This window comes from Hemibagrus wyckioides, linkage group LG07 (assembly GCF_019097595.1).
Source record: "Hemibagrus wyckioides isolate EC202008001 linkage group LG07, SWU_Hwy_1.0, whole genome shotgun sequence".
Classification (NCBI taxonomy): domain Eukaryota; kingdom Metazoa; phylum Chordata; class Actinopteri; order Siluriformes; family Bagridae; genus Hemibagrus; species Hemibagrus wyckioides.
The window spans coordinates 1,579,458-1,651,017 of record NC_080716.1 but is presented as its reverse complement, the minus strand read 5'-3'; the positions used below and the strand labels follow the sequence as shown (position 1 = coordinate 1,651,017).

The 71,560-nt window shown below is 39.6% G+C and overlaps 4 protein-coding genes across 8 annotated transcripts in view; 3 read left to right on the top strand and 1 right to left on the bottom strand.

Annotated features, from left to right (window-relative positions):
• pcolce2a (procollagen C-endopeptidase enhancer 2a) overlaps positions 1 to 7,617 on the top strand; it is a 9,652-nt gene extending 2,035 nt beyond the window's left edge. The window contains exons 4-9 of one of the 2 annotated variants that reach the window (XM_058395673.1): positions 685 to 809; positions 1,602 to 1,738; positions 1,996 to 2,162; positions 3,393 to 3,476; positions 3,753 to 3,920; positions 5,076 to 7,617. In XM_058395673.1, coding sequence (XP_058251656.1) covers positions 685 to 809; positions 1,602 to 1,738; positions 1,996 to 2,162; positions 3,393 to 3,476; positions 3,753 to 3,920; positions 5,076 to 5,206 — 812 coding nt within the window. In that variant the 3' untranslated portion in view covers positions 5,207 to 7,617. Of the gene's footprint in view, positions 1 to 684; positions 810 to 1,601; positions 1,739 to 1,995; positions 2,163 to 3,392; positions 3,477 to 3,752; positions 5,042 to 5,075 lie in introns of those variants that run through there. The other variant, XM_058395671.1, reaches the window with a different exon arrangement.
• A 2,782-nt stretch (positions 7,618 to 10,399) lies between these two features.
• Positions 10,400 to 19,066, bottom strand: pls1 (plastin 1 (I isoform)). 2 transcript variants are annotated; one of them, XM_058395254.1, is made up of 16 exons: positions 18,918 to 19,066; positions 18,599 to 18,706; positions 18,140 to 18,300; positions 17,811 to 17,940; positions 16,937 to 17,069; positions 16,664 to 16,745; positions 15,105 to 15,270; positions 14,821 to 14,963; positions 14,639 to 14,731; positions 13,908 to 14,103; positions 12,718 to 12,796; positions 12,519 to 12,633; positions 12,036 to 12,169; positions 11,585 to 11,708; positions 11,016 to 11,140; positions 10,400 to 10,945 (listed from the first exon to the last, which is right to left on the bottom strand). In XM_058395254.1, the coding sequence occupies exons 2-16, from the start codon at positions 18,666 to 18,668 to the stop codon at positions 10,816 to 10,818; spliced, it is 1,881 nt and encodes a 626-aa protein (XP_058251237.1). In that variant the 5' UTR covers positions 18,669 to 18,706; positions 18,918 to 19,066; the 3' UTR covers positions 10,400 to 10,815. The 2 variants fall into 2 exon arrangements, with proteins under 2 accessions (XP_058251237.1, XP_058251236.1); XM_058395253.1 differs by having other exon boundaries at positions 18,853 to 18,929.
• Positions 19,067 to 25,081: 6,015 nt separating this feature from the next.
• chst2a (carbohydrate (N-acetylglucosamine-6-O) sulfotransferase 2a) lies at positions 25,082 to 27,851 on the top strand. Of its 2 annotated transcripts, none has more exons than XM_058395256.1 (2): positions 25,082 to 25,328; positions 25,439 to 27,851. In XM_058395256.1, exon 2 carries the CDS (start codon positions 25,574 to 25,576, stop codon positions 26,957 to 26,959), a length of 1,386 nt encoding a protein of 461 aa, XP_058251239.1. In that variant the 5' UTR covers positions 25,082 to 25,328; positions 25,439 to 25,573; the 3' UTR covers positions 26,960 to 27,851. The 2 variants fall into 2 exon arrangements, with proteins under 2 accessions (XP_058251239.1, XP_058251238.1); XM_058395255.1 differs by having other exon boundaries at positions 25,430 to 27,851.
• Positions 27,852 to 35,399: 7,548 nt separating this feature from the next.
• dipk2aa (divergent protein kinase domain 2Aa) lies at positions 35,400 to 53,072 on the top strand. 2 transcript variants are annotated; one of them, XM_058394990.1, is made up of 4 exons: positions 35,400 to 35,692; positions 42,171 to 43,052; positions 47,887 to 48,190; positions 51,418 to 53,072. In XM_058394990.1, the coding sequence occupies exons 2-4, from the start codon at positions 42,399 to 42,401 to the stop codon at positions 51,756 to 51,758; spliced, it is 1,299 nt and encodes a 432-aa protein (XP_058250973.1). In that variant the 5' UTR covers positions 35,400 to 35,692; positions 42,171 to 42,398; the 3' UTR covers positions 51,759 to 53,072. The 2 variants fall into 2 exon arrangements, with proteins under 2 accessions (XP_058250973.1, XP_058250974.1); XM_058394991.1 differs by lacking the exon at positions 42,171 to 43,052 and having other exon boundaries at positions 35,401 to 35,692.
• The last annotated feature ends 18,488 nt before the right edge of the window (positions 53,073 to 71,560 follow it).

Sequence of the window (71,560 nt, the reverse complement as noted above, 5' to 3'; positions counted from 1 at the left end):
CATTAGGGCTGAGCTGCACACGGTATACTTTTTATCCGTTTATAGATACATTTCAAGGAGTTATCATTTATCGTTTTTATATAAACTTTTTTTTGTCATTCTTTTTTTTAAGCATAAACTTAACACGCTTTCAAGCATAAAGCGAGCCTCCTTCCGTAAATATCAATAATTCTTTGTTTAAGAAACATTTGTAATCCGCACAGCGTCCACCATGAAGTCCACTCATTAATTAATGGAAAAATGAATCAGCATTTTCCGACCAATCAGATCGGAGAATTCGACAGCACTGTTATTTATATAGCACATGTCAGAATTCAAAGTAGTGTGTTCCTTTTATTATACTCTTCTAAAGACAATTATAAATAAATAAATAAATAAATCCTTATAATATTAGTTCATCTTTGTCTCTCTGTCTCTCTCTCTGCTGCAGTGTGGACACTACTTGTGTAATGTGCAGAAAATTGTACGTGCGGCGTATTTTTATATTACACTCCGTCCCTACCAGCAACTCATTCCAGGTTAAATATAGAAAGAGGCTCGGCAGCGCAGTGAAATCTTGTTGAATCTTGTTGACGAGACGTACATGTTCCAGAGCCTCACAGTTCAGTCTGGGTCGATGTTAAACAGCAGTGAAAAGGTTGAGAGTGAAAATAGTGCTTTTTGTGTCACTGTTGTCTGTGTCAGGGGAGAGGTACTGCGGCGGACTCCTGGACAAACCCTCAGGAACATTCATGACCCCTAACTGGCCCGACAGAGACTATCCTCCAGGGGTCACCTGCTCGTGGCATATCGTAGCACCTGAGCACCAGGTGAGAGGAGTATTTAGATTCAGCAGCATACCCAAGAGAAACTTAGGTGTGGATCATATCCCAAAAATATCATATAATGAGATTGTTTCCACTGTTATTGCACAAACCACAGTGCTGTGCTAAAATGGCTTTAAATAATAACATTTTTGTTTATTATTTGTATTATTAGTAGTAGCAGTATTAACAGCAATATATTGAGAATGGTAAGGCGATTATTTTTTGTCATATCACCTGTTTTAGAGAAGCTAAATTTTTTTGTAATTAATCGTTACAATTAAAAAGAATTTTTGTAATTAAAAAATAAATCAAATAATATATAAATTTAATTTTTTAATTGTCAAAAAAAAACAAACATTTATGTTTAATGCTAAAATAAGTTTTACATAATTAATTTCAAATTGTATTGAATCCTAAAAAATATTTAATACTAAAAAGAGAAGCTAAATCTGAAAAGATTTCAACATTTGTTATTAATTAAAACGACGTCACCATATCCATGACATCTCTAGAAAGCATGCCATTATTTATTACAGTATCGCGGTTATATTATGACGTCTTCCGTTAATAATAATAACTAAAAGAATAAATGCTGCTTGTTATGGATGGAACAAAACACGTGGGAACATGCTGTTGATGGAAAAAGAATATTTTTACGTGTTTTATTCCTTTTATACTAAAGCAGTTTTCAAACGCTACACAAATCAAGCGGCTTTCGAGCACAACGTTAATACGTGTTGAAATAGTTTCATTATTAGTGCACACTGTTGCTCCTGCTCTTGTTGTCACTGTCAGGTAATAGAGCTGATGTTTGAGAAGTTCGATGTGGAGAGGGATAACTACTGCCGCTACGATCACATGGCGGTTTACAACGGTGCGGATCCGAGCGACGCCAGTAGGATCGGGAAGTTCTGCGGCGACAGCCCTCCTGTGTAAGAGCCTCATCTCTGCTGTTCTGGTGCCGTGGTCAGTTTCCCAGACTCACAGCGCAATCGTCTGCTTTCATTCACAAGAATGTTCCTGTAGCATTAAACTCTCCTTTAGCCCAAATTCTGATTGGTCAGCAGTCGTTTCTATAGTAACAGCTCAGCTAGAGAGAGGAACTGCTGCTGTAGTGTTAATGAGACCTTACAGAGTGGTCATGATCTCTATCTGCTGTGTTTTTTGTTTTTTGTTTTTTTTGGTTCAGGCCGATCTTCTCCGAGGGCAGCCACCTTTTCATCCAGTTCGTCTCTGATCTCAGCCTCACCGCAGATGGCTTCATCTGTCATTACACGTTCAAGTCGAAGAACTCCACCATCGCAGGTTCCCCGGTTCCCGTTACCGCACCCGCTCCCACCTCAGCGCACCCCGTCGGTCTGTCCAGTTCTCCTCTTCTTCTAACTGTACTACAACAGTCAGTTGGAAATATTAACAGAAATTTATTTGGAATGCCCATTGGTCAGAAGTTGGTGATTAATGTTTAATAGATTCATAGCAGCTTTGCATGAACCAGATTTCCAAATATCTGGAGCACTGGGCACCGTTTAAGATACTGTGCCATGGTGCAATTTAATGAATTTTGGTCATAATAAGGCAAAGGAAATGTGATCCCAAACACTCAGGGGTGTGCAGTTATAGGAAAATGATCAACCACTGGGTGGTGCTGTGAAGCAGAGTCATCGTTACCCCCAGTACATCCCACAGCACCGCAACAGTTTTCTAATAATTGCAATTTTTTTTATTTATTTAAAAATGACATTTTTATCCATTTATAGTCGCTTATAGTCTTTTTTATGTAACCCGGAGTTATTTGACTGTTACAAAGCACTGACACTGGGGACTCCTTCCATAAATTGTATATACACTGATCAGGCATAACATTATGACCACCTGCCTAATATTGTGTTGGTGCTGCCAATACAGCCCTGACCCGTCCTGCACTGTGTATTCTGACCCCTTTCTATCAGAACCAGCATTAACTGCTTCAGCATTTTGAGCAACAGTAGCTCTTCTGTTGGATCGGATCACACGGGCCAGCCTTCTCTGCCCACATGCAATAAGCCTTGGCCGCCCATGACCCTGTCACCGGTTCACCACTGTTACTTCCTTGGACCACTTTTGCAAGAGCTCCAAAAGTCCAAGAGTTTTGGAGATGCTCTGATCCAGTGGTCTAGCCATCACAATTTGGCCCTTTTGGTCAAACTCGCTCTAATCCTTACGCTTGTCCATTTTTCCTGCTTCTAACACCAACTTTGAGGACAAAATGTTGACTTGCTGCCTAATATGTCCCTCCCACTAACAGGTGCCATGAGGAGATCATCAGTCTTATTCACTTCACCTCTCACTGCTCATAATGTTATGCCTGATTGGTGTATATATTATATATATATATATATATATGTATATATATATAATATATATATATATATATATATATATATATATATATATATATGCACCTTCTGACCAATCACAATTGAGAATTTGATATTGGTTATAATCCCAGTGGTGTGTTAATTTATGCTTATGGAACCCGGCTGTTTTCTTCAGCATGGTGATGTTTTCTTCTTCTTCTTCTTCTTCTTCTTCTTCTTCTCCACACAGCACTGACGTATTCCGAATCTCTCTGCAAGCAGAAGTGCAAGAGGAGCGGAACAATCGAAAGTCATTACTGCTTAAGCAACTTCGGTAAAAAACAAACCGCCAAAAAAATACCCACACGTCTAAATCGTGGCTAAGCATCTTGTTAACTTATTTGGAATTGTTTTTGTATTTTGCTAACTATCTTGCTCGCCCATGTAAAAAAAAAAAAAAAACCACAACAGGCCTCTAAAACCAAAGAGGATCTTCACCGACTTCCTTGTCATTCTCACAGTGCACGTTTTATTACATAACCCCACATGCACACGGTACAACACAATGCTGTGGAGGATGAGTTGATATTCCGGTGTCGTCTCGTCACAGTGCTGACGGGAACGCTCGTCTCGGCTGCCATGAGGGAACACAGCGTGCTCGCCACCTTCTCCATCGCCAACCTGTACAAGGAAGGAAACCTGTCCATCCAGCAGGCTGGAAAGAGCATGAGCACTAAAGTCGTTATCCTGTGTAAGAAATGCCCTTTAGTCAGGAGAGGTGAGTGGATCCGTACGGACGCGGCTAATTTCACCGGCAGTTCTGATTTCTCAACCTCGTGTTGCCTGAGATTACAACAAACTTTCTTTATTTACAGTGTAGCAGAGCCGGGAAAACAACAGAGCTTCCCGAATGCCAAGTTCCCTCATTATCCCCCAAAAACTCATAAATACTCACACGAGAACTTTCAGTTTCTGTTCCCGTAAAGAAAACCTGGCAGCTCGTCACTCAACCAAATTGCTTAAATTATAGAGGAGAGGGAAAAAAAACCCAGGCAGGAAAGATCGTCTGTTTACACGAGGCACAAATGATGCAATGACGTGCAAGGAGCGCACAGCTAGCCTGAGTGGGATTCTAATGCGTGGTGTTTTAGCGGCAGTTTCCTAGCAACCACTCGGATACGACATGCAAATGAAATGTATTCCGGCGCTCCGTCGGACATATTTCCTGCCTACAACTTTAAACGTCCCTGAACAAGTCCTAAAAGTTCCCTAACACACCAGGTTAACGATGACACTTCGGAATTCTTCCCATTTACGGAAATTGTTTCATGCATTTTTTGCATTTACATCCCTAAAGATGCTCCATGATAATTTAACTGAGTTAACTATCTATATTTAGCTATACCCTATTGCAGACTGGCTCTTTTAGAACGATACATTTCTACTGGGAGGTTTCCTGTCTTTTTTTTTTTTTTACTCCTGGAATATTTTAACATCTCGTCTCGCATTTTTTAGCGTCAGTGACGTGTAACCTAAAGCCCGGGCCTTTGTCCCGAGCCAGCGGTAATAACGCTGCACTGAAATGCCTTCACCTCTATTTATTTAGCTTAGCAAATGCGGTGAATGGGAAAAAAAAAATCAAGTCAAGCAGAATTGTTTTGCTTGGAGAGGAGAAAAAAACAAAAACAAGAAGAATAAAAAAAAAAAAGCTCTAAGGCTGCCAAGGTGGAATTTGCTCTGAGAGGAACTGAAAACAGCAGCAGGACATTTTGCCAGATGTTTGTAGTTTTGAATAAATGTAAAAAAAAAATCTCATGATTTTTTTCTTAAGTTCTGTAGTTTCTCTTGCTCTCAAAGCTTAATATTATTAGCTTCATAATAATGTATTACTGTATGCCTTTTAAGGCTGATCTGCTCATGCTTCTGTCCCAAGGTCTGAACTACATCGTCATGGGTCACGTCGACGAGCAGGGATATGGCGTAGTTTCGCCACACAGTTTTGTGATTGCCTTCAAGACTAAGAAGCAGAGAGACCTGGCTGTCTTGAGTAATGTCCGTTGCTGACGGTCATGCGGCGGCCATGTTGGATTTGCAGTCTCATCAGATCACACCACATTTACACACCACAGTGGAATAACATATTCTTCAGGCCATACACCGATCAGGCATAACATTATGACCACTGACAGGTGAATTGAATACGACTGAGTATCTCCTCATCATGGCACCTGTTAGTGGGTGGGATATATTAGGCAGCAAGTGAACATTTTGTGTGGACAATGGACAAGGATTAGAGCGAGTTTGACAAGGACCAAACTGTGATGGCTAGACCACTGGATCAGAGCATCTCCAAAACTGCAGCTCTTGTGGGGTGTTCCTGGTCTGTAGTGGTCAGTCTCTATCAAAAGTGGTCCAAGGCACACAGGGAGTGAAGGCTGGTCCATGTGATCAGATCCAACAGACGAGCTACTGTTGCTCAGATTGATGAAGTAGTTAATGCTGGTTCTGAAAGAAAGGTGTCAGAATACACAGAGCATGGCTGTTTTGGCAGCACCAACACAATATTAGGCATGTGGTCATAATGTTATGCCTGATCGGTGTAAGTCTTCTTCGAGAGGTGATCAGTATGTTGATTTGTTATATATGTGACTATCCACTTTATTCGGAATACATTCGTGCAGTTATCTAATCAGCCAATCATATAACGGCAGTGCACTACAGCATATAAAATCATACGGATACATGTTAATATTCACATTAAACATCAGAATGGTGGCTGGTGCCAGATGGACTGGTTTGAGTATTTTCATAAAGTTGATCGTCTGAGATTTTCACACACAATAAAGTCTAGAGTTTAGACAGAATGGTGTGGAAAAGCAGGGAATATCTGCATCCTCACTGATCAAAGAGATCAGAGGAGAATGACCAGACTGCCTGAGCTGACAGGAAGGATATACACTATTTTGCCAAATGTTTTGGGACACCCCTCCAAATCATTGAATTCAGGTGGTGTTGTTCAGGGGATGGTCTCGGCCCCTTAGTTCCAGTGAAAGAAACTCTTAATGCTTCAGCTTCATACGGAGACATTTTGGACAATTTCATGCTTTGTGGGAACAGTTTGGGGATGACCCCTTCCTGTTCCAACATGACTGCACACCAGTGACCAAAGCAAGGTCCATAAAGACATGGATGAGTGAGTTTGGTGTGGAGGAACGTCACAGAGTCCTGACCTCAACCCCATAGAACACCTTTGGGATGAATTAGAGCGGAGACTGAGAGCCAGACCTTCTCGTCCAACATCAGTGTCTGACCTCACAAATGTGCTTCTAGAGGAATGGTCAGAAATTCCCATAAACACACTCCTAAACCTTGTGGAAAGCCTTCCCAGAAGAGTTGAAGCTGTTAGAGCTGCAAAGGGCGGGGTTACAACTCCATATTACATTCATGTACATGTAAAGGCCGATGTCCCAAAACTTTTGGAAATGTAGTGTAGTAACTTGGATAATCACTCTACAACCATGGTGAGCAGAAAAGCTCAAAAACCACATCATCAATGTTCCTAATAAAGTGGATGGTATGTATGATCAGGTAAATTAATTTCAAAAGGGTTCACCTATCAATTAGCATTCATTTATGTCTATATTTTATTTATACATGCTGTACATCTCTACTGTCATTTGTCTATGAACATAAAAATAACATTGAAACTGTATATTTAGGTGTTTTTTTTTAATCATTAGTATGTATGTTTTGTGAATCCAGAACATAATAGAAATATTTTTGTGAATTTTGTACAAGCTTTGCAGGATCTGAGGATCTCAAAAGTCACCAGAAATGAAGTGCTAAATGCTGAAATTGTATCCTGGCCAGCCCTTTTGGATAAAAGGATAAAAGCATCTGACTAAAAATAAATAAATATGAATGCAGTGGACTAAACCCAATAGTGAAGAACTGCCTCTTGTGGCAAAGAACAATATTTACATGAACGATTGCTTTTTTTTTTTCTTTTTTTTTTTTTAGCCAAAGAATGAACAGAGCTGGAGCGAGAAATCAAAAAAAGGGGTCGAAGAAGCTTTCAGAATAATTACACTGTGTTGTATTTAGTTGACTCGGGCGTGTAAGTGGGTGCGCTTATCTTGGTTCCAATGATATTGAATTTTGGAAACAATGTGTGCAGTCCATTTCTCAAAGGATTTCCAAAAGCTTCCAAGTACACAGAAGAGCAGCATGTGGCATCTTTCCATCCTCTGAATGTCTAGACATTTGCTGTTTTGCAAAAAAAATGTTTTTGTATTAAGTCCTCCACTCTGAGGTATCTGGGCCAAATTAGTAATTATAATAGTAACTATCATTATCTCACATTTTTATGAAGTTGTTTAATTATTACAAAAATTAGACCTCTGTTAAAAAAGTATAGTGTGTGTGATAGCTTAATAAAGAACTGGATGTGGTACATACACTATTGTCAAAAGTTTTGGGACACTCCTCCAAATCGTTGAATTCAGGGGTTGGGCTCGGCCCTTTAGTTTCAGTGAACAGAACTCTTAATGCTTCAACTTCATACCAAGACATTTTGGACAATTTCATGCTCTTTGTGCGAACAGTTTTGGGATGACCCCATGACTGCACACCAGTGTACAAAGCCAGGTCCATAAAGACATGGATGAGTGAGTTTGGTGTGGAGGAACTTCACAGAGTCCTGACCTCAACCTGATAGAACCCCTTTGGGATGAATTAGAGCGGAGACTGTGAGCCAGGTCAAAACTGGGACGTCTGCCTTTACATGTGCATGGATGGAATATGAAGTTGTCCTGCCCTTTGCAGCTATAACAGCTTCAACTCTTCTGGGAAGGCTTTCCACAAGGTTTAGGAGTGTGTTTATGGGAATTTTTAACCATTCCTCTAGAAGCGCATTTGTGAGGTCAGACATTGGTGTTGGACGAGAAGTTCTGGCTCACAGTCTCCACTCTAATTCATCCCAAAGGTGTTCTATCAGGTTGAGGCAGTTCCACCACACCAAACTCACTCATCCATGTCTTTATGGAGCTTGCTTTGTGTACTGGTGTGCAGTCATGCTGGAACAGGAAGGGGTCATCCCCAGACTGTTCCCACAAAGCATGAAATTGTCCAGAATGTCTTGGTATGAAGCTGAAGCATTAAGAGTTCTTTTCACTGGAACTAAGGTCCGAGCCCAACCCCTGAAAAACAACACTTGAATTCAATGATTTGGATGGGTGTGCCAAAACTTTTGACAATATAGTGTCTTTACAGTAAAAAAACATTTGGATGTTGAACAAAAAAAATGTCTTAAATATATTTTGGGTAAAAGGATTTTTTTTTAATTAATATAATTAAAAAAAATTTTTTTTTGCTTTATATGATCTCAACCATCATCATTCAGTGGCTGCACGAATCATGCCTTTCTCAGTAGTCTAAACCTCTGTATTAGATTAAGGATGAACAGTGCACTGGTGATGATCCTCCCCTCTCTCTCACATACACACTGTTTCACTGCTGAACTGGATATCCTAATGACTTCCAGACTTCCAGCCGGTCCCTCTGGACTTCCACAAGCTCACGTGTCATCGAGATGTCGGAATGGCAATGTGTTTTTTATTGTCCGATTCTAAACACCGGAAAACGATCTCGATTAAGATAATATCGTAATCTACATTCCGTAGTCTCTCTGCAACCGACTTGTACTGCATTCTTTCAAAATTCAACAAAAACATACCTTTTCTATTTGCACTTTTACCTCTCAAAGTCTCGCCGGACTTGGGAAGTCTCATGTAACATTAGCATGTTGGAATGTTTTTTACTAAATGACCGATTTCCCAAAGCTTGGAAGTGATCAAGATGGACACCTACAGGGAATGTACTTGTGCTTTTTTAGTTTTGTAATTATGATAGCTACGAGCAATTTTCCAGGATTTTCTGGCCATGCTTCCATTTTAATCCCTTTCAGCTTTTATCAAAATGATGCACTCATGCTTGAGCAGTAGTGTAGCCATGACTTAATCCCATGCAGTGGATGTCTGGCAGTTCATTCATCTGTTCAGTTTCCTTCCACTTTTCCTAGTGGGGGTCACAGTGGCAACAGGCTGAAGGTCAGCCCAGACTTCTCTTTGCTCTGCCACAGATTTCAGTGAAATACAGTCTCTCCACTGGGCCCAGGTCTCTGTCTGGTGGGACGAATCTTATACAGCACTTTGGTAGTAGACCATGGGGTATCCTTATAAGGAACCCAGACCCCCTCAACCAGCTTTTTAAAAGCCTCTAATCCTGCTAGGTTGTCAAGCTCTTAGCTCAGCAACCCTGCAGAGAAACTTCATTTCTGTTGACTTTTCACTTCTAAACCTATAGTGACTAATGACAGTCTCAGACCTTGTAGTCATAATAAAACAACTACTAATAAGAATTTGGATCATCAGTTGTTTTAGTTCAAATCCAAAGCCCCGTCCTACAAAACCCCTTAAGCGACCTTTGCATGAGTAGAAGTATGCCTTACTTTTCATCACAGCTTAAGAAGTTGGGGTCAGAGCACAACCCTGGAGCAGAAAGGGTTAAGGACTTGCTCAAGGGCCCAACTTTGGTGCTGGAGCTTGAACACTCAACCTTTCAATCAACAACCCAGAGCCTCAAGTGTGTGAAACACCACTACCACTACCCGCTACAGATTTGTGAACCTGATAAGTAAACCTATAGGTGGTTCTTCTATAATGTCTGCATGCTGTAGCATTTTTAATTTCTCCTCCCTGGAATTAAGAGGCCCAATCCTGTTCCAGCATAACAATACCTCTCCATCGAGACATGGCTTGCCAGGTTTGAATGCAAATTTGAGTGTAATGAACATATTAAGGTATACATATAGCAGTGGTTGTAGCTCAAGTGGTTAAGGCTCTGGGTTGTTACTTGAAAGATCGGCATTCAAGCCCCAGCACTGTCAAGCTGACACCACTGGGCACTTGAGCAAGGTCCTTAACCCCCCCTTGCTCCAGGGGTGATGCATCATGGCTGACTCTGTGCTTTGACCCCAACCCTCTATGGATGGGATATATGAAGAAAGAATTTCACTCTGCAGTAATGTATGTAATGTGACAAATAAAGGCTGCTCAACATCTTGGCTAAAATTCCATCCTGAAATAAAAAACTAGCCACATCTGAACTTTTTTTTTTATACATTTAATATGTAGTCAGAAGCAAACAACATTTTTTTTTTCAACATTATGCAAATATCAAGACAACAGTTTTGATAAAATAAAGCATAATACCTTGCTATCAAAGTAAACTGAATCATCAGCATCTCCTTGTTCTAGAAATCGACTTACAAATGAGGCTAGAAAATGGAGATCATATTAAATGTTAAATGATCACAATTGAAATGACAACCTGTTCAACTATTTTTTTTTGTTGGTGGTGGTGGTGAGGTTGCAGGAAGCAACAGAAAGACAAGAAGTGACGTAAGGTATGAAAAATCGTCTGTATAATTCATAGCTGCAAAGCTCTCAACTCTGCCTGTTTAAATAAAATCTCAAATCTTCCTACTCACGCTCTTTACCTGAAAATACGTCTTTATGTTATACATTACGTTTTTATCGACACACGCATACAGTTAAACAGATATCCCGTCCCATCCCCAGGATAATAAATTAGAATCAGGACCAAACAGGATTTCACTTTTTCAGACTTTTCCCCATCAAACAGGCAAACACAGTCATCACCATCTTGGGGTTGACCTCCACCAGGTCCTCAGGCAGGGCGTATACCTTGGCGCCGATCTTCCTCGCCATTGAGATGGCGTACCTGAGAACAAAAGAGAGACGTTTTGTGTTGTGGATTAAGAAACAACGCGACACTTTGAAGCTGTTCTTACTTTGCGTTATTGATCATGTCCTCAGGACTCAGGTCTTCCCTCTTCACCATGTCTTCTCTGATGGCTCCGGGTGTGATGGTATCAATCAGATCAATCACCGGGAGGCTGGTGCTGATCGATTTGTCCTGAAAATATGTCATGTACATGTGTGACAAAATGGTCAAGACACTTTCATCATTAGTTAATTCGCAGACTTGCCCCATATGAGGCAGTGTTAGGTCTGAAGGTTGCAGCCCAGTCATTTGCATTCGACTGGTGGAAAAACCTTAACCCTCAACCCTTTATGATTGGCCTCTGAATCATCCACCAAATTAATCAATCCAAATATGCTCTGAATCATCCACCAAATTAATCAATCCAAATATGCTCTGAATCATCCACCAAATTAATCAATCCAAATATGCATTTCTACTTTGCCAGATTCCATCCACCTCCTTAAAGGGTTCTTTGGTTTGTTCATCAGGAAAAACCTTAATATCCTAAAATCTAACAGGAGAACAGACTGGTGGAACAAATGACATCCAGACCTTTGAAAAGTAGATGTGTTGAATAGTTATATAACCTCTTACTTTAAAGTTGCTGATAGTCGATTGCTTTTGTCCATTTTGCAGCGAGGTATTCACCCAGTCGACTATGACTTGGTCGTTGATTTTTTCCCCATCACCGATGTCAGATAGGACTTTCAGGGTGTACCTGCATGTAGCACAAGTGAGATATGGAATACAATTATTTCTCTGTCCAAATTAATCACCTCCACATGCAGCCATATCACATATATCATTAGATTAGCAACCTTGGCAGCTCACAACACTAGCGAATACAGGATTCTAAAAGCAGGAATTGAATAAGGAAAGAATTGTGTATGTTGTACATGCTGCCACTGTTGCTAATTTTTTGAGAACGTAAACAACACAAGTGAGTGTTACATTTCTAAAAAAAAACCAAGAATATAAAATCAGCTCAAAGTTCTATATCTGTTTATACTTCTCTCATTTAACAGTTCCAGTATGAGTGATGTACCTTCTCATTAGTTGCCAAACCAGTGACAGCATGTGCTTGGGGCTGCCCTCATTGATGTTGTCACCTCCAATGCCCACCAGTGAGAACTGTGCCTCCTTTTTGCCCAACTCCACGGCGTAGTTACAGTTCTCCAGCTGGAAATTTGCACAGATTTACTTTATTAGAACGACATCAATAATGCAGCACTTCATACATAAATCACAATGAATACAAATGACGTTTGGAATTTTTTAACAGGTCTGTCATGCTCTTGGGAAACAACGTATACATAAATGAATACATTGGCATGTGATTGTGTGATATACTATACTGGGCAGAAACTAATAGAACAGCTTTTTTTTTAGCTTATAGCTTGTTAGGAAGTAAGAAAGAGGTCAGAGTGCTGGGTCAGCCATGATACAGCATCCCTGGAGCAGATTTATGACTACGGTTAGACTACAATTTTAAAGCAAAAACCTTTCATGCTGTATAACTCCTACTAACTTTTTTCATTTTGCCAGCAAAGGCAGGATACGGAGGACGGTTCACTTTCTTCCAGTCCACGGGGACCTGGATTTTCTCGTACAGCTGGAGAATAACCATGCCATCCGTCAGGTCACTGGAAAATAAACACAAAGGTGGTAAAGAAATGCTAAAGTGCTGACTAATTATCCTGGAGGAATTGCCATAAACATTGCCTTACCTGTATAAGTGATTGACTCTTGGACTTATCCCCAGGGAGTTCATCCAATTTCTGAAGGTTTTGTCCTCTCTGGATTCTCCTGTAGAAGTTATTCAGACAGTGTTTTACAGTTTATGCAGTGCAAGATCTCAGGTTCAGGGAATCACTGTTTTTAACACCGATAATTAAAATACTTCATTTAAACTTTTATACACTGGGCCTTTATTCCCTGCTGAGAACATGAATCCTTTTCACATTCATTGGTTTTGCTTACTGACTGAATCTCCTGTGTTGAAACGTGCTGAAAGAGTTTCCTGGCACATCCTATGCTTAGCTTAAACATAGACCAGCAATCCACCAATAAACTGAGTCACAAAGAAGTATCATATTGTCTTTTCCCTGTCTGCATCTAGATAGAAATACATAATGATGTTATATTCAACCCATTTAAAGAAGCACAAATTATAGAGTGGACCTTTGGCCTGTCGTAAAACTAATATAGACAGTCTGTGTCAGGGGATACCAAGTAATATCAAGGCATCTTGATATAGATTAACAATAAAATTCAGCTCATTGCTACAGGAAAGGTGGCATAGCTTATATAGCTGTCAGTATCAGTGAAGGAAGTGCGGCCTCGGTGACTGTCAGACGCAATGAAGGAGGCGTGGCCTATGTGATTGTCAGTCTCATTGAAGTAGGGCTGGCCTATATAATTGTCACTTTCAGTAAAGGAGGCATGGCCTATATGACTGTCATTTGCAATGAAGGAGGCGTGGCCTATGTGATTGTCAGTCTCATGGAAGTAGGGCTGGCCTATATAACTGTCACTTTCAGTAAAGGAGGCATGGCCTATATGACTGTCATTTGCAATGAAGGAGGCGTGGCCTATATAACTGTCAGTCTCAATGAAGGGGGTGTGGCCTAAGTAACTGTTAAGACAATTGAAAGAATGAAGGCATGGCCTCTTGTACAAATGTGTTATTTTCAAGGAAAAACTGCCAAGATACCACTTCCTATTAACCAAAAACTGTGCCTCAGGAGTTACTCTGTCTGTCTCATCAACCAATAACCAAACTATTCAGTAAGATAAAAAACAATATGAACATTTTATTCACTTTTGGTTGGTGTTAATAATCAAGAGTAAAAAAGGTCAGTCTGGCCAGCCATTGTTAACCATGTGTAGTGATTAGCTTCAGCATACTGCGACTCACCCTCGATCGTGGTGAGGTCAATGGTGTTGTCGGCAGGCTTTTTCAGGGCCGGGTACATGTTGAACAAGTTGGCCACGAAAGCTAAGTTGAGCTTTTGATTCCCCGCCACCACGTCTTGAGGTGAGACAAACTGCCGGCAGTCGATTCGAGCCGCCTGCTTCAGCATAAGCTCTGCTCTCTTCAGATCATCGGGTTCCTGCAACCATAAATACAGTCCTATACCAGTTCATCCCTTCCTCTTACGCTTTCTCTGAAGTTTTTCCCTCACCACTGGCTTGTTCATTAGGGATCTAAATCTACATCTGAATTTTGCAAAGCCGCTTTGTGAGACTCATTTATCAAGCTAAATACAAATAGGTTTATTCAGTAAAGGCCCACAGTCTATTGTTGGTAGAGGAGGGCAGCTAGCTCAGTGAGCCATTCTGTTTGGATACATTTTCTCATTTCTCATTGCTTTGGTTCATGAGTTGGGGGGAAAAAAGCATCTTAAACTTTGGAGAAAACTTGCACATAGTTTATGCACTTGACCCGAGTGTGAATAACGTAAGGGGAAGTAGTGCGTCTTCATTACTTGGCTGCCAAGTTTTATGGATCTCTTGTTAACTGTGCTTAACTTTGAACCTTTTTATAGTTTAAATACTGTAGTTTGTCCTTGCATGATCCTTCTCTCTCCCTCTCCTCCTTTCATGCAGCCCTGAAACTCATTCAGATTCAGGAAAGACTACGCTCACATTTAAGCCAGACATGTCGATGATGACCGGTATCTGGTCGTCATCTCCACTAGGAGCGATCTCGTTCAGCAAGTGAAAGTAGGCCTTGGAGTCCTGCAAAAGAAATGAGTTTCAGAGTGCTGATCATGTACCTGGATATTAAAGCTGGGATTAATGCATTGCTATTATTGCTTCCATGCTACCTTGATGTCGTCGCTGAAGTTTTTGATTGGATTCAATTCAGCAGCTTTGAGGTGATAGTTCACCCAGCGTAGCAACAGCTCCTCAGGGGACAGGGACATCAGCTGGTCCAAGTCCTCACCCTCGCCGAGCAGAGCAATCAGAGCTGCACAGTCAAGACAAACGCACAGTCAGTTACTAGCACTGAGACCAATGAAATAAAAATTTCCCCTATAAAGCGTAGTCAGTTTCAAACTAGATGAATGTCACCGTAACCACGGTAACTGCACACAGCTGTGCGTCTGACCGTCATTGCTCGAGATCTCGATGTTGGCGAACAGGCCGATCTTAATGATCTGCCACAGGAGCCCAAGCACCAGGTGAGGAGTTCCAGCGATCATGTCCTGAGCATCAATGTTGACCACCATGCAGCCGATGGCCGAGGCGGAGTTCAGGGCAAGTATCAGATTCTCCTAGAAGACAAGAAAGACAGATGGGTTTGTCTTTCTGTGGATAAAAAAAAATGCATTGATTATTGTAAGCCTTGTATGAGAAATGGTGTAATAAGGAATGGTAAATCCAAAAGATGTCTTTTTATTACATCACAAACCACTTGCAGATTAAGAAATGAAGCCAGACACACACGTAACTTGCACTTAAAGCACTTTGTCCAGTCCATTTCCATATGGAAATCACTTGTCCTGAGAAGGAGTCACGTGTCCGTAAAGCAGCAGGCTCCAGTGAACAAAAGGTGTGAAAGATGCCATGTGGAGCTTCGTGTGCAAGTACAGATTTTGTGTTTGACCTACTTCTTCTGTAACGCCCCAAAACCTTGGGACGTTTTCATCACACAACCATCTAATGCATAGCTCCTCTCTTGGCATACGTCATTTTATATTTGTAAAGCGAAATCTGACAAAGCAGGACATTTTTGATCTAAACATGGCATCTTTGCTGATTCTGATCAAATCAGAGGCTTCAGAGCCGCCCTGAGGTCAGCCTGACCATGCCCCCTTCACCTAGCCACTTTAATACAGCAAAAATCAAAAGCTCATAAAATAAGGAAGTGTTGACTGGCCTTTAGCACATAAAGCTGGATTTGATAGCAGCAATATGGCTGTGTCTTATTTTGACCCAGCCAAGCACAGAGAGACCATTTTGGACGCGAGCCCAGTATGCCTTGCTGCTCGCTGCTGTACTGGCACAAAGTGACTCAGATGGAAAGCTGGATGCACTTGCGTATGTCAGCACGACTCTGTCACCTGTTGAACAGCAATATTTGCAGACCCGAAAGGCTCTGGCAGGGATTTGGGGACATCTTCATTTTCCGGGTAAATTTGCTTGCTGGCACATTTACACTGAGCGCTGACTACAAATACCTCGGATTGGAATTCAACAATCCGTCATCCTGTCCTCCTTCATAACTCAAAAGCTTTACAGTAAAACTGCAATATTACAACTCTGCAGGTCCTGGGAAGCAGGCCAAATACATCTCTAGGCACAGAAACAGCGATATTCATGCCTGCTGAACAGGCTGTAGATCATGTATGGTTTAGACGCAACAACAACAAGGCACCAGGCGCTATTGCAGGGGTATTTTATAAAGATTTATGAAGGTCCATCGACATAAAATTAGTTGCTTACAAAGATCTGAGTAAGCAGTTAAAATGATCAAATGGTGACAACGATTATTTGTAGTGGTTATGTTTCGTTTTTGTACTGGTGTTTCATGCTAACACTATTGATGAGGCCAGAAAGGGTAAAGTTTGGGTAGTTAGGGGTCATAAAACTATGCACATCGATGTACATTATTCAGCTTTTTTTGTTCCCAATAATCTTTTTTACATAAGGAGAGTAAGTGCTTACAGTCATGTTAAACATCGAGCGTTTTTTCGTGTTGATGACCCTTTCATCGATCGTTTCCTTTTGAGAGTGGTTGACCATTTTGCTGCAAATGAATCAATAAACAATACAAAGTATTAGGATAAATAGCAATCAAGCTACAATTTACAGTTTTTATCAACTCAGATAAATTTTGTGGTTTGGCCCACTAGATAAGGTATTATGTGCCCTGTCATCTTAAACGAGTTTAACACATTGGTATGAAGAATTAACGAAAGAACTGTGGTATTATTTTACCAGAGGAGTATTCCATCCTTCACTGATGTGAACAGACTGTCGGTGTTCGGGTCCATGGGGATGATATGTTGGCAGTCCGGGTCGTTTGCCAAGGCCTTATTGATCCAGTTCACAAAAGCCACTTTCTCTTCATCTAGTGGCAAATTTTACAGATAAGGCATAAGCAATAGAAGCTGCAGACTAAGATTACCAGTGGGAATTGTGCACAGCCAAGGGCCATAAAATGACATCATTCATGAACTAATCTCTCTTAACGAGATGGCGCTCTCGCTCAGGTTTCAGCAGGAGCTACAGAACAACTCAAGTGCACTACACATCCAATTGCATCAATAGTAATCAAATTCAGTGTGCCAAAGAACAAAGGGTCATATTAAAATCCAGTGTCTTAAGTTCAAAAGTTAGGTAAATGTTTATGCTGGCAACGTTCTGCTTATTTAGGGTTGCTTAAGATGCCCTTCTGGGCTTTGTGTTCAGATTATCAGAACATCTGGGTGAAGGTCAGGGTTTTTTGAGTAGAACCTTTTCAGTAGTATCTAAACCACCATCTTAAGCCTCTCCATCCCCCAAAAGAATACAGGGCTAGAAAATAAGGACCATTTATTCTTTAGCTGTCAAAGGGGATGTAGTAGCTTAGTGGTTAACTGACTCCTGATTAGAAGGTTATGAGTTTAAATCCCAGGACAGTCAAGCTGCCACTGCTGGGCTCCTGAGCAAGGCCCTTAACCCTGAATTCACTCTGGATAATGCATAACTACAAATTCAATGGCTTCCACCCTCATTATTGAGCAGATTATTAAAATAGCACTTGATCCACCATTTTACCTGTTTATACTGAGGTTATTCTGTGCATGCTTTTTGTCCGATTTCAACTTACCAGAATACGAGTGCTGAGTTCCGTCAGTGGAGCTTCCAGATGTTCCTCCAAATGAGCAGATCCCATCTTTCTTGGAAATGGTCTTGCGAAAGGTTTCTCTGATCTCTTTACTTTTTAAATCTTGGTATATCTGTAGAATCAAATAGGAAATGATGTGATCACACACTAGGGTAAAGTACTAGGTCGTGTTAAGATCCATCAGGGAAGGATGGTTATGTCTTGAGACTAATATTGACCCCATTTCTCCAGAACTGGAGGCATCTAAACATTTGAGTGTATAGCAGCTAATTTTGTAAATGGATGACGATAGATAGATAGATTATTCGTACCACAACAAACTCTTCAAAGCTTATCTTCTCATCTTTGTTGGTGTCACCTGCGATGAACCTCTCAGCAATCTCTCGCACCTTGTACCCTGGAATGTAGAGACTGGCCTCCCGAAAAAGCTCCTGCAGCTCGAAATCGTTGACATAGCCGCTGTTGTCAATGTCTGTGGAGAGGGAGTGAGGGAAGCAAATCAGTCTTGACAGAGGTTTTGTTTTCATTTGCCAATTTGTTACACAAATGCTGTTCTCCGTAGGAAAGGTCTGCTTGGGCTTGAATACTAAGGCATTTCTACATAATATTTGTTGTTAAGAACATTTTTCTCTACTTAATATTAAACAGTAAATATGACCCAGTCATGTATAGACAGTACATCTAATCATCTTCATCATGTCATGCATCAAAGTCTAAAACACACAATATAGGTGATAGCAAAATTCTATTTGGAAGCTTAATTTACTGACCAATTTTGTTGAAGGCCACCCTGAGGTCCTCCAGGTCTTCTCGAGAGATCTGTGTCATGTTGTCCTCCATGCTGCCAGCTCCACAGCCTCTCTCAACGTACAAGTGTCCTGGAGAAAAGAACACAAGCGTGACTGAGACTTATTCCTGAAACTGAAACTTGATCTCAGAGCCAAAGCAGAATAGGTTTAAAGAACCCAAAGAGAAGGAATTAGATTGTCCAATCATGAAACCAAAACTCTGAACACAAATGTACCTCTGGCTTAGGTTCGACTGCTGCTCTAGAGCCAGGCTACTGTGAGAAAATAGATGAGTGCCTACCTTACAGTGGATGCGACAGTAGTAGGAAAGGGGTGGAGACCTTCGGCCTTAATGAACTGTGTTTGGGGTGAGGCGTCTCTCACCGTGTCTGCTTCAAAGTTAACTTTTAAACGCACTGATGAGTCAGCAAGAGCTTTTAAATCTGAATAAATAGCTGAGGGTGTAAAAATATCAGGACCCGTTCATTTTGCCTTTCATATATCACTGAGGCATCCTTAATCCCTATATTGTTCTCTTGTGATGCCTGGATATCCCACTCTGCAACAGCAATATTTAATAGTTATTGTGCATATAAAGAAACACACAAAAGCCTATGTGTGTTTGGCAATAGTCCAGCTGGCAGGTGTGTGCATAAGTAGTGTTGTTTTAAACAAGGCAGTGACGCAGAGACACTCCAGACCAACCAGTGTCCCCAGTGTAGTAGTCGAACGGAAAAAGGACGCTTCCACACTGCTGAATATTCAGAAATACGAGTCTCTGGTTATTAGTTTTGTTGCCTTTACCAATTGTACAGACACAAGGATGTGTTTTTCTGGACACAGACTTCAAAGCATAAGCAGCTACCAAATGCTGTGAATGTAAATCAATGAAATGTAAATGATTTCCAAAATGACAAACGCTACATTTGAGTATGCAATGGGATTAACTGCGAATGGAGGCAGTGGTCATATTTGTGCTGTGATGAGGTCATGACATATCTTTTACATTGAGGATGTTCTGATAGATCATGGTGGCCCAATACATTACATTTATGTTGGGTTCCTGTACATAGAGTTAGTTGAAGGTAGGTATTGTGTACAGGAAGGACATGTATGCTGCAAGTTAGACCAACTTTACAGATCTGACACCAAATCAAATTGAATTGAATTTCATTCATCTTTCGACAATGGTGGTGTTTTTTTCTTTTTTCTTTTAAGTGGCCTCTTCCATGTGCATTTGACATGTAAAACATGTGCTCACATTCAAAACATGTACTTGAGGGAAAAAAAATTCATATGCAGTCCAGTGCACTGAGAGACATAGAACACTTTCAACACTGGTGGGACAAAAGAGACACTTTATGTTAAGTGTGTGTCTTGATGCATAATGTTACTTGCTGCCACGTAACCAATATCTGTAGGAGACACAGAAGACTTCTGAATGGACATGTGTTCGGAAGAGTAGAACAACATGTGAGTTCCATATGTCGATGCCTGTAACAGTTTTGCAGTTGCTAGAACATGTTATGTTAAATATATCCAGTCTAATCATGTATCACAATTATCACAATGCTGTCTTAAAAGGCAGGCTAATTCCAACCCGTTAGAGTTTCAGGGATCAGGGTAGAAAATAAAAAGGCAACTGAACTGAACGGCTAGTACAGTGATGTAATGCTTACCAAACCAGCTGAGGCATCAGACTTTAGGAAGTCAACCCACTTCCTGTTTGGTTATCTTGAGAATTCCATGATAGACTTCTCTACACGAGCAAAGTTGATGTTCCTCCTAAACGTGCCGCAAAGGAAAGAAATTGGAACCGAGATGCAGGGACACCAGACACCAGGCCATGTTGACTTCTTTAAGAGGCCGTCACGGGGGCTTCGCATTTCCACCACCTGCATTATTGATCGTTCTGAATGTAGTATCAATTACCAAGCAGAGGCAGGACCTTCTTGCTGGTGAGGCATGGCCTCCCTCGATTTATCCATTACTTTCCGATTAATCACTTTTGATCGATAGCTTCCACAAGAAGACTCGAAACACTATATTTGTATACACGATCCTGATTGGCCAGAATGTTTGGATTTCTTTTCTATAAGAGCAGCTTTGACAGTATTTCCAGCTTCAGGGTGTCACTTCAGGGTCTTTATAATAGCTTTGCATCGCACCACCCTGTTTATCATTATTTTCCTTGAACAGCTTACTTAAGCGGTTGGCAACTCTAGGCAATTACTGACAGACTTTTTAAACTTTGCCAGGCATAAAAGAGCAAAATGGTGCACTTCAGCTGCTTTTGAATGCAACCTTTCCTCACAAGTGATGGGAAAAACAAACAAAAAAACAGTGAACTTCTTTGGAACATTCCACCCTAGACGGCCACCTATCCAAAATGGGGCAACATTAGACTCGTAACTTGTTGAAAGTTTTCAAAGCTCCTAGCTGCTGTCAAGATGGGACACATTTGAATTGAAAATAATGACTTTGTTTACCAACTCCACATAGCAAAGGCAAAGCCCATCTGTTGCCTTTTAGGGAAAAGCAGTAGGTCTGAGCAGCGCTGCTTTGAATGGGAGCTGAACTCATTTCCACAATAGGAAATGCAAATGAAGGAGAACTACCTGAACTCACTACACAACAATATTAACTACATTACAAGACTACAAAACTTTGGAACGTGTCTTTAAAATCATTTGATATTTATAGGTCTAGAAACACCTTTTAAAACAAAATCCCCCTCACACTTATGAGAGTAACCGACTAGCTTGTGCATGTAATGCTAGCATTGCATATAGATGTGCACAAAACATACAGATGCTGATTGACCACAGGGCAAAGCAACAGTCTAGCAAACAACATTTGAACTGAGATTTTATTAATTGTATGCAAATTGGAAATTAGGTAATGTAAAATGACAAAATGAAACAACTCAAATCTAAACAGTGTCATGTTATTTCCTGTTGGAAGTAGCCTACTTCGTTAACACAGCTAGTACAAAGCTAAGATCTGGTTTTAGCTAGCTAGCTTTAGAAGCTGTATATGTGCCCCCAAAACAGTGGTGATGCATCGAGGCATGGACTCCAGAAATCCTCTGAAGGTGTGCTGGGGGATCTGGCACCAAAACGTTTCCAAGTTGTGAGGTGGAGACTCCATGGATCAGACTTGTTTGTTCAGGACATCCCACAGGTCTACATGATCCATGAACACAACTCAGTTGTGCTTTCTACGTCTAGAGTCAGGGTTATTGTTCAGTGTGAAGGACTATATTTTATTGTGTTCCTGTTGCTGATGTTCAATACCACTCAGCCTTTAGAAGAAGAAGCCTTTATATACATAGACATACATTACAGCACAGTGAATTTCCTTTCTTTGCATATTTCTTTGCATTTCCAGTTTGTTAGGTCATAGTGTAGAGTCAGCCATGATACATGAGAAGGTTGAGAGCTTTGCTCAAGGGCCCAACAGTGGTGCCTTGGCAAATGAAAGTCCTTAACTGAATGCTTATTATACCAGGTACTTAACAGACCCCCTTGGAGGAGAAAAGTTTGTTTTGTCTTTAATGGAACTCCCAATTTGTGGCAACTAACATGGGTGATGCAGACCAGTAAGCATGACCCAGCCTACATCAAATTCAAGTCAAATTCATGCAAAACCTTGCAACAGACATGAGGTATAAGCAGGCAAGAAAAGGATTGCCACAGAACATCAACCTATGTTTAAGGACCTGAGGTGTGGGGTTCTATCAGGGCCTTGCTCAGGGAAGGGAAGCCTGTACAACCAGAGCAACCACCAAAGTCTGAACCACTGAAGAACAAAGCAGATCTCATGGTTGCAAGGTTACAAAGGAGAGGCTGCTGTCAGCATAGAGAACTATCCCCATCAGCAGTGGTCCAAACATGAAGGGGCACAAAGCTGCCTTGCATACGAGTACTTGGTGACACCTGCCACGCCAGCTTCATGTCAGAGGTTGTGTTCACTGTCTGGGTGTATTGTGCAGAAGAACAGAGCTTCCTTGTCATGTAACAATGTGAAAAAGCTTGTGTTGAATCAACGGGCTTAGTGCAAAGAAATAGAAACCTATAGGATAAATTGGGTATACAAGAGAAGGTATACATGGTATATAAGAGAAGGTATACATGGTATACAATAGTAGGCCTATAGGACTATATCACTGTGTGTGTTCCTGGAATTTCTTTCTCTTTGTATTAACTGGGCTCGAGTTTGCCAGCATATTTATATGGGATAGGCTGTGATGGGTTGGCATCCCACCTTGTACCTGGAGTCCACTGGGATAGGCTTCAGGATACCTGTGACCCTACCTAGGATAAGTGATTGAGAAATTGGATGGATGGAAGGCGTTAAAGTAAGCCGATTTGTTTATAAGGTTGTATTTAAAGCTGGAGCCCTCTGCTGGCTGAGATACAAATTACCATTTCTATCCATACTACCTTTCTTTATATTAGTAAAAAATCGTTTGTTAAAGTGTGTTATTTGTGTTGCACAGACAAAAGCACCAGATTCTCCAGAGTCCTCCAGGTCAAAGATTGTCCATAATCTGGGAACACCACACAAGACCTGAAGTTTTGGAGATGCTCTGACCCAGCCATGTGGTCCTCGTCAAAGTCACTCAGATCCATATGTCTGCCTATGGATCATGCTTTCAAGATCTGAAGTCTGTTCACTAGCTGCCTAATATATCCTAAACCTTAACAGGTACCATGGTAACAAGATTATCAATTTTATTCACTTCACCATGTCAGTGGTTTTAATGTTCAGTGTATACTGTATGAGGCTGCTTGTGACACTGCAGCCCTCTACTGGCTGTGACATGTACTACCATTAATATCCATTATTATGCCACCTACCTTCATATTAATGAAGAATTGTCCAAAAACAATTGTTAAATAATTGTTATTTGTGAGACACAATGCTACTTTATTAGCTGACTCAGAGTTCACCTGCCACGGTGCATCTGGATCTCCTACCCAGGAAAAACTACCATCTTCTCCAGAGGTATCCAGGTCAAAGATCAGCGTCCATCGTCCAGGATAATAATCCGCACCAGGACGTGTCAAGAAACAGCTGTAGTGTACATATTGTTCTCTATCAGGACAGAGAACTGAAAAATAAACAATATAGAAAGAGAACTGCTGTGAAAATTTGGACATCGGGGAGGTTATACACAGACACACACACACAGACACACACATATACACACACACACACACACATCTGCCTCATGGCTTCTCTCCAGGCTAATACACCCCTGAGTTCCCCCTAATCAGCTACACACAGTCAGATTCATGTTTCTATTCATGAGGCAAAAGATGGTGGAGGAAAAAAGAAAAGAAATTGTCTCGTAAAGGGGTGTGTCATGTTAGTTATGACTCTGTACCTAAATATACAGTTCTCTCTCTCTCTCTCTCTCTCTCTCTCTCTCTCTCTTTCTGTGTGTAGACTGCCAGAAGATGGCGCTCCTGTACTAGATAAACAATGCAGAATTCCAAAAGAAATCACCATCCAGCTGCAATTTCCCAGATATCACGGACTGTGGTATCTGACTGGGGTATCTGTAGTAGCTTGTCCTTGTCACTGGATGTCCTGGTCACGTGACACTTTATCTGCGTTCGTATGAATGCACATTGTGTGTATTTCAGTCACAACCGTGTATTTATCTGTACTTTCTCACAGAAGTTCACCTGTTCATTTTTTTTTTCCATTTTACTTTTTTGGGATTATTATTATTAATGTTGTTGTTGATATTATTATTATTATTATTATTATTATTATTATTATTATCATCATCATCATCATCATCATCATTATCTAGTATCAGTCATGTCTCAGCTTTCAGCGTTAACGTGAATCCGAGTTGTCAGACTGGTGTCTCTAGTTTTCCATCGTGGGAAAGTCTTAAGAGATGAGAGAGCTTATGCTTCTTTGTGGTTATCTGATAACCTAAAAACAAAAACAAAGCTGCTGAGGGAATGACTGCTTATAGCTGCTATAATATTACTATATAGATTTTACTATACTGTACAGTATATTACTGTACTGTACTGTACTGTATAGTATATTACTATACTATACAGATTTTATTTTTTTGTGAATGTCCAGAAGTGTGCATATTATAATAAATGTAGGTCCATTTTAATACATTTCTTAATGAATTTATTTTTCTGATTTATTTTTTTCCTTCTTAATCAGGTACATTTATATTTTGTCTGATAAAGCATAAGATGAATCATAAATCGTAGATATATCGAGAAATGTTTTTTTTTTCCCCTCTTTATTTATGAAGTACAATAAACAGACAGTCGAACAGTTATTTATTGATCACCGCTTTTCCGCATTTTCTCCCGATGTCGTTTTGACGCGCGTGTATTTCGCCCAATCACATCGCGTTCCTCCCGCTTCTCCTCCACCAATCGCCGCGCAGAGAAGGCGGGACTCTGAGATCTGATTGAATTCTCCCAGCTCGTGTTGGAGTAGTAAACAGGAGCTTAGAGAGAGGAGTCGCTTCTTCTACTTCTTCTTCACGATCGGCTCGTTATGCATCCTGGAAACCTTATATTCTTATATACAGTGTTTTCCCCAGGAATTTTCATTTGGACTTATAATGCGTGGATACGTCGTCATTTTAACAACGGGTTTGCTTTTTATTAACCCACTACTGCAACGTGAGGTAGAGAAAAATCCTCAGTGATGCTGCGTGGTAAGCAAAGACTGCAGATTTGACTTGGCTTCATCTTTAGCAGTATTATTATTATTATTATTATTATTATTATATTTGAGTCTCTATTCATACAAGTTCAGCTTGTCCAGGTTGGAGCACAGTACAACCTAATTGATATTTATCGAATGGGCCCTGTTCGGACTCATCCTCATCCTCATCATCCGCGCACGAAGACAACACTTCTGCCTCTACTAACATCGACTTGTAATAGCACTCTTTCCTAAATGAAAAATAAGCCATATCTTCTTAAACCATCATGGGAGAAAACGTTCGGAAAGAAGCCCAGAACGTACTGCAGGAGCCAGACCAGGATCATCGCCAACCCTGGCTTGGTCATCAAAGTGCTTCGTCGGAAGAAGATCGTGGTGTTCCTTGCCTACTTTGTGCTCGTAGCGCTGACCATGCTGAACCTGGCTAACTACAAATGGGCCAAAGAGTCGCAGCCATGTGGTCTCCAGGTGAACGATGACGTGAACTTCCAGAACAGACCATACTTTCATGTCCTCTACAAGGCGCCACAGATGAGGAAGCGCCAGCTGGTGTACGTCTTAACCACATGGCGCTCGGGCTCGTCCTTCTTCGGCGAGCTTTTCAACCAAAACCCCGGAGTGTTCTTTTTGTACGAACCGATGTGGCACATTTGGCAGAAACTCTACCCTGGAGACGCGTTATCACTCCAGGGAGCAGAGAGGGACATGCTAAGTGCTCTGTACAGGTGTGATTTCTCCGTTTTCCAGTTGTACAACACTCAAGCTGGGAAGAATATAACCACTCTAGAAGTCTTCGGCGCCCCGTTTAATAAAGTCATCTGCTCTTATCCGCTTTGCTCGTTCTATAGAAAGGATGTCGTGGGAATGGTGGACGAAAAAGTGTGTAAGAAGTGTCCGCTTCAGAGCCTGCAAGCCCTGGAGGAGCAGTGCCTGAAATATGACACCATCGTCATTAAAGGAGTACGGATTTTAGATATAAACGTCCTGGCTCCTTTGTTGGAGGACCGCTCACTCAATCTAAAAGTGGTACACTTGGTGCGGGACCCACGAGCCATGGCTAACTCCAGAATTCGATCTAAGCACGGCCTGATTCGGGAGAACCTGCAAGTAATCCGGAGCAGGAACCCGAAGATGCGGCGCGTGCCGATGGCTGACCCGAACCATAAAGCCAGCAGGAAAGATGTTTCAGACTACCATGCCATCGGAGCCATGGAGGTGATTTGTGAGCACATGTCCAAGACTTTGAAAACGGTCCTAAGCAGTCCTAGCTGGCTCAAGGGGAAATACATGATGGTGCGATACGAGGACTTGGTGGAAAACCCGGTCAGGACCTTAAAGCGTGTTTACCAGTTTGTAAACCTGACAGCTAGCCGCGACATGGAAGCTTTCGTCGTGAACATGACTAGTGGCCACAATAACTCTGCCAGACCTTTCCAGGTTTCATCTAGGAATGCCACCGTGGCCGCTAGCACGTGGAGAACTGTGCTCAACCTCCATCAGATACGCCAAGTGGAGGACTACTGCCGTCATGCCATGTCCGTTTTGGGATATTTACACGTTCGCACGTTGTGGGAGGCGAAGGACCTGAGCAAGAGTTTATTAACTTTACCTAAGGTCTGAAACTGACCAAAGATGGTGTTGACCAAAAAGACCAAAAAATGAATGTCTAATTTACCCTTTAAAGCTGTGCCTAGATATAAACTTGCTTTCTAACAAGCACAGCTTTCTACTTTCCATTTCTTTCAATCCAAACAGATGATTTATTTCACACTAATGTCTGTGATGCCCCAAGCTTTTTTGGAAATGCACTGGAAATGTACTGGGCTTTCCAGTGGAAATGTACTGGGCTTGTGGGAAATTCACCGTATTGACTCTATGCCTTCCGATTATAAATATTTACCGAAGCAGGGAATATTTTTTACAGAATCTTTCAGATTCTCATACGGCTTTGCGGGATTCGGGATCCGTTTCTAATGTCTGTATCGCAGCAAATAATCTGAATTTATTACTGGTTATGGTTAGGAAATGAACAAAAAGAGATCTTAATGACATATGAAGTGCCTTGTTTGGTTGTAATGAAAGCCAAAAAAAAATCTTGTTTTGTCTGTTTGCATTGACCAAAATGAGGAAAGTTGTGTCTCAGCAGCTCTTTAGCGTGACACCGTCGGCTATCTGACTGCAGTAACTAGAGAAAAGTGGCGAGATTAGGTTTACTCCTCAGGGACACTCCGGCTTGCAGGATTCACAAAAGTACTGAAGTATGTCAGGAAAATAGTAGGAATAGAGGCAGCGCTAAATAGGGACACAGTATTCAGGGAGGATGTTAAGTGGACACAGAGGGACCTCAAATGGGGACCTGATGGCTCTCAGAGCGAAGCCTTGGCAACTGCATTGGCTTCCTGCCATCTCTTCTTTTCCTCTGTCTCTCTGTCTCTCTTGAACACTTCGCTATAAATCAGAGCATGTGTGTGTGTGTGTGTGTGAGTTAAAATTAAAACATCTTGATAATTCATTAATTAATTCATGGGTTTGGAACAAGATATACAAGAAAGTTGAATTTCCTGGGAAAAAATGTCAGAATTTTCTCAGTCCTCACGTGTCTCTTAACAGGAAACAGGTGATTGGCTAAAACCAAGGAAGTACACCGAGACGCTGCATTCTAAATCTGAGGTTCGGACGATTACTATAACAACAACCACACAAAAGATCGCTAGAAGGATACAAGTAGATAATGAATCAAAGGGTTAACATAATGCAGGCGAACACAATAAGACAACAAAGGAGATGGAAAGCGTTGATATGTAGTTTTGTAAAGCGGAAAAGTAAACAGAGAGTGACGTGTTTGATGAGTATAGTTTAGAGTCGATGTAGCATTTTAACCTCTCTAGCTAACACTAGAGTCAAATCGAATGCAAATACGGCGTTCGCTGAAGTGGAAAGGACATACCTATAGAACAATACACATTTGCTTCTAGAAGGTTAAATTCTGTTTGTCCAAGGTTTCCTCAGAAATCCTTTTTCCTCTACACGGTCACACTTTCCATTCCATGTTCCTCTGCATATATTTGTAGCAATGTTTACAGATTTATCACAATCTTGGCAACCCTGATCTTTGTGGAGAAACTTTCACATCCAACAACATTTATTTTTTAAATCTTTCCACTTGCGATTTTCTGGTTCAGGAACGGAAACAGGTTTCCAGACAGACCCGAATGCCGAATTCCATCTGATTTATTCCGTAACGTTCCATGGCAGTGAGATATTTCTGAAACAGTATCTCTATGTTTCAGTATGTTTCATTGTCGAAAAAAAAAAAACGAGTCGTTTCGCAAACACCGCCCTTACCACCAACCCCGACTCTACCCCTCCCCTGCTGCCTGATAAAGAATCTGGTCTGATATTTAGTGGAATGTCGAGAAAGATGTGCATCTTAAAGGTAAAAGTTAAAGGTGGGATCGATCCAGCCGGAGCGACGGCACCGGATCGGGGACGGTATCCGACGTCAATGGACGTCTTTCAGTCGGCGCACGCTGGGAAAACTCCAGGAATTCCCAACAGGGTTATACTTGGCAAAAGTGATTTTAGGCAAAACTTCCAGGAGCTTGTGCACACAATCAGCAGTTTGTCACGAATTGCAATGGTACACTTTGTGCTTTGTGTGCTGAGGTATTACTGAACAAAAGTACAAAGATTCAGGCAAAACTCACACACACACACCCCATAAATTCAGCTTCACAAAATATTTACGTACTGACACTGAAAACACCTTCGAATAACATCCTTAAAGAAAGTTTATGTACCTTCTAACTGGTTTCTGTACCAAGAGCTCCATCTTTGGACGTCAAACATGCTCTAAAGCTGGTGTGTGGGGGGGGGGGGATTAATTTGTGATGTTATTTAATAAAGAATAAGGCATAAAAGTCAGTCAAAGTCAAGTCAAAGAAGCTTTATTGTCACTTCATCCATATATAGCTGATGCAGTACAAAGTGAAGTAAAACAACGTTCCTCCTGGACCAGAGGTGCTGCACAGAACAAAAAACAAAGTACAGGTGACGCGGACAAACATAGAGGTAAACTATTCCTACATAGGTGCATTCTTTACAAACTAAACATACCACATAAGTGCAGAAGACAAGACATATAACGCCGACTCTTGTGCAAAAAAAAACAGTGTTAACAGTGGGTGCAAAGACGGATAGAAACAGTCAGTGTTTATGGAAGGAGTCTCCGGTTTCGGAGACTAATTAAACAGTTTGTTGCCATGGTGACGTGTTCACTGAATGATGGTGGGTGCTTTTTCCAACACTTCTGTTTTGTTGTTCTTCAAAGCCAAAGCAGATTCTGTCGATTTCTGGGCTGCTGGTTGCTCTGCGGATCCCGCTGTTCGGCTCGTATCGAGTCGTATCTTCAGCTCTCACAGGATTGAGAACCTCTCAGAAAGCTGCTGTAGATATCACCGGCTCTGTTGGTGGACACCAGCTTCCATGCTGCAGGATCTTAACAGCTTATTATTAACACGTTATAATATTTGCGCTGTTTTATTTTTCCTCAACGCTTATAGTGTGGCTTAGAGAAGCGTTAAAGCTTAAAATGTCATTCCGTAACAAATGAACAGACAGACAGAACTTGATCTCTCAGAGGCAGATGGAGTAACAAGAGCCACTTATTCTCTGAACCCCCCAGTGTGGGGGGTAACATATGCCAGAGAGAGGGCCATCCTCTATGAATCCACGAGTCTGTCTGTCTATCTATCTATCTATCTATCTATCTATCTATCTATCTATCTATCTATCTATCTATCTATCTCTGTCTGTCTGTCTGTCTATGAAACCCTATATATATATATACAGAAATATATGTCTATATACATATATACAGAAAGAGAAATAGATAGATAGATAGATAGATAGATAGATAGATAGATAGATAGATAGATAGATATGAATGCAGGAAAGTTCTGGAAACTCGAGTCAGGCACTGGAAATGAGGGAAAAATGAGGAACACACCCGTGTAGAGAGAGATTTAAATACTGATTAAAACACATGATAAAACCCATTCAAACCTGATTCCCAGCATCACCTGCCCTTTATTTTTGTAATGAATTGTACGTTTGCAGACTTGCGTGAAACATTCTACCATTTCCTGACTGATGGACAAAGACTGAACTTATCTTTAAGGTGTGTCCAGGAGCTTAAAAAAAATTCACTGAAATAACGAGGTATGCTCATGGAGTGGATGCTATACACACACACACACACGCACATTACAAAAAAAGCAAAGAGAACAATGTGTGCTTGTGTGACAACATTCCAATACCACAAAAAGAAAGACAAAGAAGACACGCTATCTTTTTATTGTGCTAATTGCTACTCCTGTCTAATTGTACTGTCTATTGTCTGCCCACTTATATAACTCCAAATCTGAAAGAGTGCTGTTTATTTACAGGAACGTCTACAGATGTGGGAAGTGTGGGTGAGAGACTCAAAAAAATTAATAAACATTAACACAAATATTTATTTATTTATTCATTCATTCATTATATGAATAGAGAAACTAAGTTGGCTTTGAGGATTGATTGATTGATTGATTGATTGATTGATTTATTTATTTATTTATTAATTAATTAATTATGTGAATAGAGTAACTGAGTCAACTTTAAGGGTTTGTTTGTTTGTTTATTTATTTATTTATCTATATACAGTGAGGGAAAAAATGATTTGATCCCCTGCTGATTTTGTACGTTTGCCCACTGACAAAGAAATGATCAGTCTGTAATTTTAATGGTCGGTGTATTTGAACAGTGAGAGACAGAATAACAACAAAAAAATCCAGAAAAACACATTTCAGAAAAGTTCTACATTGATTTGCATTTTAATGAGTAAAATAAGTATTTGATCCCCTATCAGTCAGAAAGATTTCTGGCTCCCAGGTGTCTTTTATACAGGTAAGGAGCTGAGATTACAGTAGGAGCACTCTCGGGGAGTGCTCTTAATCTCAGCTCCTTAACTGTATGAAAGACATCTGTCCACAGAAGGAAGCAATCAATCAGATTCCAAACTCTCCATCATGGCCAAGACCAAAGAGCTGTCCATGGATGTCAGGGACAAGATTGTAGACCTACACAAGGCTGGAATGAGCTACAAGACCATCGCCAAGCAGCTTGGTGAGAAGGTGACAACAGTTGGTGCGATTATTCCCAAATGGAAGAAACACAAAAGGACTGTCAATCTTCCTCGGTCTGGGGCTCCATGCAAGATCTCACCTCATGGAGTTTCAATGATCATGAGAACGGTGAGGAATCAGCCCAGAATTACACTGGAAGATTGTGTCAATGATCTCAAGGCAGCTGGGACCACAGTCACCAAGAAAACAATTGGTAACACTACGCTGTGAAAGACTGAAATCCAGTAGCGCCCGCAAGGTCCCCCTGCTAAAGAAAGCACATGTACAGGCTCATCTGAAAATTATTTACTTAAAAATTACAGACTGATTATTTCTTTGTCAGTGGGCAAACGTACAAAATCAGCAGGGGATCAAATCATTTTTTCCCTCACTGGATTCATTCATGTTTTTTATCTTTGATGCAATTATTTAAAAAAAAATGTAAGAAGAAGAAGAGAGGTGATTATCTTTCAGTGTCAATGGGAAATATGGGAATCACGACCTCATAGTGTCTCTCTCTCTCTCTCTCTCTCTCTCTCTCTCCATACACATACACAAGAAAATCCTTCATTACTCCAAGCTAACAGTAGATATTATTAAAGTAAATGGTCATTATTATTGTAACTGGATGTGCTGATGATGTAAGAAGAAATGGTATGTTGCTGAGCCAGAGCAGGAATCTGAATATGAAAGAGTCTTTCTTCTGTTCTAAACAAATCCTTCAGGACAGGCCACGGGTCATGGGTGGTCAGGTGGCAGGATGTGGTCAGGGTTGTGTGTATGGGTGTGTGTGGGTGTGTATTATCATTCATTCTAGAATTATATACATATACATACAAGGGACTGAAGTGAAGTACTGAGGTCTCAGTGATAGAAGGCAAAAATATATATAAGTTTATAGGGGGAAAAAATTTAAATTATATTAAAAAAAACTGTAAACATCTAAAATAATTAACATATAAAAAAACATATAAAAATATAAAACATATTTTAAAAAATATCTATCTATCTATCTATCTATCTATCTATCTATCTATCTATCTATCTATCTATCTATCTAATATGCAAAACTATAAAATATATTTTTCAAAATTAAAAAATATATTTAAAAAATGTAAAAAATAAAATGTTTAATATATTAAAAATCTAATATATAATAATCTATAACTATTAAACTATATAAAAAACTGTAAAAAATTTTAAATATATAAAACAAACTTCAATATATAAAAAAATTTCATATATAAAAATATATAAACTGTCAAATATAAAATATTTAAATATATATATATATATACACAACTTAGGAAAAAAATATACATTTTAAACTATGTTAAAGAATTTAAACAAAAATACAGAAAATATTTCATATATAACAAAAATAATATATAATAAATTAATAAATAAGTTAATATATATATATATATATATATATATACATAATTTATTTATTTATTATATATTATTTTTGTTATATATGAAATATTTTCTATATTATATATATATATATATATATATATATATATATATATATATATATATAAACTGTAAAAATATAAAATATATTTTAAAAAAACTAATCTATCTATCTATAAATATTAGTATAAAATAGTATAAAGAAATATATATAAAAGTGAATTTATTTATTTATTTATTTTGAATTTTTGGATCTGAGCTCTACTCTACCAGCTGGACGACATTCATCAAAAAAAATATTCACATTCCGGCTGGTTTCATCCACCCACTCAACTATTCAGGCAAGAGACATTTGAGTCACTGTATGATAAACATACACACACACACACACACAGGACACAAAAGTGCTGTAGGTGGTGGCCTGCCTGTTTGTTTTAGGACTTTGTGAGATGGCTTGTTTGAACTGTACAGCCTGTGTATGTGCCTACGTATATAATAGCAGCAAGAATCTAGATAGACTGAAAAACTGAAGATGACACTGGCGAGACAAAAGATTTGTCGTGAAGGACATATCATCCACATAGATTTCTGTGAACATTGGAAAAGCTCGAGCTGAAGGAGTGGCGTGATGCGGCTCGAGCTGAGGTGGTAAGCTAACAAGTTGGATCATGTCGTGGCTTCTCTTTTCTCTCACTTGAAGTGAACTTGAGGAAAGAAAGCACACTCTATATGGGAAAAGATCTCTCTGAAACTGGAGACTCCTTCCATTATGTCAGTCTTTGTAAGAGAACTTGTATAACATGACCAAAGGATAATAATAATAATAAAAACTCTTTATTATTATTATCCTTAGGCCATATTATACATGTTCTTGTAAAAAAACAAAAAACAAAAAAAAAAACAAGAGCTGTTACCATGGAGACGATCATTCCTTTCCTTGCTGCTGAATTAAAAATGAAGCAACGGCTTCCAACCAATCAGATTGCAGAATTTAAGCGCGGACTCTGTATTGGACTGTGGCGCCCTCTGGTGTTCAGTGTCGCTGAATTACACCGTTTTCATGTCAGAGAGAGAGAGAGAGAGAGAGAGAGAGGTAGAGATGTTTTTGTGGATGGATAGATAAATAGATGATTTATTTTGTTGTTGTTGTTGTTGTTGTAAAGCTCTCGCACGTGAGCTCTTGCACGTGATCTTACTGTGTTGTTGTTTTTAAGTTATAATCATGACGCAGACGTGAGTGTGTGTGTGTGTGTGTGTGTGTGTGTGTGTGTGTGTGTGCAAAATGTAATAGTAACTTTCACGTGGCCTTAACTGCTGTATGAGATGTTGTTGTTGTTGTTGTTGTTTGAGGTGGTGGTGGTAGTAGTGGTGGTTTGTCTTAAGGGCATTTTCAGTTCTCCATTACTGTGATCTCGAGCTCTCTTCTTGCGTCTCTTCATGTGAAATACAAACCAGACACTTTTCTTTTTCTTTGTTTAATCCATTTCTCTTCCTCCAAGCTTTAGAATTCTGTCTTATAGTAAATAATGACAGTGCACAAATCCCTGACCTGTCCTGACCCGAGTCCTGAACTTGTGTGTTGAATTTAAAATCAGAAAAATCTCTGATCTGTGCAGAGCTGAATTAATATTAATATTATAATATTATATTATTATAAATTAATATCTTTCTGAATTAATACGTTGGTGCAGTGTGTGGAAACGACCGCTAGAGGGCAGCACAATCCAGGTAAAATAGAAGAATCACGGGTTTGTATATAAAATAAAACGAACAATAATAATATCGAATAAAGAAATAATAAATACGATCGAAAGTTATTCATTTAACTATTTATGTCCTATAATGTACTTTTAAAAAATATATTTTAAATATTTGAATAGGGAATGATTTTTAAATGTTTTTTATACAAGAGTACAAAACATGATATAGCATTATGACATTTATACATGAAAATTGTTAATGATTTTATTTATTTTTTATTTTTTTAAAAAAGATTTAACAGGAAACAAAATAAAGTAGTCTACGACTACTACACTGTAATTATACACCATCCTTATTTCTTTTAAATTATAATGAATTATTATACTTTTAATTTATGCATAATAATTATAATACATTATACAAGAAATAAAGCCAAAAAAGGAAGAATAAAATACTGTATTATATTAATTACTACTGATAATTTTACTAGGAATAATAATAATAATAATAATAATAATAATAATAATAATAATAAAATTAGTATTTCTTCTTCGTTTTTTGTTTTTTTTATATTAAACAAAATATTTTACAAAATTAAATAAAACAATAAAGAAATTAAAAAAGCTATATAATTCGTAGTATTACTGTTATTATTTTAATAAGTGATAAAAAATAATTTCCTGGTTGTCAGTGGGCAGGGCACTCTCGAGTTTGCGTGTATGTTCGGGGAGGAGCTTGAACCTGCGTCGCTATAGTAACCAGGAGAGTATCGTAAACGCGTCCGATGTGTCGTGACTCGTAAGCGCGAAGCCGGAGCGGACAGACTCGGAGCTTTTTTCTCTGCCGTGCAGCTCTAGAGTGTTAGGGAGAAAGAAAGAGAGAGAGAAAAAAAAGAAAAGAAATCGCAGTCGGAGTTTAAATTCGGGATGCAGAAATGCTTTTTACTCTCTCAGAGGAATAAAACCGGATTCCCGCTGTGAGGCACGAGCCGAAAATAAAGTGACGGTTGAAGCGCAGTGAAGGCGATGAGAGACGGAGCTCGGAGTTGATGAATCGGTTCCGGAGTCGTTTGGTGCGTATGTCGGATTTACTTCACTTTATTGCCGTTTATTTAGAAATATAACAACTTAAAGCGTCTTATGTGGGTATAGATATTCACTCGAGTGAGAAAAAACTCTTAATACTGCAACTTTTCTTGTGAACTTTAGTGTAACGAGAGTTAGCTAGTCTGCTAGCGAGGCTTCTGCGGTGTTGACGATATGCCACGAATTATTTACTTATTAGCGGATATTCCTTCAGATAGATATTCTTTTACTTTAAATAAACAGTTATCAAGTCTACGAAAAAAGATACATTGCACCCGTGTATTATTTGCTATTTATAATGAATAAATAATCATTTATAGCGTGTTTATTATAGAACAAAAGTATTTTCTTCTTTGAACAATATACCTGAACTCGACTCCTTAACACCGAGTCCAAAGTTGTTGTTGTTTTTAAAGAAAAAACTGTTTTAAAACGTTTCTTTTCCTCTGGTGAAAAATGAAAAATCGCATAGCAAGACGTATATTTAAGCTTAAGCAAGATTTCTCGACTTTGACACACGATAAATACTCGGTTGAGCTTAAAAAAATGTTTGAGTTGTTTGCGTGAATCGAGTCATTTGACTCACTGAATCGTTTAGTCCAGTTTTTCTTTCATAATAATCATTTTAGACAAAAAATAGTATTTGAAAATAGTTTTTTTTTTTTTTTTAATATCGAAGAAATAGAATTTTAATAATAATGCTAATAATGTTGGTCAAAAATAATATTTGAAAATATTTTTTAAATATATAAAAAAATAGAATTTCATTAATAATAATAATTCAAAATAATATTTGAACATATATTTTTAAAACAAATAAAGAACAAAATAATTTAAATAATAGTAATAATCCTAAAACTCATTTCAAGCAAAAAAATATTTGTAAATAAATTTTTATATATATATATATATATATATATATATATATATATATATATATATATATATATATATATATATATATATATGTTGAGCTTAAAATTTTTTGAGTCGTTTGTGTGAATCGAGTCATTTGACTCACTGAATCGTTTTAGTCGAGTTTTCACTTTGTTCGAAGCCTAAATTAGATTTTTTTTTGTCATAAATTACATTTTAATATATATATTTATTTATTATCATAAAACTGTTTTTTATTTCTTAACATATGCCACCTAATAGTTTTTTCTTTTTGCTTTGGAAATGCCTGCAAAAAAATAAATAAATAAATGCAGGAAAATAAACTTTATTTAATTCAGTTAACCAACTTACTAAAAATAATAATAATAATCCAATTAATCGAATACTAAAAAATAATTCCCAAAACGTCAGAGATAGTATTCTCATTACAATTTTTTTTCCGGATCAATCCAAGACTGTGTATGTAGCTGTATGAGATTCTTAATCTTTTTTTTTTTTTTTTAGAAATTTTTTATTAATTTCTTTGTAGGAATTTCTTCTGAATGGTCCGTTAATGCTTGAGAGAATATTATTTCCACTGTATCACAGCCTCGGTTTGTTGTATGAGGGATAAAAACAAGATGATGGTAAAAATAGGTTAGCTTTTAATGTTACAGAGTACACGTGTAATCAGTCACGTGATTGATAAAGGGATGTGAAAGTACAGCAGCTGCGAAAATAAAGCTGTGTTTGAGCAGCTGCATGCACTGAATAAGCAGCAAACAGCAATAAAATCGTGGCTTTTCTTTCCTCTTTGTCTTGGTTATAAACGCTCAGCTCCTCTATGGAGTTGTGGGCGTGGCCTAATATTCAGATTTCTTCTTCTGCTTTTTCCGCTTATTTGTTACGTGTTGATTTTTTTGCCTCTAGGAGAATTATCTGGCTGTGCTGTGCACTTCCTGATTTCAGACTCGCAGTGGTTTTTGACTTCAGGCTTGAAGGTTTATAAAATTTTCCATTGATAAAAATACCTAGCTCGTCATCTCAGTATTTTCTACATGGACCGTTTCGAAGCTTCCTGTAGTGCCGAGTCACGTCACTTCTGTGTCATGTCTCTCGTTTGATGGAAACGGTGGAGAACAACAGCGTAAAGATGGTTAAAGAACTTTTTTGCATCGTCTTCGCTTACCTCTCTGTATCATATTATCCCTTTCGTCTGACGACTCGATCAGGCTAGTGTCAAATTCGTGTCGTGAAGTGTGTTCGTTACGCTACGTTCGTTAGGCAGCGACCGAGGAAGCCTGTTTGAATCAGTTAGTCTGTAAATAATATTGTTCATTGACATACGCTTTACACAATATATATTTTAAATTAAACTCTAAAATGTTCAAATCCTAAAAAGATTCAATTCACTTTGATTAGGCATTGAAAACTAGGAGTCAAGTGTGAATCTTTTGGAGTTGATTCCATATCAAAAATGATTACACACACACACACAAGCAAAATGAATGCTATTGTTGAAGCATACAGTCACATCAGATTAGTTTTTTGTGCTAGTCATTAATGTCATATTTTACTCAATGACTTAATGTTATCCATGAAGCCTAGTTAAGAGCCTGACTAACTTTAATTCTGACTAATTATTGTCCTTTAACTAAATTCGCACAACATTCAAAGAAGTCATTTATAGCTCCACTTCCTTAACGATCCTCCATGAGCTCTCTGATTTATTCAACAGAACCTGGAGGCTGACTCCAGAAAACAGGGAAAAGAGAACTTTTCCACAGCCGTCTCACATCCCCTCCTGCTGGTCCTTAGCATGGCGTGAGGCACGTACACACGTTTGCGTCTTGTTTGCATAAGCAGCGCCTGTCGGAAGGAGCTCTGGATTATTTCCCACCCCCTTCCAGAAGTCCAAACACGCCGCGGTGTCGGAATTCAGTCTCGGTGCCAACGTTTACATTCGTTCATTTGGCTTTCAGATCTGCCGTGACGTAGCGAGCGACAGATCACGCGAAGTCTACTGTCCTGTTTACACACGTCGCAGTGTCACGTTTGTTTATTTATTTCATTTCGCCTAAAGAAAGTTTGCTCAGATAAACAGCTGCAGTGCTGCTGAAGTTTAATAAAATCAATTAATTTAATAAAAATGTTTTTAAATATATTTAAATAATAATAAGGTAATTGTAAACAAAAAAAAGATTTGAAAATAATGTTTTAAATATATGTAAAAAAATACAATTTAAATAATAATAATTCTAATAATTTTAAACAAATATATGAGAATATTTAAAATGTGTGTATATAATAGAATTTAAATAATAATAATTATAATAATACCTTGAAACTAAACAATATTTGAATTATAAATATATATTAAAAATAGAATTTAAATAGTAATAATCATTAAATTATATAAAAATAAATTTAAATAATCATCATAGCAATAATTCTAAACTAAAATAATATTTAAAATATTTGTTTTCTTTTTTTCAGCTAAAAAAACGCTCGAGCTAAAGCCACTCCGCTAAATCAACACTAAAGTCCAAATCTCACTTATACAGGAAACTCAAACATAGAGCTTTTGACATTTAATCTCTCTCTCTTTCATTCAGTTTGAGTTTTGGATGACATTTTAACTTTAAACTTTTAACTTAAACGTAAAAAAAATTTTATGGTCAAGTGCATTTTTTTTTTTTTTTTGTTGCTTTTGTTATTTTCTTTGGTCACTTTTGGTTTTTATTTGGATTCTCCTCATCATCAGTGACTCGGGGAAACGCTGGAGTCACAGCGACACTTTAATGAAAAACAAAGCGTCTGCCGAGACGAAGGTAGCAATAAATTTATCTCGCGTCCGCATACAGAGTTATGAAAAAAAATAATGAAAGTTATAAACTTCTCTTCTCCGGTCCCTATTAATGAGGAAACTGTGCTAATACGGGCACTAGCTTTTTTTTTTTGCTTTTTTTTTGAGGCAATACAGGAGCAGCTACTTAAAAAAAAAAAAAAAGAAGGTTTTTATATAAGGCGACAAAAGAGTGCATCATGTGGTGTTTTCTTTTCCGTATTTCATACCACTTCATACATTTATAATTGTGTTCCTAGCACAAAGGGTTGTCATGCTAACCAGCATTGCAGCAACCCTGCTTGTGCTTGGACCCGTCAATCGCTTCTTGCAGCATTAATTACCATACAAACACACACCAGTCTTCTTTATTTCTCTCTCTTGAAGCAGCTAGTGTTAACTTCCTCTGTGCGGAAGACTTTCCTGTGGTGGAAAAACATTGTACGCTTACACACGTTGTATATATTTGTCCTGTAGGAATCTATGAGTAAACAATTGTTTACTGATACGGAATTGACAGTCCTGAAGACTGTCCCGTAGTGGAAAAACCATTTATAGCAGTGTTGCTATAAAAACATTTTGGAATATCCAAACCTGCAATTTGTATCTATCATCCCTTCGGCCAGTCAGAACGGAGAATTCAGCAGCACTGCGCTTTAATACTTAACAATGCAGAAACTCTAGCTACGTCCTGGTTGTAGTTTGTTCCTTAGGCCCTGAGCTGCATGCTAATAGTTGCTGACTGTAATGTGGTGGACGTCGAACAGCTTAATTACCCTGGGCTAGAAAAGAGGGAGAGAGAAAGAGAGAGTGCTGCTTGATTGTTGTCCCGGCAGCATAATGCTTCTGTGATCAAACATTATCGACCGCAGCACTCAATAACCGCAGCAGCTGTGGTTTTTCATTTCCAGGTCCAAGGCGAGACACGGCCAGTGTTCAGCCACTTAAAAGGTCATATATACATCCATACACACAAGTTCTCCAAGTTAGAAGGTTTCAAACATCTCCCTCAAAGCCCTCCTCTCTTCCTCAGTAAACCAGAGCTGCATCCCGCCTAGTTTGGAGCTTCGGGCTCCAGATTTGTGCCCAGTTTTCATCTGGAGTGTTGATGAAACCAGAGCTTTATGAGTCATCTCTCACCATCTGCCGATGCTCTTAAACACATCTTGGTTTTCTCTTCCCTGCCTACGTGTGCGAGCCGAGTGCAAGCCAAGTTTTCGAAATATACGTACATATACAGTATAATGTATATTAATATAGATTTTATTTTTTCCTTCAAGGAAAGTGGTTGTTGTTGTTTGTGCAAGGGCTCAACTCACAGAGAGAGAAAGCAGCGTGGCGTCGTCCGTTCTGGTGATTAATGGCATTCCAGGCAAACCCAACACACCTACTCCTAAAAGTTGTTTTTCTGGTTTTGGCATAATCCTGGGTGTATGCTGATAATCAGTTGGGCGTATCTAGTCGTGTGAAATGATTGCTGTAATCCGTCAGTGAACAGACGTGGGCATGTCCTGGACTGTGGTGCAGCGACTACCAATGGGAGTGACTCTGGTAGGATAGGATGCAGATACACACTGCTGAATTTTATATGCAAACACCAAATTGTTTCATTTTAGTAAGAAACCCGGTGTTGGAATGATTGCCGGATGTTGTTACTATGGCAACCAGTAACTCCTAACATAACGTATATGTGAAGTCTTGTATATACTGTGTGTGTGTGTTCAAATCGCACATCCACCAAGCTGGGGCCCTGAGCAAGGCCCTTAACCACTCAGGAGCCCCAACAGGACTATGTTGCTATAATGTAAGTAATTGTTACTATGATCTTTATTTTAGAAGTCTGAATAGCGACGCAATTCCCTAAGGATGCAGTTATCAAGCCCGAGCCTGCCTTCCGTCACCTTCCCGAATTAGCTACATCTGAGCTGTCCAATTTCGTTCTCCTTAAGCATTACATATTTATTTTATGTGCCAGCGTGTGTTTTATTGAACCTCCTTTAAAAAGTCTTCGTGAGGTGGGAATTGAAGCAGTGTGAAACGAGATAATTGATGACTCATAGAGGCACGAAAGCAATTAGAAAGTAATTCTAATGTGTGTGTGAGGACTAATTTGTAGACGAGCATAGTCTCTTTGTGGCTTGCGTTAATGGTTATGAACAGAAGACAAAAGTGTTCCCTGTCATTTTAAAGTAATTAAATTTCCCCGCCGCCGAAGGACAAGAATGAGATATGTACGCCATTGTCCGGTCTTATCAAATTGGTCTGGCACACGTCCTTATATCCTTCTGCTTTCTGTTTTATCTCCCCAATTACATTTTGCAATTAAATTTAATATCGAAGGATCATGCAAGTGAGATTCGCCCAGGCCCCTGTACGCGTCGACTCAGCTGAATTGCGTTTCAGACGCAGATGGGGGGGGATAAAAAAAAAAAAAAAAAAAAAAAAAAAGCAGCGTGATTTTAAAACGTCTTAAGGAGAAACTCTTGAGACACAACTTTTTAATTGCAAGAGGAAATCTCTGCTTGACTCATCACACTTTCAGAAAGTTCAGGCTGGGTCATATGATTATGTAATAATGATTCTGCAATATTAACGATTTGATGCCCTTCCTCTGGCTGTCGTCAAGCATTAGCTCCATCAGAACTTGAATAAAAAGTATCTCAGAAAATGTAGTTCTCCGTGATGATACTAGGATACATAATACAAAGTTTGTTTTCTTAACAAACTTAATGTGTTTTTTCCAGGTGACTCCTCAGAAGGATGGCCAATGCTAGAGCGTGAGCGTCTTGAGTGTCAGACATGGGGTCAGAGATTCTTGAGGTCAGCGGCATGAATCAAAGGCCTCGCTGCCAACATGGATCATTATAGCTGACGAATGCTGACGATGAAGCATGTAACACCAAGAGGTTTGGGACAGTGGCATTGAGGGAGACTGAACTGTACCGATCCTCCTCGTGCCACTGCGGTTCAGCATGTTGCGCCTGCTTTCGCTGAAGCTCGCCCGCGTCTACCGGTGCGGCAAGTTCCTTTTCATCGCGGCTCTGTTCGTCGTCTTGCTCATGAACACCCACAACTTGCTGGCCTCTTTCCAGAGGAATGAGCTCACCGACCGCCGCTTCATCAGCCTCAACAAGTGTCCGGCCTGCTTCGGGACCAGCTGGTGTCGCAAGTTCACGAACGGCCAGGTGACCTTCGAGACTTGGGGGAGACTGCGCTTTCTGGACTTCTTTAACGTGAAAAACGTTTACTTTGCTCAGTATGGTGAGCCCCGGGAAGGCACACGGAGGGTGGTGCTCAAACGCCTGGGCTCCAACGCAGAACTCGCAGAGATCGATCAGAAGATATGCAAGAGGGCCACGGGAAGACCTCGCTGCGACCTTGTCCAAGCCATGTACAAAACGGAGTTTGCGAGACTCAACGGGGACGTGAGGTTGCTGACGCCCGAGGTGGTGGAAGGCTGGTCGGATATGGTGCACTGCCCCTCCCAGAGACTCCTAGATCGGGTTGTCAGGAGGTACGCCGAGACCAAAGACTCTGGAAGCTTCCTCTTGAAGAATCTAAAGGATACTGAGAGGATGCAGCTACTGATGACGCTGGCGTTCAACCCGGAGCCTTTGGTGCTCCAGGTATGTAATCTTTTGGGGGGGATTTTGCTTGAGCTGCTTTCCTTATCTTCACTGTTTCCTATGAGTAAAAAAGTGAACTCAGGCAAGGAGTGGAAATCAAATTAGTCCCCCGGTATCTGAGGCAAGAAAGTTATTATTTGTAGTTGTCCAGCATGTAGGTCCAACAACCAGAGAAAGAAAATGAACACTACTTCCTGCTTCGTCCTGGTGGTACCTCAATGCTGTAGCTATAGTGTGGAGCAGCTGAACCCTGAATGCACCACAACTGAAACTTGATCTGGTTAACAAGGGAATATTTTTACTAACAAAATAAAACCCAACACTAAGCTGTCATATAACTCTGCTGCTGTGAGTAACATTCACTTCACGACTGCCTGTACCTTGACTGGTATGATGGAATTGATTGTTTTAATGTCTTTTTTTCAGTCGAGAAGTTAAAATTGTTCTATTGGTAAATCACGAGAGAAAAATCTGATAGAAGATCTTGGATGTGTGGGGAAATAAATGGTTTTCTACTTGTCTAAAACCAGAAAAAGAAAAACTAACGTGGGAAAGGCCTCAGTTTGCCGAAAACCTTGGTAAAAACTTGATTACTTTGTGTCTTTCCCTCCTCTGTGTTTTGTAATCTGCCGTACATTACGTTATTAACGCCCTACCTGACACCTCGAGTGTTCTGATTGGTAGACGATCCTCTATAGTTAAAATGGACTGATCTGTACTGTCTACGAAGATTCATATGCCACTGATGGTCACATGTTAAAGCTGTTGAAGTTTCTTCTTGATCCCTCAGGTGGAGAAAGCTCTCTCCTTTCTCAAACGTTTTTTTTTTTTCTTTTTCTAAATCATTCATCATCGCCTGCCAGGCTAAGAAAAGCCAGGCTTCTCGAACACTTAAAAACCCGAACCGAACCCTCCCTCCAGATTCTCCCCGGCTTCCTCAGGCAGGCGCAGAAATCAAACGGTTTGTCACCTTGTCTCCGCTTCCATATTAAGTTGTCAATTTTTTTGACATTGACGTACGGCAGTATGGCTGCCTCCCATTTTTCCCACCACAGGAGCCGCGCGCTGCTCGTTTCCAGCCAGATATTTTTAGCTAAGCGGTCGGAAAACAATTTGCTGCCCTGCATTAGCGGAGTAGTTTGGAGCAAAAGGGACCGGGGCACTTTTACTCTGAGGAACGTGTGTGTGTGTGTGTGTGTGTGTGTGTAACTGGAGAATTATATTCTTGTAGCCAGAACGGCGTTTTGTGCTGTGGTAAAGGCAAAAAAAGAGAAAAGGCTGAGTAAATTACTCCTTGCTCTGTTGAGAACATGGCCCATCTGCTCAGCAAGGCTGAGAATAGCTCAGGCAGCGCCTCAAGGGTCACGTCTATCGAGGTATTAATCTAGCACGCCTCGCATCCTTCACCTGACAATGAGGTTATTATGAGGTTGCCGTGCCCCGGGCACCTTCTTAAACACTCCCAAAATGGACAGGAGACCTGCGGCGCTCCCTACCGCTGTTTGTGTTAACGAGGGTGAATTCAGCACCGGCTATTTTTTTCGCCTTGTTGCCGTGGAGCTCAAACAGAGCAGCCGCCACCGAGGGGCAGCGAGTGTACCGAAGCGTGCAACAGCATATATACATATATATACTGGAGAGGGGAAAAATCCACTCTGCAGAAGATGATGTGGTGGTGATGTAAGCAGGTCAAAATATTCCAGATTATACTTTTTTCCCCCCACTGATGTTAAACAATTACAGGGTTTTTTTTTATTAATCAAGCAACAGTATCTATGAAAGTTCAGTTATTAAAGCTTTTAAAGAACAGATTTGGTCACGGACTCCTTGAGTCCGGCCCCAACACACAAAGCTCTGCCCCCGAACAACCAAAAATGGAAAGTTAAAGACACTTGATGTTCAGTTCGGTCATTCAGCTTCCAGCTTCATAGACTTATTAATTAATTAATTAGTTCTTCAGATAAAGTTAATAATTAGTTCTTCCAGATAAAGAATTATCTGGCTGGCGCTGGCCAATGTCAGGCTGAAATGTGGGCGGAGTGAAATGGTAAAGAGAGATAAAATGGCTGAAACAAGTATTCTGGACCGTAAGGCAATATTCCAAGAAGTTTCCAGTCGGAAATCGCTAGAATTAATCACATTCTGCGTATTTTCCCAAATGATTAGCGCCTTTTAACTACCATGTTTGTGTCTTGTCAAAAAAAATAAAGACTCCTTCCACACACATTGAATAAAACTCCGCAGCTCTAATCACTTCTCCTCACACACGGACGCAGAAGGCGCGAGCGTGACGGCTTTATTTCCACATCGCCCCGTGCCTCGCAAATGAGAAATGAGTGTTTTGACAGGATTTCGCCTCCCTGTTGTGGAAGTGACCTTTGGACGCCCGCTCAACCAGCTCCGTAATCGAGTTTCTTCCTTCACGCCGTCTCTCTGACTCGTTTCAAACCTCCACAGAGCCTCTGACATCCCATTTTTATTCAGATCTACATGGATCCCAGCTTTTTACTCCGTTATATTCAATATTTTAATATAAACATTTCTTTTTAACACTTATTTTATTTTTTTATTTTTATTTTTAATTAATACATTTTTATAAGCTGATTTTTCATATATATATATATATATATATATATATATATATATATATATATATATATATATATATATATAATTATTTTTCTGTAAATGTTTTTCTTTTCTAGTTTGAATAGTTCTTTTGTTTATTTATTTGTATGTATTTATTTTTATTTTTTACATTTTAGATCAATTGTAAAGAAAATTGTCAAGTCATTGGCATTTTTTTAAAACTTCAAATAATAAACATAATTTCTATAAAAAAAAAATATATACAACTTTTAGTAAAAAAAAGAAATAAAGTATGCTACAAATGACAAAATATAAATAAATTAAATAAATAAATTAATCCAGATAAATATTTCAGTTTTTTCCCCATTTTCAACATCTTATTTTTATGTTTTGGATTGTTGCTTTCTTCCACATAACACATCCACATAACCTCAGGAATTTCTTTATTTTTCTGATAGATAAAACAATCACACGTTTATACGAACCCCCGAACCCTTGCCCCGTCCTCTAACTGCCTCCTTTTCTCCTTGTCATGACATTTCATGCATGTTTGTGCGATTTTGTTAATCACACTCTGCTGTGTGTGTGTGTGTGTGTGTGAGTGACGTGTTAAACCAGAACATTTCTCGCCTGACTTTCTCACACCGGCTGCGTCTCTGGCACTCTTTAGTGCACGCTGCTTCCTCCACACGCTCCTCTCATCCTGAAAACCATCAAAATGTCACAAAAAAGCATCTTAAATATCTCACACATGCAGTGTGACCTGTTCCGTCTGTCCTCCCTCATTCATCAGCCGGGGTCGAGGATGGTGTTCGGTGTTCAGGAAGGGCGGCCATCTTGAATCTGAGCCACGATACCTGACCTGGATTCTGAACACCTTTACAGATTATTGTTTTAGCTTGTACCCAGAGTTCACCTCTCTGTGTGAACAGCTAGCATTATCTAGCTAGCTAAAGTCTTCTGGACCTGATGATTATTATTTTTAGTAGATTTCAAGAGCTACATAACTTTTTGTTGTTTTTTTTCTTCTTTAATTCACTTTACTTAATTAATCAAACGGTTTTATTTTTGTTTTGTTTTCAAATTCTACTTAATAATAAACAGACAATGAACATTTTTGTATTTGTAAACAAACACTTAAACCTAAACATTTAGAATTTTTATTCTTATGAAGAGTTTTTTTTTTTTTTCTTCAAATCATTTCTTTCTCTTTTTTAAATATAATGGTAATTGTTGCTGGCAGCTTAGTAAACATTTTGTCTGCTCCTCAATAGATTTTGTACCAATTTGTTTTTTCAGACGTTATCCTTATTATATATTTTAAATAACATTTTGTTATTTAAAAAATATAATAAAAGCATGTTAATCAAAGCATATATATTTATTATCATTATTATTTATTTAGTTATTTTTATGTTTTTAATTTTTTTTACTTTTGTTTTTAAATTACTACTTGATAAACATTCAAATATGTATTATGTATTTTTGTTTATATTGTAAAATTGCTTAGTAATTAACATTTTAATGTGGGGTGGGGGGACAAAATATCCACAAAAAAAGATGGTTAAAAAAAATTTAAAAAACTGCTACAAATGAAAAATAAATAAATAAATGAGTGGTAAATCCAGATAAATATTTCAGGGTTTTTTGAGGGGAGTGTTTAAGAGTGTTTTTTCTAAATGTTTTTGTTAGTGTGTGTGTGTGTGTGTGTGTATATATATATATATATATATATACCTTTTTTTTTTAAAAAAATCTTTTAGAAATTAAAAAAAAATAAATAAATGAACGAATCATTGAATAAATTCGGCTACTACAGCTCATAATGTAGTTTTTTTTTGTTTGTTTGACTGATTGATTGATTTTTTTTTTTTTTTTTCCTCCTGCACAAAACATTTGAGCCACACAAATTAAAGTTTAATAGTCGCACATCCATTTTTAATGATCTTTAGAACGAAATCTGATATCCGGCGCTCTCGAGTGAAGCTTAATGACTTGCTCGATGACACCACACATACACACACACACACACACACACTTTAATCTTTAAATTGTTGTCAAAACAATCAGCATGTCCGGAATATTCTCTCTCTCTCTCTCTCTCTCTCTCTCTCTCTCTCTGTGTGTGTGTGTGTGTGGTGAAAGTAACATTTTTGTGCAAGTGTGAACTTGTTGAGTGTGAAGTCCAGCCCCTTCCTTGCACTCAGTCGTCTAACCACACTCCCGCCGCATTGTGTCTCTGCAGAGCTTCCCCTCAGACGAGGGCTGGCCTTTCGCCAAGTACCTGGGCGCGTGCGGCCGCATGGTGGCCGTAAACTACGTGGGCGAGGAGCTGTGGAGCTTCTACAACGCCGCCTGGGAGAAGCGCGTGGATTTGGCCAAGCAGCTGATGGACATCGCCGAGCAGCTCACCAACAACGACTTCGACTTCGCTCTGTACCTGCTGGACGTCAGCTTTGACAACTTCGCCGTCGGGCCGCGCGACGGAAAAGTCATCGTCGTGGATGCCGAGAACGTCATCGTGGCCGACAAGAGGCTGATTAGGCAGAGTACGTATCAGCTGTAGAGCTCCACTTATTTTATTTTAGATTTCTTTCCTTCCATACTATTACTACTTCACTTCATGTCTTGCTTATGGAGTAAATTAGCTATCTAATTATATAATCATTGTAGTTAATACTTTAACTAGTTAGTTAATTAATTACTTAGAAATGTTTCTTATTCAAATTTATAATAGCGTAGTCACTTAGAAAAATTTGTTGGTAAGTAACTTATTTTTGTAATGAAATAGTTATGTGCTTAGCTTTTTAATGAGTTACTTAATTACTTAGAAACTTTGTTGTTTAGTTACTTAATTACTTAGTTATCTTCCTGGTTATTCAGTTAGTCACTTATGTTAGTCGTTATTTAGTTAGTTACTTATTTACTCGCTTATATGCATATATACTTTTATTATCATTTTTATTAGACACATTTACTCATTTAGACACATTTTTGCTCAGTTACATATTTATTTACCTACATATGTAGTAATTTAAAACGTTGTTGCTTATTTACTTTGATAATTACCTGGTTACTTGTGTAGTTACTTGGTGATGTAATGATACTCATGACGTAGTTATTAACATTTTTACCGAAGCAAAAGTATTAAATAATGAAAGTAATTTCAGGATAAATCAGTAGCCTCGTATATATATCAATATAAATAGATTTGAATATCTAAATATTTTGATTTTTCTTGTTGACTATGTTGTAAAAGAAGATGTCTCATTACTGCTGGCATTATGGGATCAGCAGTAAGCGACCTACACCAGAAGCTGCCATGTTTATTTGTGAGCAGCGGGCCTCACCCGTAGCTCTTCCTCCACACGCCTAGAGACGAGAGCTTGCGTATCAGATGTAGCGATGTAGGAACCGATGAAGCGGCAGTTTAAATAAGAGTCGTGTGTTTAGTGCTGTGCTGCCGAGCTCAGAGCCCCGAGCTGCTGCTGCTGCTGCCTCTACTGCTGGAAGCTGGTGATTTGGCACACAGCCCTGTGTAGTGGAGCGAAGTAGCATGCTGCTCTGAGGACACCAACCACGCTGCCAGATGGTCTCTCTCTCTCTCTCTCTCTCTCTCTCTCTGTATGTGTAGAGTGAGAGCATGAAGCCAATATTACATTTTCCTATTACGATAATTCCCTAAACATTTTCACCACGGATTACGGACACGCCTGTCACTAGTCCCAGCTTTTTTTCCTGACCATTCATTTTCACACCAGAGCAGTAGTAATGAAGTCTTTGTGTCACGCTTATAAGGTCTAATAACACTCTTTATTGATAGCAGGTGTGACCATGAGCTGTTAAGTGAGGATGTTCCGTAAATCAAAGTTTATTTATCGGTCACATTCATTTCATTATTATTTACTTGCACTCACATGTTCCTTATCTACTTACTTACTTACATCCTGAGTTAGTTACTTACTAACTTAGAATAGTTGAAATTAGCATTTACCGAAAACTAAGTTACTTACCTGGTTATTTAGTTCGCTTGATTAAGTTCCATACTAACTGCTTTACGTACTCGACTTACTAAAAATTGTATATATTCTAATTTACTTAGTTATTTAATAACTGCTGTGAAGTTCCATACTAACTTAGTTAAGTACAAAGACCAAGTCATTATGCTTTCATACGTCCTAAGTGACTTACATACTTGGCTACTAAGTTGCCTAGGTTTAAGTTTATTACTTATTTATTACCTTCTTACCATCTTTACTCATCTGATTACCTGCTTAAGTACTTTGTTGCTTATTTACTTGGTTAACTTGGTTAGTTACATATTAAGTTACTTGCTTATTTACTCAGTTATCTTTATTTTGATGTTTACTTGCTCACATAATTACTTAGTTAATTTCTTAGCTACGTATTTAATCACTTACTTAGTAGCATAAGACTAGGTACGTGCTTAATTGGTTAACTTGGCTACTTATTGACTGAATGACACAATTGCTTAGATACTTGTACTTACATATGAAGTTCCATGCTTAGTAACTTGGTTGACTTAACTTGGTTAATTACTTACTTAACTTTCTTAGGTACAAACCTACTTGCTTACAAAGTTAACTTGCACCCTAACTCACAACCTTGGTCAATGTGGTTGAGTAGTTACTTAGTTTATTACCTAATTACTTGGTTAACCTGGTTGAGAAGTTCCTTACTTTGTGACCTAATTTCTTGGTTAATTACTTGGTTAACTTGGTTAATTACTTAGATCCTTTGAATTTTACATTCTTGCATAGAATTTCTCACTTAATTACTTGTTTACCGATTTGTTTCATTGACTCAGTTGTTTACTTAATTACTAAACTACGTAAGGTTTATTTAATTACTAAATTAGACATTTACTCAAGTAGTACTTTCTGTCTGCATCAGGAGGAATAAAAGGACGGAATGCGCCATGTTCTCGCTGTCTTCATTATATTATTAACTCTCGGAAGTCGCAGTTAAGTGGGTTAATGAGGCTTCCATCTATTTCTGACTGTGTTTCTTTGAAGCATTTCCTGCGTGTGTGTGTGTGTGTGTGAAGCTTGGAGTTTAATTTCTAGTTCAAGACTCAAGGACACACACACACACACACGTCCCTGCAGTGTGATTTCTTTTTTCGCTGTGATTTTTTCCAGCATTGTGTTAACAACCTTTCAGAGCTGCTGTTCCACTCGACCTTCAGCCATCACGCGCTTTGTCCTGAGAGGCTAGGACATGTTCTCCTGCTCGACTTCTTCCAAATACACAGAGCTGCAGAGCAGAACCGTGTGTATGTTATGTGTGTGTGTGTGCTTGGCATTGGATTAGCTTGGTTCAGCTGATAATTGGCTCCCTGGAGGCTGATAGTGACTTCATTCTCTGTAATTAGTTATTGGCGTGCGATCGAGTCGTGTCAGATGACCAGGAAAGTGGATCTTCTGTTCTCGCCGTCTCCTGTCTGAACGAATATAGCAGCAATTATGAATTATTAGCCATCCGTCGTCATCACCAGGCGTCCGTTCCTAGCCGGAGGGCTTGCTATATGCTAAGTGACAGAAAACATTTATCACGTACAGATACTTTCTTCCTACTTGGAATTGGCAAAAATGAACCAGATACTAAGCGAAATAAATAACTATCCTGAAGCGTCCGGCATGTGTCCATCAAGATTTTGTGGTCAGATTTTACTCTACCAGGTGGTTAAAGGGGTGTAAATGACGTGGGTTTGTGAGTCCCTGCACTAGCTACTATTTTTACTATCTCTTTCCAGACAAGCCGGAGAACTACGACGCGTGGTACGAGAGTCGCTACGAAGAATGCGACAAAGAAGCCTGCCTCTCGTTCTCCAAGGACATCCTGTGCTCCCGCGTCACTGTCGACCACAACTACTACGCCATCTGCCAGAACCTATTGTCTCGCTTCGCCACGTGGCGCGGCTCCACCGGCGGCCTCCTCCACGACCCGCCCCCTGATGTGGCCCAAGACGGTCAGCTCGCGGCACTGCTGGACGAATGCGCCCGGCCTCAGAAGCGCTTCGGACGCTTTCAGGCAGCCAAGGAACTGCGCGAGTACCTGACACAGCTGACGGAACAAGCTAGTGCTAAGAGGTAGTACATGGCGAGAGGCGGACTTCCTCCGCCCCCAGGACACCACGGATACAAAATCAGCCTCGTTAAAGTGAAGCGGTGGAGCTCTGAGACGTTTCTTTTTTTTTTTTTTTTTGAGCTGCTGCCTGCTGAAAGTTGTAGCTTTGACAGATGCTAATTAAAGGAGTTTTGCACATGGGCCTGGCTGAGAGCACTGGCTGAAGAGCTGCAGTGGTGTGTGTGTGTGTTTGTGTGTGTTGGGTTGATTCTAATACAGGAGCCTTGTTAGCGGTAATGGGGGTGCGTGAGGCCTACTTGCTCCGTCTGGCCTCTGATCACAATCCTCTTAACAAGGTTTATGTTTAATTTATCGAGGCTCATGCAGAGGAATGACCCCGAAGCAGAGGCCCAGGTTGACGAGACAAAAGCCTTGTTTTGTTTTTAGTGTTTATCAAGCGACGTCTTGTTTGTTTGTGGGTTTTTTTGTTTTGTTTTGTTTTTTTTTCATTTCTGTGGGAAAATGGTTTACTTTTTACCCATCCTCATTAGGACACATTATTAGGGCCCTATGAGTGCTGCGGGATGACGAAACCGAGACACTGTTCACAGATGTTCCATGATTCCGTGCAAAATTCAATTGAAACAATATTCCTGAACGTATTAACTATTGCCCGTGGAACTGCGATGTATAGGAAATCACATAACATGCTAACGAGGCTGGGAATAATGATTAGCACCAGGAAAGATTTGAGAAAAAATCGGGCCGTGATGAGAAACGTTCACTACATCGTGCAAAAGAAGCAAGAAATACATCTGCTAAGTGTTCCAATCTAGCATTTGATTGGCTTAGTTAGCATCAATGAATAATTTATAGTAGCTGTAACCTACGCTAGCCAGAAGCAAAGTGGATCTCATAGGACCTTACCTTTAGGAAATCTTTGCGATGTATGCAAAAGAAGATACCAAAGAAATTTCTTTCTAATTCTATTTGTTACATTTTTTTTCAGTTCCAAGTCGCTCACACAGACGCAGACTCGTACTTTTCGTCAACATCGAGTAACACTTGCACTACAATGCGAGCGCTGTGTTTACACAGAGGTGACTTGCACTACATGTCCGACCGTCGATTCAGAATCTTTTCAACGTGGCGTCATTTTTCCTGATCTGATCTGTTGATTCAACTGTATGTGATTTTCCTTATTTTTTTTTTCTTCCTGTTCCTTGCCTCGTTTTCGAATCCTTTCCTCTGTGCCCTTCAAGGCTACTCAGTCAATGTGGTCTTACTGTGCCTTCAGTCTTTACAACTCGATAAAAACATTAAAGTTTATCCAAAACCATTCTCTGTATGTCCTGCGTCTCTTCTTCATTCCCAGCTGTCGAAATCTCCGCTCTGATTGGATGCGACAGCGGCTCTGAGGTTTAGACGTTGGTTTCATATATTTGTGTCGGTTCCGGTTTCTGCACCTTGTAAACAGTCAGTAGGTTTTTCCACCACATGAAAGTCTTCAAGACAGTTTTTCTTGATTTCCTTTTACGAAGCTGATGAGGAATTGATTCGAAGTGCAATTAACTGTAGCTACAAGAGGAACCAGAGTGTGCAGGTAAATAATCAACTTCAAAACTTTGGTCCCCGCAGTTACAGAAGCACATGTCTGTGTGTGTGTGTGTGTGTGTGTGTGTGTCTCTGTGTGTATGCACTTAGTATAGATTTCCTTTGCACTGGAATAGAGCCAACACACACATCCTTCTTCGGAGAAAAAGGTTGAGACGGAATCAAAGGATCGACTGTATGAATCGAAGCCCTCGCTCCGTTCCCCTGGCAAAGGTAAATATAAGAAAGCAACCTGGTTAATGGTTCATATTTCAGCAGTGAATAATTTAAAACGTGTTGAAGGTGAGGTTGTTGATATTAACATCTCTGTGGGGATGAAGTTCAGCATGACGTGAGGCTAAACACATCGACCCACACCGAGGCGTCTAAATATAGTCCGCTTCTCTCAAGCAGGGTACTGTTACTGAAATCTAAAAGGTGACTAAGCAGGACCTGAAATTTTGTCGACACAACCTTAGCACCGCTTTCTTTTTTTCCTCCTAATGATCTTATCACTGCCGAGATTTAGAAATAAACATTTGGGATTTAAAAAAAAAAAATCCTCACCGGTTAGCATGGCGCAGTTCGTAACACTGGGTATACGATTTTAGCTTTCGTTTGTTGTCTGATTTAAAAAAGTGCTTTCCATGCATGCTTATGCTTTTAGCCGGACCTATCGGTTTACCCCAGACTTATTTAGGCTAAAGGTGTCTTAGATTCCAGGAAGGAGTTGGCAGAATGTAATCCAAAATAAAAATATAACCGGGTCATGATACACTGGTAGAGATAATGATGTTGAACCTAAGTATTCAGTGCATTCTTTTTTTTTTTTCCCGATGGAACGTTCTAGCACTTTCCATAATAAAATGCATTATAAATCACAAGCCTTTGTTTCACGGGTGCCACAGTTTTGTTATCTCTAAAAGCATTAAATATTGGCTAGGACAATTTCTCATTGGAGCTAAATGCAGAGATGATAAGCAGGAATATAACCTTTGGTTTTAAAATATTAATTTATCAAAATGTTGGCTTTTATATTCAATTTCAGCGTCTCTACTGGATGTTCAGATTGTAACCAAGATCCAGAAGCTTGTGGCTAGAAATGTATCTGAGACTTGCATCTATCTCTTTTGGATATTTTTTTTTTTTTGTTACACAACGCATCCACATTTCATTTCTTGTTTAAGGTCATTATTTTCCATCCAGACATTTAGTCCATGATGGCATCGATACATGTGACCATCGAGTGGACCGCTGAGTCTTAAAGGTTCTTGGAAATTCTTTCATTAAAATGATCCAGTTAAAGCTCATTTGGCGAAGCAAAACACTTAAGGTAAAGACTCTGGCTCTAGACATGCAGTTGTTTATCCTAGGAAAATTCTTATCACCAAAGGACCAAAATGTTTATGATTTCTGGGAACATTATGGCAGTTTGTTTTCCTTAGCAAGGAAAGTAAGAGTAAGGTGGTGAATATATCCTTTTCAGACTTTCCTGGAAAACCTTTCTTAGTTGCAACTTTCCTTAGTTGTGGCTCTCTTGCATTACAGCAAGAGTAAAAATAAAAACCCAGGGAGCGTGATAACATCCACAGCTGCTCCACGTCTGCTATCGGCGGAGGCCGCGTATGGGCGATCCGTATACACAATTGTGTGTGGGTCAGCTTTATTCTGTCAGATGGCCACAGGCACAAATGTTAAAACATTCCGAAAATCAACTCGGCTAAGTGACAGAATAGGCATGCTCTCATTACTCCCAGAGAAACATGCGAAACTTGTAATTATTGGTAGGACCGAGCCCACCAGCTATCCTCCCACAGCAGAGTCTTCAAGTCTAGATGGTGCTCTGATTACAGTGCTATGTTTCACGTTGTTTTTGGCCTAGACAACCTACTATCCATGCTACTTTAAGGAACAATATAATCACAAGCCCACAACCAGACACCAGATCTGATTCTTGGGCTGCGAGATTTATTTAGTAACTGATGTAATGGCAGGTTTTTGTCTTAAGCCTCCACACTACAAGATTTGCCCAGAATAATACACCACACTCTGGATCCCTGAACAACGGTCTAAACACCTACAACCTGGTATCTGTCATGATTCCTCTTCAACAGTTATGAAAGATGATGTTTCAGCTCATGTCCCAATTTAGCTTTGAAAGCATGAATGGAAATTATGACTTATGAGCATGTAAAGAAACAGTGGTGATGTAATTATGACTTACAGCAACTACACAGAGGGAATATTATTACACATTTACTGGTTAATTGCATCAGACAGGCCGAGGCCAATGTAATAAATAAAAAACCCTGAGAGAAAGAACACATGCTGACTTGCTTACACAGGGGGAAAAAACGAACAAAGCTCATTCTACTTCCGTAACACTCGGCTGTTGGTTATCAGTCTTCCGCCCCTGATAGTCGGCATCTCCTTCCTCCACATTACAGAACTCATGAACATTGTCTATTATATTCAAACACAGAGGCCAGAACTAGACTGGAGGGGTTAAGATAGCATTTTTCACCCCACTGAAAAGGTAACAGCTGGACACCTTTTCTGATTGGTGGTAGGGTCCAAGCTGGCCAGAATTTCATCTATTGTGGTTCGTCAGCCTGATTTGGTGGTCAGGTAAGTCAACTAGCGTATCCAGTATCATCTTGGACTGTCTTTCTCTTAGCACGATGTGCTGGGCGGGTGACACATGGCTGTTTAAGAGTAGTACAGTATATTTGCTTTGCCCTTGTTTCCCTTGAAAATTAATTGAAAAGGCAATGTCTTTCTCATGCCTGATGACAGGGATCACTACTTTACCAGTTCATCAATACAGAGACTTGAATCTATTGGCTACTGACAGAAAGATTGGATGGCTGTCTCTACCATCCAGAAAGTAGAACCCAGTGAGCTCGCTTGGACTTTAACCCAAGGATCCATTACCAGGATTCAAAATTGTGTTCTTATGGCAGTAGGACATGTCAATTACTATTATGCCACTAGGGAACCCTGAATTTTGGAGCTGTAAAAGATGAGTTGGAAATGGTGGTGACCTTGGCAGTGACCTCTTGGCACCAAGAACAGGGATGAAATTTGCCAAGGAGACAGCAGCACACATTGATGCATTTGCAAGCAACCTCATACTGAGGTACAACTGCTGCTAGCAGAAGATAAGACCTTAAGAAAAACATTGAGAGAACCATAACCAAAAGCTTGCAGACATCCAAAAGGCAACAAGCCAACTAAGTTCATCTGCAATTTCAGCGAGATCTGCTGAGTCTAGATGAAAAAGTTCTCCTGAACTGAGCCCAGTCGAAGGCCAAACCTGAACCACTGTCCAAGGCCATTCATCAGCAGGGTTTACATTTACCGTGTTTGAGAAGACATTCTTCACTGCAAAGGGAAGCTTTCTGACAGGTCAAGAAACATGATTGTGATTATTTCGTATTCGGTTATCATCCGAATTGTTCTCGGGACAAGCACCAGGTTCAGGGTAGTGCAGGGGGTAAAGCTGGGAGTAATGGTGGTGGTAGTGCTGGGGTGGTCCTGGGGGTTGTGCAGGGAGTAGTGCTGGATTAGTGCTGGAGTGGTATGCCATAAGTAAGGAATAAAACATTCAGGGAGCATGCTGGTTTAGGAATATAATCAAGGATGTGGTGGTTTGACATAGCCCGGTGCTAAGATGAGTAACGCTAAAGTTGATTTTCCTCTAACCAAAATTCTATAAACACATAGAGTGCAATCTTCTAATTTAAAACCATATAAACATTTCTTCAGTCCTACAAACTCGTGGGTGTATATATATATATATATATATATATATATATATATATATATATATATATATATATATATATATATATATATATATATATATATATATAAATATATATTCTGGCTTTGAACAAAGTTGTGCCATTTCTGTGCCTCTGTTTTTTAAATCCCTGGTTTTCTGGGTCAGTTCATTTCCCAGAGTGTTCCCACTGACTCATAGCCTTGAACAAGGACACAAAGTGAGCACAAAGTCACAAGCTACGGAAAATTGTGTAAATGGACTCTAAGAACTCTAAACCACTAGTGTTTTTTTAAGCACTCAGAGACTAGATAGATAGATAGATAGATAGATAGATAGATAGATAGATAGATAGATAGATAGATAGATAGATTTTTTAGAGATAAGGTTTTTTTCTCTTTCTTTCTTTCTTTCTTTCTTTCTTTCTTTCTTTCTTTCTGTCTTTCTTTCTGTCTTTGTCTTTAATCTTTATCCAAATTATCCCCTTCTGCTCTTCTTCTTTTCCACAAGTTCATTGAATTCCTTTTTTCTTGATTTTTGTCATTGGTTTCCACATGGCTTTATTAAACAAGCAACAACACGCTTGGCTACACACAAACCAAAAATTCCCAGCCTCATGACTCTGGAGCACTGTGTCATGTTTAAAACAACCCCATGCCCCTTTCTTAAAGCTGTTTCCTGCCTTTACGAGCCGCCCGGTGTTGTTTTTTTTCCCTCTGTCGTTATTAGTGGAGCGGAGCGAGGGTCCGCAGGGGAGCTTCCAGATGAAGCGCATCGACGTGCTGACTCAGACTCGGCACACTCCGGGCCTCTTTATCAACGTGACAGGATCAATGGAGTCATCCCAGTTCCACACCAGGAGCGCTGTATCATGCCAACTAAAACACCAGGCTCCCCAACTTCCTGCTTTCTGATCAACGTTCCGGCCGGAGGATCAGGACTGTAGTTCTTGGCGACTGCTCTTTAGGAGTTGAATTGAAGCCAATGATCGTGAACATGGCTTCTTTCCTAGTGAGCAGGGATCCTGTATCTCTGAGGAAATGTACTAGATTTATCACTACAGCACTACATCATGTCTAAATCAGACTTCAGACCACCTTTTTCACTTAAACGCCGTTCGCTGAGGTTCGAAACAGAACAGGAATGTAGGTAGCTGCTTATCATGCAAAAGTTTGTGCACCCACAGGACAGTTTAATGCATTTCAGTCAACTTGATTGGTCAATTTGGTCACCAATTGGTCACCAAGCTGCCACTGCTGGGCCCCTGAGCAAGGCTCTTACCCCTGAATTACTCAGTTGTATAAAATGAGATAAAATGTAAGTTGCTCCGGATAAGGGCATCTGTCAAAATACCAGAAATGTAAATGTAAAATTCAAATGTGCTACGGTATAAAAGAAACAAAAAACGTGTGTGTGTAGGAGGAGAGATCCTCACCCTCAGCAGGGAGTGGCATGACCGCTGTTATCTCTGACTCAGACAGATGGACCTTTCTGGAAGTTTATGAAGTCTCTCTGTATATCTCTCTCTCTTACTCTCCTGATCATGGGGTCAGGAGAGGGGAAGGCAGGATAAGAGGCTTAAGATAAAACTGCTTTAAGGACTTCCTGTGACCTAGAAAGGTTGAAGAGAGAGATGAAGAGAGGGAAATCAACATGACAGCACGATTCCAGGATGAAGCCTTCACTGAAGTGATGAGTGCGACAGAGCAAAGCGGTGTGTCCTTGATGGAAACTGCAAGTATGGAAGTTCGCTGGAGCGTTTACATTTGGCGTGACACGTCCCGTCACGTCCCATCCTGCTTGAAATAACATAACAAACATCTTACCTCCTTTTGAATCCCTAGTGCCAATGGGGAAACTGATATATCTGAAGTACTGATGTGTATCATCTTGTCATACATCCCATCCACCTGATAAGTCACATGATCTTGTTTTCATATTTTTAAGTATGACGAATGATAACTGATGGTGTTAAAAAAAGTGTTTTTTATTTTAACAAACATACATTCACAGCGGGAATTTTAACCAACATTTTATGGAAGGAGTCTCCAGTGTCGGAGCTTTGTTACAACTTCCGTCTCACTTCATAGACAGTTTCAAGCTGGGGGCGGGGTTTGCCCAAAGCAGAGGCGGAGTCTCATTTACATGCAAAATGTTACATATTGTCTCACTTCATAGACGATTCCAAGCTGGAGGCGGAGTTTTCCAAAAGCAGAGGCGGAGTCTCATTTACATGCAAAATGTTTCATGTTGTCTCGCTTCATAGACGGTTTCAAGCTGGGGGCGGAGTTTTCCAAAAGTGGAGGCGGAGTCTCATTTACATGCAAAATGTGTCTCGGGTATCGCGACAGTTTAATCTGCAGGTTAAGGCCAAAGGTTTACAACACCTAGGCTAAATCTATTCTTTCTCAGCTCATGTTACTATGCATTTCTTTCAGCTAGTTAGTTAGATCCTCTACAGAAATGAATGTAATGACTTTTAGAAACTTCTGATTGGCTAATTTTCCTAATTAGGAGGTAACTGTGTTGCACACATGTGGCTGTGATTAGAACTGGTGCATTTTAGCCCTTGATACTGGGCAAATCCAAGCAACTCGGTCAAGAGCAAAGTCTTGCCACACCATAAGACAAATTTCCAAACTGACAGTATCGGAGGATGTACATCATATATCAGCATGGCCTGAAAGGTTGTCACAGAAACAACGCCATCCCAGTTGTGAAGCATGGCGTTGGCAGCATCATGTTGTTTTACTGGTTACACTTCAAGTACGGGGCTTCATGAGGAAGGAGGTTTGTGTAGAAACATGGGAGAAAAATCTCAAGACATCAGCCAGGAAGTTAAACGTAACTTGGTCACAATGGGGTTTTCAATCAGGTCAGTGATACTAAGTGAAAGTATTGGAGTGACCAAAGAAAGAAAGAAAGAATGAATGAATGAATGAATGAATGATGGAAAGAAGGAATGAATTAATGAATGACGGAAGGAAGGAAAGAATGAATGAATGACAGAAGGAAGGAAAGAATGAATGAATGACAGAAGGAAGGAAAGAATGAATGACAGAAGGAAGGAAAGAATGAATGACAGAAGGAAGGAAAGAATGAATGAATGACAGAAGGAAGGAAAGAATGAATGAATGACAGAAGGAAGGAAAGAATGAATGAATGACAGAAGGAAGGAAAGAATGAATGAATGACAGAAGGAAGGAAAGAATGAATGACAGAAGGAAGGAAAGAATGAATGAATGACAGAAGGAAGGAAAGAATGAATGAATGACAGAAGGAAGGAATGAATGAATGACAGAAGGAAGGAAAGAATGAATGACAGAAGGAAGGAAAGAATGAATGAATGACAGAAGGAAGGAAAGAATGAATGACGGAAGGAAGGAAAAAATGAATGAATGACGGAAGGAAGGAAAGAATGAATGACGGAAGGAAGGAAAGAATGAATGACGGAAGGAAGGAAAGATTGAATGAATGAATGACGGAAGGAAAGAATGAATGAATGATGGAAGGAAGGAAAGAATGAATGACAGAAGGAAGGAAAGAATGAATGAATGACGGAAAGAAGGAAAGAATGAATGAATGACGGAAAGAAGGAAAGAATGAATGAATGACGGAAAGAAGGAAAGAATGAATGAATGACGGAAAGAAGGAAAGAATGAATGAATGACAGAAGGAAGGAAAGATTGAATGAATGAATGAAGGAAAGAATGAATGAATGACGGAAGGAAGGAAAGAATGAATGAAGGAAAGAATGAATGAATGACGGAAGGAAGGAAAGAATGAATGAATGACAGAAGGAAGGAAAGAATGAATGAATGACGGAAAGAAGGAAAGAATGAATGAATGATGGAAAGAAGGAAAGAATGAATGAATGGTGGAAAGAAGGAAAGAATGCATCAATGAATGAAGGAAAGAATGAATGAATGGCGGAAAGAAGGAAAGAATGCATCAATGAATGAATGGTGGAATGGTGGAAGGAAAGAAGGAAAGAATGAATGAATGGCGGAAGGAAAGAAGGAAAGAATGGCGGAAAGAATGAATGAATGGCGGAAGGAAGGAATGAATGAATGATGGAAAGAAGGAAAGAATGAATGAATGGTGGAAAGAAGGAAAGAATGCATCAATGAATGAATGGTGGAAGGAAAGAAGGAAAGAATGAATGAATGGCGGAAGGAAAGAAGGAAAGAATGGCGGAAAGAATGAATGAATGGCGGAAGGAAGGAATGAATGAATGAATGACAGAAGGAAGGAAAGAATGAATGAATGGCAGAAAGAAGGAAAGAATGAATGAATGGCGGAAGGAAGGAAGGAATGAATGAATGAATGACAGAAGGAAGGAAAGAATGAATGAATGAATGACGGAAGGAAGGAAAGAATGAATGACAGAAGGAAGGAAAGATTGAATGAATGAATGACAGAAGGAAGGAAAGAATGAATGAATGGCAGAAAGAAGGAAAGAATGAATGAATGACGGAAGGAAGGAAAGAATGAATGACAGAAGGAAGGAAAGATTGAATGAATGAATGATGGAAGGAAGGAAAGAATGAATGAATGACGGAAAGAAGGAAAGAATGAATGAATGAATGATGGAAGGAAGGAAAGAATGAATGACAGAAGGAAGGAAAGATTGAATGAATGAATGATGGAAGGAAGGAAAGAATGAATGACGGAAGGAAGGAAAGAATGAATGAATGACGGAAAGAAGGAAAGAATGAATGAATGATGGAAAGAATGAATGAATGGCGGAAAGAAGGAAAGAATGCATCAATGAATGAATGGTGGAAGGAAGGAAAGAATGAATGACAAAGAAGAAAAGAATGAATGAAGGAAGGAAGGAAGGAAAGAATGAATGAATGAATGACAGAAGGAAGGAAAGAATGACAGAAGGAAGGAAAGAATGAATGAATGACAGAAGGAAAGAAAGAATGAATGAATGACGGAAAGAAAGAAAGAATGAATGAATGGCAGAAAGAAGGAAAGAATGAATGAATAACGGAAGGAAGGAAAGAGTTTCATATTATCTCACTTCATAGACAGTTCCAACCTGGGGGTGGAGTTTGCCAAAAGCAGAGGCGGAGTCTCATTTACATGCAAAATGTTTCACATCGTCTCACTTCATAGACCGTTCCAACCTGGGGGTGGAGTTTGCCAAAAGCAGAGGCGGAGTCTCATTTACATGCAAAATGTTTCATATTATCTCACTTCATAGACCGTTCCAACCTGGGGGTGGAGTTTGCCAAAAGCAGAGGCGGAGTCTCATTTACATGCAAAATGTTTCATATTATCTCACTTCATAGACCGTTCCAACCTGGGGGTGGAGTTTGCCAAAAGCAGAGGCGGAGTCTCATTTACATGCGACTCCTGATTTCGAGTGATTAAGGCTGGCTGGTGGAAGCGTGTGAAACATGGGGGCTGAAAAGGTGAGACCTGGGAGACGTCCAGCAGTGACTCCAGGCCTGGACTCCGGCTTGCTCGGCCATCTGCCTGCCATCTGTGGACGAGTGGAACGTTACAGGATTATCTTTCATTTTAATTACAAATACACCCCAAAAATCTGCCTTTATGTCCAGCTTTTCCTCAGGAACACGTCCCCTCAGTTTTATTCCCTGGAAGTCAGACATGTTTTTTTGGATTAGTTGATGATTGAAACAGGAGGAACAGGATTTATAAATTATCTTTTTATTCCTACACATGCGCAGCTTTGGACAGAAATAAATTTCCAAATATCCACTGCAGCAGATTTTACTGTATCTCACACCTTGAACAAGTTACAGTGGCTTAAATCATAAAGATTTCATTTTAATTGTAATGTAATTTTTTATGATTTATTTTATGGTTATTTACTTATTTCTTTATTTTTTTTAAAAAAATTTTTACATTTTGGAAATGACTCTCATTTACATTTTTGTGTTTCATTCATTAATGAATTTGTTCAGCACTTTGAGCTACGTTGTCTTGTTATTACATGTAGATAAATGAATAAATAAACAAGCAAGTAAACAGGCAGATAGACAGAGAGACAGCCAAGGTAGGAAAGAAGGATGGAAAGGAAGAAGGAAGGAAGGAAGGATGTATGGAAGGAAGGAAATAAGGATGTATGGAAGGAAGGAAGGAAGGAAGGAAGGAAATAAGGATGTATGGAAGGAAGGAAGGAAATAAGGATGTATGGAAGGAAGGAAATAAGGATGTATGGAAGGAAGGATGTATGGAAGGAAGGAAGGAAATAAGGATGTATGGAAGGAAAGGAAGGAAGGAAAGAAGGAAGAGGTAAGATGAAGGAAGGAAGGAACGAAGGAAAGAAGCAAAGAAAGAAGGAAGCAAGGAACAATGGAAAGATGGAACAAAGGAAAGAAGCAAAGAAAGAAGGAAGGAAGGAAAGAAGGAAATAAAGTAGGCAGTGAAGTGTCTTGATCAGTTAAACTATAAACCCAGACATGAAATAAAGCAGAAAGTGGTTGTGAGTAAATTCTGGCTGGGAATGGTCAGTGTCGTTGTCCACAGCTTTGAAGTGAATCCTCCCACAGGCCAAAAGGCTTAAAATGAGAAGAAGCAGCTGAAACTTCAGCTCTCGACCTCTTTCCTCTTTCAGGAACCTTCAGCTACGCCGAGCCGCAGCGCGAGCACACCATCACACGACCGCCGCGTCCTCCGAGCGCCAAATTAGCCCAGAGTCGCCGTCGCTCTCGGCAACAACGTGCTCAGAGAGCGAGAGTGTGGAGCATCTGTTCAGTCTGTCTTCCTGTTCAAACTACAGCACCTCTGAGATCTCCAAGTGACATCACTGTACTGACCAGAAGCACCTTTTACACCTGCTACATCAAACTGCTCTAACAACAGAGTGGCAACTATTACAGGACAAAAACTGAACACAGTGGAAAACTAATAGAAAAATAGAATCACATTTTTTTTAAAACATTAAAAAACAAGAATGAAATAATTGTCCGTTTTTAAAAATAAATCAATAAAATTAAATCAAATAAAGCAGAAGTCATCCTTTCGAAAAAAAAGTGGAAAATGGGAAAAAAAATAATAATAAATTTTAAAAGAACGTACAAAGTTTGACTGCACAATGTATATTAGAATCGATAATAATAATTCCAAATAAAATAAAAATAAAATTGATTACAAAATGTAAAAAATATATAACTATATTAATCAAAAATATAATATAAATAATAAAACAATAATAATAATATAAATGTGTTTAAGGAGGTAATTTAATATAAATAAAATTTAATATAAATATATAAATAATTAAAATAGTAAAATAATATTTTTTCTTTATTTTTTCTTAAAGATTAGAATAGAATAAGAGAGACATGGCCCAGTAATGCTGACCGTTTGTGTAAGAGAGACAAAAGAGAAAAGTAGGGAATTAATAAGAGCAATATTTCAGCACACAGAAAGAAGAGAGGAAGCGAAGCCTCGGAGTAAAAACAGAGGGCAGGAAAACTAATGAGTAGGTTTTGCGCCTGCCTACTTGAAGCTCTAGGAGCACGCAGACGTCACCGCTAATCTGGCGTCACCGTGCGCTGCGAACATTCCTCGGAGCAGCTCATTAGCGACGACGCTAACACGCCACCTCATAATCAGAGCTCTTTCACCCGGGAAAGCTAAATCTAGCATTTAATCATCGTCTTTAATGAGGCTGGAGAATGAGTCTGTGTATAATATATGATATCCCCGGAATCAGAATCGTTCCTCACGCTGAGTTACTGCAGGTTGAATTCACGTCAAGTCTTATTAGCTTCAGGGAAACACAATAAAGCTTATCGGATGAGCGCTAGGTCAGCTTATCCTTCAAACTCGGCCTGATTATTTGCATAGCGTGACGAATTATTTGCATAGCGTGACGAAATCGCCATTACGTAGCTTCAAGTCAAATCTGCAAACGCTATGAACGAGTAAAAGTTTATTTTGAACGTCTTCCTCAAAAATAAATATTTTCAATTTCATTCAGTCCGTATTTTCTATCCCTGATCTTTTGAAAAATCCAATTTTTAATGCTTTTCCTGGAGAAAGAGCTGTTACTCTTGGAGGTTTGAACTGCATTCAAATCTTGTGAGATTTTTCATGAGGGTCATCTCATCTCAAAAACCCCCATCCGTTGCTGAGAGCGTGAGCGTCAGATGGAGATCAGCGTCGCCTCGCTGTTTCTGGGTGATCGAGCATGGCTGGACTGAAGAGATGGATGAAAGTGGGTCAGACTGGAACCGACGGCACAAACCAGCACGCTGTGACTTGCCCCAGTTTCCATCCACAAAACCCAGCGCTCCGTGTGCTAATATAGACAACTCTTTGGTAAGACCTTAGGCATATCACACACACACTCACACACACACACACACACAGTACTTTGGTATTAAACATACAGACGTTGTCATTAAGTCACAGCAAGCCTCAGCCAGATGCTTTGAAAGTGCACTGGGGACCATTTGGGGGAATTTAGACTCTGGTTTCGTTTCACGTCCTTTCATCATCGCTTTTGTTGATGTCCTCAAAGCACAATCAGGAACTCTGTTTCCGTTACTCCGGGGAGCTGAACCAGATATCACTGGACTGACAGCATCTACATGACTCTTACAAGCAGATAAATATTTGAAATAATCAGCAGCTGGGTTTTCTCATGTTTCTTTTTCCTGATACTGAAATCACAAGGATGCGACAGGATGCTATGCGACATTTTCACCCATTTTCGCTGATACAGATACACAGTAAACATCACTGTTCGAACACTGACTTTATGAGCTTCATCACACCACCACTTTGCTGGTTATTTTCCTCCAACAGCACCACCCTTGAAGTATTATTCACTTAATACTTATCCCAAACAAAATTATTCCATATTCCGTACTGGGGCATGCAGGATATATTTTAAGTATGATAATGACTGATCCCGCCCACTAGAGTTGATTGACAGGTGACTAAATCCAACTGACCAAATGAAAAGTAAATGAACCAGTATTTGAGGAAGAGAAAATGGCCAATAAGAAAAAATAAAACACTTCAATTACATTAAAAAAGGAGCCGAGAAGAGGACTGGATTTAATGAGCTATTATGAGACGATAATGACAAAAATGGCACAGAGAACACGCCCTGTTCCACTTTGTTTGCTTTTTTAAATCTGCTGCAATTATACACAACGGTTTTGGGAATTTTGGCAAGCATTACAAACGAAAAAGGATCATTACGCCAAGTAAACACCGATTCTTAACGGATTCTGAAATGAGAGTTCTGCTGTCAGGTCAAACACTTCAACAAGAAATTGCCAGAGATGAATAAATCATTATCTGGGGGCGCAGGCTAGCTGTCAGTTCTGTGATTAAGCAAGAAAAATCTGATTTTGCTTACAGAGGATAGAAATATTGCTCATAAGAGTGCTTGCTGGGGTGCCATTAGTTTTGCACCGATGTTACATTTACAGATATGTATGTATAGTTACAGGTAAAACTTTTGTTTTTTTCCCAACAGCCTCACAATTTGTTTTAAATACAAACATATTGTGTAACACTTTCAACAGCAAGTTGCATCATCTGACGTTTCCTAATGATCACGGGAAGAAGAACCTTCTTAATTTATAGAAATGACTAGAATGTCGTTACGTCATTAGCATGGATTATATTCTAGTACATTTGGTCTATTTTAATAATTCTGAAAGAAAAAAACCCTCAACCCTGTTACCTGAACAGGAACTTTAACAGGAAGTAAATTTCCTAAAGATTATGGATGCTAGTTTTCCCACATTGTTCTGTGCTATGATGGTTTTCCTGAGGCTTCGACTGTGTTTTCGCATCTACGTTCTTACAAAAATCAGTACAGCAGAACCTAACTTAGCTTGTTCTTCTCGTTGTAAAAGCAAGGGCTTTTCTGTCATTACGGATTCAGTGTCATCATGAGAGGATTTTATTTCCACCATGAGGAAATAAAAAAGGCATGCAAGAGTAAAGACAGAGTGAGTCACCAGACAAAAGGACTAATGAACGTTTCTGTCAAGTTTCACCAAACACTTTCAGCTCTGGAACCGGCGAGGATTTCAGAGGATGAGGAAGGCCGGGGCTCTGAGCTGGCTCTTGAATATATCCTGACAGCCAATTAGAAGTAAAGCGTCCTGTTCAAAGAGAACTAACGATGAGATTCAGCCTGGGTGAAATAAGTCACGACTTCAGATTACGGATTATGGGGGACGAGATGGTTTGCATTCGACTTTGTCAAGCAAGAAAAAAAAACAGTACTTAACAGGACTCTTGAAGTTAAATAGCCCTTATTTATCACATGTACATCACCGCACAGTAAAATTCTTTCTTCCTATCCCTGGGGGCGGTGGTTAAGTGGTTCAAGTGGTTAAGGCTCTGGGTCGTTGACCGGAAGATCAGGGTTCAAGCCCCAGCACTGCCAAGCTGCCACTGTTGGGCCCGTGAGCAAAGCCCCCAACACACCCTGCTCCAGGGGCGCTGCATCATGGCTGATCCTGCACTCTGACCCCAACCTCCAAGGATGGGATAGGTGAAGAAAGAAACTTGTGCAGTAATGTATATGTGACAAATAAGGACAACTTAACTTAACTGGAGCATTGGGGTCAAAGTGCAGGGTCAGCCATGATGCAGCACCCCTAGAGCAGGGGGGGTTGGAAGCCTTGCTCAAGAGTCAAACAGGGGCAGCACCAGGGCTTGAACCCCGACCTTCCAATCAACAACACAGAGCTGTTCGCTCAAGCCCCTGTGTAGGTTGTTACTATAGAAATGAGCACAACCTGATTTAATTTTGCAGAACAACCTTTGGAAAGGATCCGGAATTCTGCGTAGTACTTCACTATTATTAGTGAGTTTTATAGATTTGATGGATGTTTACTCCAGTGACAGTAGCCATGACAGGAAACTTGGCAAAACCAGCGACGTAACCTAACAGTTCATTGGGTCCCAGGCAGATGCCGTTACCCTCCTATTCTTCCCTTCCTCTAGCCAGGAACTCATTAGCGCAGGGAGACAGGAAGAGATGTCACCGCCTTCAGAGAGGAATAAAAGTAAGTCGGGGACAGGCGTAGAGTGGAGTGTGGGTGGACCACGGCATCGTGGGAATTCAGGATCGTCAGAATTCATCGTGCTGTGCTGAAACTGTGTGGCCTCGGGGGATTTCCTGTACTTCTTTTGAAGTGTGAAATTCGACGGCGAATAGGCCAGTGACAGTTTTCCATGGCCTCGGTTTATTCCATGCTTACTGTGGGTTACTTCCAGTTTGTCCACAGCGAAATGACTCATGCATAAAAGCTAGCAGATTTCCTCTCATCGATCATTAGGTGTGTTTGATTACAGGTACGAATGCTTGTGTATTACTCCTGTCAATGTTAAATAAACATCTATACATGATAGCAAATGATCTGTTTTGTTTAAAATAAAACTCCATTTATTATTATTCTTAGATGATGTGGAATGTCCACCGTACAAGCCCATGTGGTATGTCGTTACTATAGAAACAATATCATGTCCTAGGACCAATCAGAATGAAGCATTTCAAGAGCACTGAACCAATCAGTTTCATGAAATTACTGCTAGAAACGTTTGGTTTTCCATGAGTATTTTTGGCTAATCCATCCATCCATCCATCCTTTGAAAAGTTACTCAGAAACCGAGTCTGCTGGATGGTCAGGCTGACAGAGAGCCATCAGCCCCTTAGAGACGAGGAGGTGAGAAGTGTAGCACACAGAGTGCGGCCAATCAGAGGCAATCGGAGTCTCACCACAGGGGAGCGTGGGTATTCTGATACTGACAAGAGTGGGAGCACAGGAAGTGACTCAGGATGGTTTATATGTCACAAAAACAGCAACTAGCACCAAGAATGACAGAGTGGCTTATGTAGGGATTTTTATTCTCCATGATTTTATCTGGGGATAAGATACATATGCAAGAGCTTATTAATAGTAGAGAAAAATCTTAGGTTCATTTTTGGGTTTACCAAAACAACAATATATAACAATAAGGCATTTTATTCAGTTTGGACTGCCATGTTGTGTACTGACAAATGATAATCATTTCTGTTTGCTAGAAGATTCTCCAAATTGTTAAACCACCAAATCATTCCAGGATCATTCCAGGTCCTGTGTTTATGGAATTTGCATCTTCTCCTCATGCTTCAGGGGTTTCTAGCCCAGAATAAAGACTTGCCATGTCGGCTCATTAGCATCTCTAAATTATCCATAGTGTGTGATTGTACACTGTGATGGGTTGGCACCCCGTCCAGGGTGTCCCCTACCTTGTGCCCCAAGTCCTCTGGGATGGGCTCCAGGTTTCCTGCTACTCTGTGAAAGAAAAAAGCAGCACAGAAAGCGGATGGATGAATGGATAGATGGATGGATGGATAGATGTCCTGAGGGTCACTGATCACAAGAATAGTTTACTATGTGTTCTTGAATTATCCGAGACCTTTGACAAGTCGTCACGGTGGTGTGCCAAATTGTGGAAGGTTGAGGTTTTGTTGAAAGATCTAATCACGTAGAAAGGATGTGGTGAAGAAATGTTTGTTGTTTTGGCCTCCAAATCTGAAGCCACACTCTCTGTGGGAGAAAGAGAGAGAGCACATGGGGTCAGGTTCCGGGAGAATGATTAAAGGTGAGAACTGGTATTTTTGGTCAAGGTCGAGTTTGTCCACGTCATCCGAGGGTCTGCTTACGCCGAGTGCTACACTGACATAGCAATTCTAATTTTTTTGGTTCTTGGCAGTTGGAACTGAAAATGGCAAACATTGAACCCAACTATTTCTCCAAAAGCCACATGGATTCTGATCCCAGGGTTCTGATTCAGGCCACAGAACCAGTCACCAGATTCAAACCTAGGACTTGGGCATGATTTGAAAAGATCAGATTTTGTCTGGCTGTGATCTCCTCGCACAGTCCATCTCTCCTGACAGACTTACCTTTTTTACAGAGTCAAGGAAATTTTGTTATATGGATTCCATTCAAAATGGCTGACACTGGAAAGCTGGAAACACTGGTATCCATCAAATGTTACTAAGGCATCTGAAATTGACCAGTTATAGGTATGTTACAGTATATATATGTACATTTATTACAGTTTTAGAGGAGAACACGTTCACACATTGGCAGAATTATCTATCCTTAGCAAATGTTAGTGATTTACAGATAAAAGTTATCCATCCATCCCAGTTTTTTTTCCCCCACTGATTATAGCATTAAGGTCCTAGACTTCATTAAGTCATCTAATACTATAATGTAACCCATTGCCCTTGATAAATCCAATCTGATCTGGAGAATTAATCAGGTAATATGGATTCCATGCGATTCACTTGGCCCTCATAATGTAAGAAATGAGATTAGATGCTACGTCTACATTACACAGTGTCTTTGACAGTCGGGGCAGTCTCAGAGATCCCTGAAACATATCAATCATTACAGGGAACCAATTTAATAATCAAATCCGACTGGGCATCTATCTAGATCAGGACACTTACCAGATTGCATAGCGTAATTCTATTGAAAAATGCGTTTAAGAATGAAAGCAGGGATTGAATGCTTACTATGGGGGAAAAAGTGAGTATGAATCAGGATTCCATTGGAAAAAGTTACATAGTTTATAAATCTTATTGGTCAGAAGGGGGTCATAGGTGAGTCCATTAAAAAGAGAAAAAAACACCCATCAACTGAGGCTAAATTTAATTTGTCAGATAATTTTTTTAACATTGCTGTCAAATATCATAGAGCTTGAAATAGTGATTGGGTCTGACACCTGTGAGGATCATTTTCAGTTAACCTTGTTTACTCTGTGCTGCCTGTTATTATCTGTCCATTGTCTCTGAAATGGGGATTTGTTTCCAGCCATTAGGGACTATCTCTGGCTTAAAAAAAAAAAAAATACGATTAAATAAATAAATAAAAGTAAGGGAGAAGGAGAGAGAGCGCTTCTGGAGAAACAGAACATTTCAGGCAAAGGTCCTTCATCAGCTTTGAAAAGCAGGCTGCTTCTGAAGCAAGTGGGAAAGTCTCCGAAGATTTCTGTCCTGCATCAGTTGAAGGTCTTTTATCTGAAATGTCTCAGCAAAAAGTGGCCTATATAGTGTTATCTGTTGCTCTCTAGATTATTTGTCAGTCTCCATCCGGCGGGGATGTAATATATCTATCCCGTCAGGCCGAATCACAGCAACGTGAGCTCATGTATGCGAAAGAGGGGCGATGTGTTAGGCCTTGGTGAGGCAATATGAGGAGCAGATGCTGAGGTTGGCTTCGGGGTTAAGGTCATTGTATTTCTAAGCTTCGTTAATAAAAGTGATATTTAGAAAAGGTCCAAATTTACATGACATCCCGTTTTAATTATTACAAAGCTTTCTAAAGAAATGAAATTCCATTAGATTCAGAGCCCACACCATTCGATTCAGTACCTACTGCACTCGATTCAGAACCTGCATCATTCGAGTCAATGCATACACCATTCTATTCAGTAC

Bases quoted from the DNA above. Each gene is read 5' to 3' on its own strand.
- dipk2aa (XM_058394990.1), top strand. From the start codon at position 42,399: ATGTTGCGCCTGCTTTCGCTGAAGCTCGCCCGCGTCTACCGGTGCGGC. The intron at 43,053-47,886 runs GTATGTAATCTT...GTGTCTCTGCAG, and splicing joins CGGAGCCTTTGGTGCTCCAG to AGCTTCCCCTCAGACGAGGG. The intron at 48,191-51,417 runs GTACGTATCAGC...ATCTCTTTCCAG, and splicing joins CAAGAGGCTGATTAGGCAGA to ACAAGCCGGAGAACTACGAC.
- pls1 (XM_058395254.1), bottom strand. From the start codon at position 18,668: ATGGAGGACAACATGACACAGATCTCTCGAGAAGACCTGGAGGACCTC. The intron at 17,070-17,810 runs GTAAGTTGAAAT...ATTTGCCACTAG, and splicing joins AACTCAGCACTCGTATTCTG to ATGAAGAGAAAGTGGCTTTT. The intron at 12,634-12,717 runs GTAAGGCAATGT...TTTATTTTCCAG, and splicing joins AGAGTCAATCACTTATACAG to TGACCTGACGGATGGCATGG.
- chst2a (XM_058395256.1), top strand. From the start codon at position 25,574: ATGAAAAATAAGCCATATCTTCTTAAACCATCATGGGAGAAAACGTTC.